Below are 67,592 nucleotides of genomic sequence, written 5' to 3'. Positions count from 1 at the left end.
TGTGAAAACCGAAACAGAACAGCGCGATGACAGCCAACATTTCTATCCCCGACTGACAAACAGTAACACTGCATGTGAACTGACTTGGGTCAACGATCAAACCAGCACTTCCCGAACTGAATTTGTTGCGCTGCCAAATCATTATCGTGCGCAATTCTGGTAAAAATATAAAAAACGCTGGCGCTGGACCCGAGTACTCTTCAGACTGGCTCGCTCCCCCAGTATGAAAGTTTTTGTCTTGTGCACGTGGATTTAAAAAAAAAAAATATTTATTTATTTTACACAATTAAAAAAATTATTAGAGTAAAATAAAACATTAAAACGTTCATAATAAACAATAGTAAACAAGAATTAAAAAAAAAATAGACCGCCCATGCCGGGAATCGAACCCGGATCCCTTGGATTAAAAAAAAAAAAAAAAAAAATTATTTATTTATTTTACACAATTAAACAAATTATTACAGTAAAATAAAACATTAAAACGTTTATAATAAACAATAGTAAACAAGAATTTATTATAAAAAAAAACTATATAAAAAAATTAAAAAAAACAGACAGCCCATGCCGGGAATCGAACCCGGATCACTTTAGCCATAGTCGGAAACGTTTTCCACCAAGCCACCAATTCTATCATTCGCCAGTGAACTCAAATGCCTATACTCCTCGCGCACAGTGGTACACGCACGCAAAGCACGCACGCACGCAATAAGCCTGGTGTCGCTGTCGCTGGCTGGCTGGCGGATTAGCCGAACGGCTGTTCTATCCCACCGCGAATTGCGCCCGCCGTTAAGAGTGGATTTTGTGATTTATTTGGCATTTAGGTCCCAGGTAACATTATGAAGTTTTAATACGATCAATCGGACCTATTATCAAGTTAGTGTATCAACTTTTGAACGAACTGCGCCCAGTAGTTTCCCAGCAATAAGCTGTTAAGTCGAGACGAACAGACAGACAGACACACAATTAAAGTCTGCAGGACCCTAGTACTGCGTACTCGGGGATAAACTCGGTATGCCGAATTGAGTATAACGAAAGCCGATGTCAAATATACACAGGGATATTTTAAAATGACTTTCAAAATGTAAAAGCAGATAGCAGACCTTTTTATAAGCAATATGAATGACTGAATGTCCACATACAAGTCGAATGACGCCGTCCATTATGCTGACTCAAATGGGAACTAGCTTTGCGCATGAATTCATTGATATGAATTTCGACTGCGGAGGCTTTTGGCAAGCTGAAAACAGGCACAGGCAGGTTTTAGTGGAAAAAGTAAGTGTTTTTAATGAAAACGTCGGAGTAATGGGATAAATAGCTTACACACCTCGTCCTGAATATCTTGCATATTTTCCCTCGATCGATTTTCAGGTGATTACCTCGCCTTCGACCCTCGGGAAAATATGCAAGATAATCAGAACTCGGAGTGTGTAACCTATATTTATCATTATCATTGAGTGCTCCGTAACAATTCGAATGAATCTATCGTTTTTAACTCGGTAACCTTATTTTGGGGAAATCGATTTTCGGGGGTAAATGTGTTGTGTGTTGAACTGTGGAGACAATACCTCATGTAAAATCAATCTGGGTGTTGAATATGGTAGGGAAATGAATGGCCTTTCCAGTCATATAACTATTTTTTACAATAACGGCCTCATCACAAAGATCTGAACTAAAGCGCATCTGCGTAGTTTTTTGTTTTGTTTATTTTTTTGACGGGCAGTATAGAAATTCATGGAGGGAGTTCAGCATTAAACCTGAAAAAAAGCGGATTGATTAAGGGACGCACTATACATAATTATCCGTTATCTTGAGTGCCGTCGGTACCGTTTTTGAGTCACTTGAGAAAAAGTGACTCTATGTAATCGGTTAGTGTTAGTCTGTCCGGCCGGCCGTCCGGCCGGCCGGCCGTCCGGCCGTCCGGCCGGCCGTCCGTAGACACCACCTTAACGTTGGACTTTTCTCGGAAACTATCAAAGCGATCGGGCTCATATTTTGTTTAGTCGTGACCTCCAATGACCTCTACACTTTAACGATGGTTTCGTTGACCTTTGACCTTTTTCAAGGTCACAGGTCAGCGTCAAAGGAAAAATTAGACATTTTATATCTTTTCTCGGAAACTATCAAAGCGATCGGGCTCATATTTTGTTTAGTCGTGACCTCCAATGACCTCTACACTTTAACGATGGTTTCGTTGACCTTTGACCTTTTTCAAGGTCACAGGTCAGCGTCAAAGGAAAAATTAGACATTTTATATCTTTGACAAAGTTCATCGGATGTGATTGAAACTTTGTAGGATTATTCTTTACATCAAAGTATTTACATCTGTAGCCTTTTACGAACGTTATCAGAAAAACAAGGGAGATAACTAGCCTTTTCTGTTCGGCAACACACAACTTAACGTTGGGCTTTTCTCGGAAACTATAAAAGTGACCGGGCTCAAATTTTATGTGAACGTGACTCATTGTGTTGTGAATAGCAATTTCTTCCTGTCCATCTGATGCCTCATATAATATTCAGAACTGCGAAAGTGACTCGATCGAGCGTTTGCTCTTCTTGTTAGAAAATAAATCTGCCAGATCTGTAACGACGTAAATTTACCGATTTAATCTAACCAATATGAATGGGTGTTTTTTGTGTGTGTGAAGGGCTCAGATAACTTCAACAAATCGACATCAAGTTGAAATGAGCGCTCCAACGATTATGCGTCGGTGAGGAGTTGAATTTGCCTTCCGAAAGAATTAATATGAACCTCCTGGTCATTGGATCATCTAAAGTTCAACTGACAGGGTCCTTCTTCTTCTTCTTCTTCTTCTTCTTCTTGTTCTTTAGCGTTCGACTGACGGGGTCCACCCCCCCCCCCTAAAAAAAACCACCCCAAAAATCAATAAAATAAAAACAAATTTGGGGGTGGATGGAGCCCGGTGAAAGTTTAGACAGTGATTTCAATGTATTCATGGTGTGTGTGAGAACATCATACCAAACCCTAAACGGAACTGTTTTACATGTTTTACTTCTTTTAGGTACATAATATAACATTACAACATCATCAGGCACAAAAGACTATGCGAAATGCATCTTACATTTTATTTTATTTTTTTAAAGCAACCTTTTAACAGACTCATTTCTGTGTCTCCAGCAGAACGGTACCGTGGCACCTCCGAGACCCAACGAGGACTATCACCACGGAGACGTTTCTTCATCTTCCTCTTTCTCACAGTTAAAAAGGTATACATGGAACCCGCCCTTTAAAAGCCTCCCAAAATAAGATAAATTCTAGGTCTACTAAACAAGTCGCGTAAGGCGAAATTACTACATTTAGTCCAGCTGTCGAACTCACAGAATAAAACTGAACGCACTGCATTGTTTTTACCAAGACAAAACAGCTTCGTCATTCCCTGCGGCAAGGAAGTCGCTCACTTAATTCCGTGCAACACGAAGTGAAACTGACATGCAAGAATAGCAAAATAGCGTATTGCGGTAAGCAGGAAAGCGCGCTTTTCAGTATTCTTTTTAACTTTCTGAACTTTTTTTTAATACAACATATTATATCAATATGTTTTTTGAATCAGGGAATGATAAAAAAAATTAGATGAAATCATTTGTGGATCAATTTCTTGAATTATAATCGTAGTACTAATTTTTTCGTTAATTGTGATCACATTTTAAGAGTAAACGTGACATATGTATATATTTTTAGATGCAAAATTTGATGAAGAATACGATGCAATCAATTTCAAATCTGTTTTCGAAAAATCGATTTTAATGACAACTTTAATGAGCAAACTCACAAATTAATTTTTAAGCCTCCAATCTGAAAATGCAATACCAAAGTCCGGGCTTCGTCGAAGATAACTTGACCAAAATGTCAACCAATTTGTTTGAAAAATGAGAGCGTGACAGTGCCGCCTCAACTTTCACAAAAAGCCGGATATGACGTCATCAAAGACATTTATCAAAAAAAACCGAAAAAAACTGTGCTGTTGTGACGGCTAGTTCATGCTTTAGATGTATCAACATCAAGAGTCGAGACATAACACGTTTCGTGCAATTATCAATTGACCTCAAGTGCTCAGAGTATCCGACAGAGACTGAAATTTAAAACAAAGTTGCACCACCAAGATTTTGATGACAATAACAATTGCGGACATTGTGCCCTACTCATAAAAAAATACAGTGCAGATGTTGCCGTTTTAAAGGAGATACCTCACAATTCGCCCTACTAACTAACGAATTAAGAGTAATACCTAATATAACTAACGAATGCTTTCGAAATATAGATCTAGACTGTAATGGACACATTGTATTGTTCGATTTGCGGCATCACCTACTTGAATCATTCGATTTTTAGGGCGGGGATGTAGCTCAGTCGGTAGCGCGCTGGATTTGTATCCAGTTGGCCGCTGTCAGCGTGAGTTCGTCCCCACGTTCGGCGAGAGATTTATTTCTCAGAGTCAACTTTGTGTGCAGACTCTCCTCGGTGTCCGAACACCCCCGTGTGTACACGCAAGCACAAGACCAAGTGCGCACGAAAAAGATCCTGTAATCCATGTCAGAGTTCGGTGGGTTAAAGAAACACGAAAATACCCAGCATGCTTCCTCCGAAAACGGCGTATGGCTGCCTAAATGGCGAGGTAAAAAACTGTCATACACTTAAAATTCCACTCGTGCTAAAAACACGAGTGTACGAGGGAGTTTCAGCCCACGAACGCAGAAGAAGAAGAAGAAAAAGAATACTATTTTGTATTTCAGTAAACCGTATTAACATGATAATCTCACTTTTATGGACTGTCCCTGTTGGTATTCATCACGGGAACTTCTCTTCCTCAAACCTGCATGCATGGATTTAAGACTGAATTACAGGGCCTAGCATTGTAAGCCGTTCGGCGTACTTTACGCCGAAATAACATCACCAGTACGCGGAACTCGATTTGGTGTACGCCGAAATGCAAAAACCTGTTATTCCCAAACGGTAAACCCAAACAGTCCCATCTTTCGTTTTGTGCGCCGTTCGGTTCAATTCTCAATCGATTTGACAGTTTGCTTGAGCACGCACTTCCTCTGGCTTCGCGCGAGCATGCTTTGTGCCGGTGTTTTGTGGCTCTAGACTTGAAATAATGTCTCGAAGCGACATTGTTGAACGTGGTCAGCCATTCATTGACAAATAATCCAGGTACTCCTGGAAGTGGGAATGGCTGGATTTCGTTCCGAAGGCGGAAGGCAAGTCAGAAGAAGTAATGTGCCAATACGGACTATGAACTATGGCATAATTTAGTTGCTCAATCTTCTTTGGGGGGGGGGGGGGGGGTCATTTTAGGTCAAAAATCTCCAAAAAATCTTCAAATTCCGAACCCCCACCAGGGGCTTTGCCGCTGGACCCCACTGGGGGCCTCCTGCGGCCCCCAGACCCCCGCCTTTGTAAGTCAAGTCAAGTCAATATTTATTTCAAAAACCCCTAGGGTTACATGAATAAGCTGAACTCACTTTTTCCAATGCTAGGCCCTGGAATTAGGGGGGGGGTCACAATTGTGGTATGGGTACATAAGTTGAGGGTGCGAACCCTAAACTGCTAGGGGGGTACGGTGGCATGCATCTTTAGATAAGATAGCAACTTGACATTGTGTTTGTGTTTGTGTGTGTGTGTGTGTGTGTGTGTGTGTGTGTGTGTGTGTGTGTGTGTGTGTTCATAGCCTATTCAAGCTTACCTCTGTTTAAACACCCCCCCTTTTTTCAGACCTGATTTGCTCAGACCTTTAGAGGTCATAGAAGGGGGGTTCCACTATTGTATAAACATATACAGTGGACCCTCCTTTTTAAGGACAAAAAATCGTGACATTGCATGCTAAGAAAACAATGGTTGAGGCAATCGTCGACAAAGTTTCAGGCAGATCTGAGTGCTGGTTTACATTTGCTGGAGATGGGAACGCACAAGAAAAATTATCGATCATCGTCTTTGGTACTGTATACAGTCTCCGAAGAGTTTTACAGCCGTTGGCCTGTACTGACTTGGCTGAGGTTATTTTTAGCCTGAGCGCTGTGCTGATTTGATTATGGGGGCCAGGAGGCCCCCATTCTATACGCATAGTTTCGAGGTTGACCATAGGCAGCGCCATTTTGTTGTGAAATACGTCATCAGTTTGTGTACACAGGAAGTTGTGACATCCGTCACCCTATGGGAGGGGTGAAGGCAACATTGTTCATCAGTAGAAAGTTGTGAAATCCGTCACCCTATGGGAGGGGTGAAGGCAAAATTGGTCATCACTGAGTTTGTGTAACACAGGAAGTTGTGAAATACGTCACTCTATGGGAGGGGTGACGGCAAAATTGTTCAACAAAAACATCATAGGCCGAACTGTGCAGGGTTAACCGCAACAAACTCAAACCATACATACTACTCTGCATTTGAGTGACTTATATACCAACATTTTTATATCTTATTTTCAGCACAGGTGTAGGAAAAATCATGAACCAAAATGTTATTTATTTTTGTTTGATTTGTAATATGTTGGGAAGACATATTTATCAATTGATCAACAAAATAAAACATAATACAAAACGACACAACATTGTTAAAATCATTATTGGCCAACGTTGAACGTTTACGAAGGCCTCAATCTTCCCGCGCCGTAGACCAGATTAATAGGTGCTTGATTTTGGTATTTTGATTTACATAACATTAAACCTTTCTTGGGGTTCATGGTCATGGCAACAGCCATATTAGGTTGACCCTGCACAGTTCGACCTATGATGGTTTTGTTGAACAATTTTGCCGTCACCCCTCCCATAGAGTGACGTATTTCACAACTTCCTGTGTTACACAATCTCAGTGATGACCAATTTTGCCTTCACCCTTCCCATAGGGTGACGGATTTCACAACTTTCTACTGATGAACAATGTTGCCTTCACCCCTCCCATAGGGTGACGGATGTCATAACTTCCTGTGTACACAAACTGATGACGTATTTCACAACAAAATGGCGCTGCCCATGGTCAACCTCGAAACTATCCGTATGAATGGGGGCCTCCTGGCCCCCATAATAATAACCATCAAATCACCAAAGCGTAACACACCGAGCACAGGGCTCCGGACAGAAATAACCACAGCCATACGTGACTGGGTGGCTGAGTGGTAATGCACTTAATTGCGCTCGGAAGCGAGAGGTTGCGAGTTCGACCCTGGGTCAGGGCGTTAGCAATTTTCTCCCCCCTTTCCTAACCTAGGTGGTGGGTTCAAGTGCTAGTCTTTCGGATGAGACGAAAAACCGAGGTCCCTTCGTGTACACTACTGTGACTACATTGGGGTGTGCACGTTAAAGATCCCACGATTGACAAAAGGGTCTTTCCTGGCAAAATTGTATAGGCATAGATAAAAAAAAATGTCCACCAAAATACCCGTGTGACTTGGAATAATAGGCCGTGAAAAGTAGGATATGCGCCGAAATGGCTGCGATCTGCTGGTCGATGTGAATGCGTGATGTATTGTGTAAAAAAAATTCCATCTCACACGGGATAAATAGATCCGAGTCTGGAGATACGCGCGCGATATAAGACTTCATATAACATAACATAACCATTGACGGTGATCGATATTTTTTTGTGCGCGTTCCCATCTCCAGCAAATGTAAACCAGCCCTCAGATCTGCCTGAAACTTTGGCACCAATTGCCCCTACCATGTTTTTCTTAGCATGCAATGTCACGATTTTTTGTCCTTAAACCCTGAATTAATACGAATATTTGTTTAGGTCTTTCGGAAACGTTGCATTATAAGACACGCTTAGTATACACGTTCACCAAAATCAACACAGATTTTGGTCAGCCTATCAGTCATAACTTCTGAAATGTCTAAAGCAATTTATTGAGAACTTGAGCAGATATGGCTCTTTGAGTGGAGGACCCCCTCAAAATGGCCGCAAAACGTGCCTTTTTTGGCCTCTGAAACGGTTGACCCCTACCGCCTTTGTCAAAAGGATACACAAAGACTAGAGAAGTAAGGTGCATCAAACAAAATGCGTTTCTAACGGTAGTCAGAAGTATTTGGTAAGTGCACATTCTGATTTTTTGCAGATTTTAAAACACGGGGCTATGGTTTTTGTCAGGTCGATCTTAGGGGTGACCTTGTTTGACAGGCTGTAACGGGATGCCTATACAAATTACCACCGATCGGACAAATGATATGAACGGTGGATATAATTACCTTTTCCAGCATATAAAGTTGAACTAAAGTGGATTGCGTTTGACCGCTTTTGTTAGCGTGCGAAAGTTGTTGCAATAATTCTTTGGCCAAGTTTATGTTGTCTTGTTTTTCACAATCTTTTTAGGACACAACACATGACTTATCTTCAACGGTAATATTCTACATGTATTCCAAACAATGCGTTGGTGAATGCGTGCGTGCGTGCGCGCGCGCGTGTGTGTGCGTGTGAGTGTGTATATATATATATATATATATATATATGTGTATGTGTGTGTGTGTTTGTGTATGTGTGTGTGTGTGTGCGTCTTTGTGTGTGTGTGTGTGTGTGTGTGTGTGTTAGTGTCACAGTGTGTGTGTGTGTGTGTTTCAATCATCATGAATTGAACTTTGCACAATGATTTACGCAAAACCCACGGTCATGTGTCTCTGGCCAAAACGTACTTAAGGCTAAGAGCATTTTATCTCGTGATCAGACATTTTACAATCAGTTCTAGCCTAGTTGTTGCAATGGCGCTCTTTAACAGTTTTATTTTAGCTGTTGTCCTCTGTTCTGCTCACGCTGAGTACGACAAAAACGGAGAATTTCCCGAGACTGGTCAAGATGTGATGCATAATGTACTTCGAGACATGAAAAGTCGCTTGAATCGTATGGAGGAAACAATACGACAGCAAGACCAGAAAATCCAAACTCTGTCAACCAGATTATTGCACCAAGAAGAAGTCATCACAACCCAATCGCAGCAACTAAAACATCAGCAGGAAGATTTCGAGAAACGACTGAGACAGCAAAAGGCGCTCTTCAGAAAAGAACTGATTAGCCAACGAAAATACTTCCAGAAACAGAATGGCCGTCTGTTGAAAGATCTAGGACTGAGTTTGAAAAGAGACCGAGAGACGGAAGTTGACAAGCAGTTGTTCCATGTGCACGAACAGATTGCAGCACAGACTGACAAGAAAATGGCGGAGGTAAGTGTCTTCAAACGTAGAATAAGGGCTCAGATAACTTTAAAAAAATCGACATCATTTTGAAATGAGCGCTTCAAAGACTATGCGTCGGTGAGAAATGTGCCTTCCGAAAGAAAGGATATGAACCTCCTGGTCATTGTATCATGTAAAGTCCCACTGACGGAGTCCAACGACCCCCTCCCCTCCCCCAACCACCCCCACCCCCTAAAAATAAAATAGTTGGGGGTAGATTGAGCGTCTGTGGTGAGCCATGCAAAAGTTTAGGCACTGATTTCAATGTATTCCTGGTGTGTGTGGGAACATTATACCAACCCCCAAACGGAACTGTCCACTACAGCTCTTGGAGGCAACTGATTTCAGATCTCTTTCAGCCTCAAGTGTCCCATATTTCTTGTAACATGTTTTTACTTATTTTACGTACATATTTATATCATTACAACAACAGCAGACACAAACGACTATGCTAAATGCATCTTCAAAAAACACACCAAAAAACACCCACCTTTTAACAGACTGATCTCTGTGTCTCCAGCAGAACGGTACACCTCCAAGACCCGAAGAGGACTATCACCACGGAGATGTTTCTTCCTCTTCCTCTTTCGCACAGTTAAAAAGGTATACAGTGGAACCCCCCCCCCCCCCCCCCGGCCCCCCTTTTAAGACCTCCGGAAATCTGAGAAATTCAGGTTTTAAAAAGGAGTCTTAAATGGGTGTTATAATTTATAGAGCATAAACATAAAGCATAAACATAAAATTAAAATAATAAAGTCTTTTAAGGAAGGTCTTAAATTGTGTGTGTGTGTGTGTGTGTGTGTGTGTGGGGGTCTTAAAAGGGGGGTTCCACTGTCCATACATGTCTTTTCTGCCAGGAAGGACGACATCGCAACTTGGCTTGATGGTGGGGTTGTCCATTTAGTGTGATAGTGTGATAGGCGAACTCGAACAAGCCAAGTTGGTTTAACTTTTCTAGGTAGAGATATAATACACACCGGTGACACTGTGACGGTTCCCCTACGCTTTGTGTCCGGTGCCCTGACCCTTTGTGTTCGGTTCCCACTCGGTTCCCACACGCCAAAATTCGCGGACAAAACATCCATTTATGGTAGTATTACGCAATGTTGCTCTCTGAGAATGGTCTTGTTAGATCTGTGAGTGTTTACACTACATGCCTAGGTGCTGTTGGATTGAAGGTTTTTGATATTTTAGCCGTTATTAGGTAGAATGCCTTCCACTTTACTGCAAAACTGCATAATTCGTAGCATCGGCAAGAAATATCCTACCAAAAAATGCCTGCTTGGAACTGTCGTTGGTCCAGCAAAAAGTTCAACATGTCTGTAGCAGACAGCCCAAGTTTCAAGATTGTAGGGCCATCCAAACAGCCGTAATAATAAAAACAACAAAAGTAGTCAGTGAAATTGGCTGTGTTCGGTCCCCACACACTTTTGTGACGTAGGCGTGACGGTTCCCATAATTCATTGTGTCGGTCCCCACTTTCTGTGTCGGACCCCACTTTCGACCTAATTTCTCTGTGACGGACCCCACAACCAGCCTATTTTGTGTCGGTCCCCACACCTTCTTGGATTTATGACTTGCCGGTTACTTGTATCATTGTATTCATTGAATCTAATTGTCTCGGAGTTATTTTTCAGCAAAAACCGGCAAGGCAGCACCTTTTGTGATACCAAGTAAGTCAGATGACATCAGTATGTGTGTGTATGTGTGTGTGAGAGAGAGAGAGAGAGAGAGAGAGAGAGAGAGAGAGAGAGAGAGAGAGAGAGAGAGAGAGAAAGAGAGAGAGAGAGAGAGAGAGAGAGAGAGAGAGAGAGACTAACTTTATTAGTTTATGCCACAAATAATATATAACATTATTTATCTCTGGGACGGTTCCCAGTATACCAGCAAATTATGTGTTGATCCACCCACACCTTCTTGAACTGGCCTTCCCAATATCTACTCTTAGTCTTAAGGCCTTGGAGATATGCAATTTGGCACATTTTTAAAATAAAAGATCCACCTGTCGTATGTGAGATTCAGTTTTCAGAGCAAAATGCTGCCCAGGGACTTCTAGTGGTGATTGAAAAAAAAAAAAGAGTACTTGCCTGTGTCAAGTATGTGTCTTTATTCACGCTTGTTGTAAGAGGCAACTTTTCCCAGCTCCTTGTGTTCATGACTGCTTTCTCTTAAAATTAATTACTTTATGACAGTCAGAATACAATGGAACAAGGCTACATAAACCCTGACAGCCTACGACAACGGCCCGACTAAGGCTCAACACCGCGCCAATAAATTCAGCATTGGGCCAATGTTGGGCCATGATTGCTCCGTTTTCGTAGGCTATCAGGGTCAAAGATACATATTGGTAAACTAGTAAAATACATGTTCAGCATCATCAGCAATACCACAAAAGGATTAAAACAAGAAATTCCTCCGATAGGAACTACACCCCCGTCAAAGGGAAATAACCTTCTCAGTTGGTGGCAGTGAGAATGGTTATTTCCCTTTGACCAACGGGGGTGTCCGTCTATACCAGGCCTTGTATAATTTTAATCCACCAATAACTCCCTAACCGTGTGTTTGACTGGTCCCAATTTTTGTAAGGACCGTCTCAGGAATGTATAGAACCTGTTCACCAAGTTTGGTGACGATCGGTCCGTTCATTCTTGAGATCTACTTGCGAACACAAACACATCGAGTGAAACCTATACACACCCCTATACCGGGGGTGTAAAAATCCTATTAGCTGTATGTCAGCGGCACAATGCAACCAGAACCAGCGTTTATGTGGAGTGATCGGGTGCTGGTCACTACCGCGAGCGTCACTACCGCGAGTACCACTACCGCGTCTCACACTAAAGTTGTGTTTCCGTACCCGCGATAGCGTTTTTCCAGCGGTGCGACGAAAATCAAGCACATAGAAAACAAGGAACTTAGTCGATAAATATCGACAGGGGGCGGACAAATGGTTTACATGTGAAATGTGTGTATATGGGTGTGGTTCTGAAACAAACAAACCATGTGAACCCCCCCATCCCACCGCTCGCGGGCTGAACGACTGACGTCACATGTCGCTTCGGTCTTTTCCTGAGAAGAACACGGCGTGTACATAATACACAATTCGATCGCGTAGCACTGCCAATGCACATTTTCGCAACGAAAACCGTGCTACTGTTTCTTGTGTGTTAAATCTGAAAGCAATATAAGTGAACGAACAATTGAAAACTGATATCACGTTACTAAACTCCAAAAAGTAATAAATTACTTCTGACTGCGGTACACAATACGGCAGTCACCTCTGCGAATGCTGTCGAAGAATCTAACCGAAAGTAAACATTCTGGGAATCTACGCGCATCGGCCTTGACGCAAGTTCAATACTTAGCCAATGAGCGCGCCGCGGCGAAGTTGGCCGCTGTAAGTCTCGCAGCGCTGGCTGGCTGAGCGAGTTGCGTGTCCATCCTTTTTTGGTCCAAGCCGCACCGTAGACCAGATTAGTAGGCGCTTGATTTTGGTATTTTGATTTTACATAACATTAAACCTTTCTTGGGGTTCATGGTCATGGCAACAGCCATAATAATATTATATCATGTATAATATTACATTTCAGCATATTTGAATTACATGTCATCATACCAAACTGTCATACATTTTTATTCCTACATCATTCTGATTGATCACAACCAAACCTACTATCAGTGGACACATCCAAATGTAAGCGCCTGTTCTTGACAACTTTTAATCGATCTAAAAATAGCAACTTGCTGGGCCCTCTGCCGCCAACAGACACTGTTTGGCCTGTAGGTAAAATGTACAATGTATTTTCTGATTTGTGCACAAAAGCTTTATTTCTTTTTTCTTTTTTTTAACATAACAATGTTTAATGTCACTGTATGTTTAAAAGACCATGGTCATATTTGTAAAAAAAATGTTAAATTAGAAAATAAATAACATTTTGGTTCATGATTTTTCCTACACCTGTGCTAAAAATAAGAAATAAAAATGTCGGGTATATAAGTCACTCAAATACAGCTAAGTATGAATGGCTCGGTTTGAGTTTGTTGCAGTTGACCCTGCACAATGCGACATATCATGTTTTTGTTGAACAATTTTGACGTCACCCCTCCCATAGGGTGACGTATTTCACAACTTCCTGTGTTACACAAACTCTGTGATGACCAATTTTGACGTCACCCCTCCCATAGGGTGACGGATTTCACAACTTTCTACAGATGAACAATGTTGCCTTCACCCCTCCCATAGGGTGACGGATGTCACAACTTCCTGTGTACACAAACTGATGACGTATTTCACAACAAAATGGCGCTGCCCATGGTCAACCTCTAAACTATCCGTATAGAATGGGGGCGTCCTCGCCCCCATAATGACCAGGAGTGTTTCCACACGCGCGACGCGTTAGCGGCGCGACAAGCGGCAAGCGACGCGATTTTTTTGAAAGGGTCCTGGAGCGATTTTTTCGCGTTGTCGCGCGGCAACGCGGGAGTTTACAGATTTTACCGCATGTTTAAAACGCAAGTACGGAAACACGTCACGCGTTTGCGCGCGTTTTCTTTTGTCGGTGCCGCTGTCGCGGGTACGGAAACAGAACTTACCGCGAGTACGACACTACCGGGAGTACGACACTACCGCGAGTATAACACTACCGCGTGTCACACTACCGCGAGTATAACATTACCGCGTGTCATTTTATGACTTCCATGGCTGAAGGCAAAGGTTGAAATGTTTCCTTGAAATATAAAACAAAAAGGCCTGGTCTGTTCTCTGAACACTAATTCAATGTTTGTCATGCTAACCAAGAACTCAAAACGATCAGAACACACTATCAGAATACATATAGAATGGGTTGCTTCCAATCAAAGCCGTTAGAACACAAACTCACAAGAAGTAAGTTTGCATGCGTTCTCTCTACGGTTATGGTACTCGCGGTTGTGGTACGCGCGGTAGTGTGACACGCGGCAGTGTTATACTCGCGGTAGTGTCGTACTCGCGGTAGTGTGACACGCGGTAGTGTTACACGCGGTAGTGTCGTACTCGCCGTAGTGTGACACGCGGTAGTGACGCTCGCGGTAGTGTCGCATAACCGGAGTGATCTGGAAAGGTGTCAATCTCTCTCTCTCTCTCTCTCTCTCTCTCTCTCTCTCTCTCTCTCTCTCTCTCTCTCTCACACACACATACACACACATACTGATGTCATCTGACTTACTTGGTATCACAAAAGGTGCTGCCTTGCCGGTTTTTGCTGAAAAATAACTCCGAGACAATTAGATTCAATGAATACAATGATACAAGTAACCGGCAAGTCATAAATCCAAGAAGGTGTGGGGACCGACACAAAATAGGCTGGTTGTGGGGTCCGTCACAGAGAAATTAGGTCGAAAGTGGGGTCCGACACAGAAAGTGGGGACCGACACAATGAATTATGGGAACCGTCACGCCTACGTCACAAAAGTGTGTGGGGACCGAACACAGCCAATTTCACTGACTACTTTTGTTGTTTTTATTATTACGGCTGTTTGGATGGCCCTACAATCTTGAAACTTGGGCTGTCTGCTACAGACATGTTGAACTTTTTGCTGGACCAACGACAGTTCCAAGCAGGCATTTTTTGGTAGGATATTTCTTGCCGATGCTACGAATTATGCAGTTTTGCAGTAAAGTGGAAGGCATTCTACCTAATAACGGCTAAAATATCAAAAACCTTCAATCCAACAGCACCTAGGCATGTAGTGTAAACACTCACAGATCTAACAAGACCATTCTCAGAGAGCAACATTGCGTAATACTACCATAAATGGATGTTTTGTCCGCGAATTTTGGCGTGTGGGAACCGAGTGGGAACCGAACACAAAGGGTCAGGGCACCGGACACAAAGCGTAGGGGAACCGTCACAGTGTCACCGGTGTGTAATAGTTTGTCTGCGAATGGTCATTCCCCTAAACCATTTTTTTTGGCGCTAGTCTTAACTCGTGTTATATGTTCGGAAAAAGACACTCTTTTTTTTCCCTTGAAAACGATCTTATAAACAACCTCCGATCTGCAAAGATCGGCATGCGCTCAGAGGCTATCCGTGGAAATGGGAGGATGCTCATATATATCTCAAGAAAACGCCTGAGTAGATCAGTTCTGGTTTACATGGTGGTTTACATGGGGGTTTACATGCTGGTTTACATGATGGTTTACATGATGGTTTACATGGTGGTTTACATAATGGTTTACATAATGGTTTACATGATGGTTTTTAAATCGATGTCGGAAATTTAAATTTAATCATAATTTTCATATTTTTAATTTTCAGAGCTTGTTTAACATATTTATATGTTTTTGGAATCAGAAAATTATGAAAAATAAGATGAAATGGTTTTTGGATCGTTTTATAAATTTTAATTACAATTTTCAGATTTTTAATGACCAAAGTCATTAATTAATTTTTAAGCCTCCAAGCTGAAATGCAATACCAAAGTCCGGCTTTTGTCGATGATTGCTTAGCCAAAATTTCAATCAATTTCATTGAAAAATGAGGGTGTGACAGTGCCGCCTCAACTTTTACAAAAAGCCGGCTATGACGTCATGAAAGACATTTATCGAAAAAATGAAAAACACGTCTGTGGATATTATTTCCAGGAACTCTCATGTAAAATGTCATAAAGATCGGTCCAGTAGTTTACTCTGAATCGCTCTACACACACACACACACACACACACACACACACACACACACAGACATACACACATACACACACACACACACACACACACACACACATACACCACGACCCTCGTCTCGATTCCCCCTCTATGTTAAAACATTTAGTCAAAACTTGACTAAATGTAAAAACAACAGCCTGGGCAACTGAAGAGGGGTTAAAAAAAAAGCAAAAAAAACAACACCTTCCTTTTGTAAAACACACTGGTGGTTTTTCAAGAAAATAATTAATTAAAAGAATCCAAATTACAATATGTTGAAAACATGCAGAGATTGTACTCTCCAAGGAAAGATCGATGGGACGATCATTTGAAGGTGAGTGGGAAAACCTGTCTTGAGGCCATTTAGGGTTGAAAACTCTACAGCGAATTACTGATATAACGAACTAAAATGTATCTCCGTTGAGATTCGTTGTACCTGGACTCCACTGTACCGCAGCAAGCAGTCAGCGTGTTGATGTTTGGTATGTGTGCAAATGGAAGAATTGTCTTATCCCACGTTAAAGTCGGGTCAGATCTGAGATGGTGAATCGACCTGTTTCCACGGAAAGAAGCGTGCCTTTAAGGCTAATGATGATTGACGAACTGACCACAGGTCTGATGACAACGCCCTGGAAACAGCCGTGGCTCACGTTGCTCAGCAGATGGCAGAGATCACGTCAGAGATTCAGGCACTGAAGAACGTCAACAAACAACAGGATGACGTCATTGCTGATAGAGGTGAGTACTGTTCACTCACTCTGCAGTCGGACATTTTGTTGTTGGTGTGATTTCTTGATTTGAGACGATCAGTACATACTTTTTGTTAACGTCGGGCTAAATCTCTTAGCAAATCGTGAACACAACGACAAATCTCTGTATCCCCCTCTCTCTCTTTCTGTATCTCCCCCCCCTCTCTCTTTCTTTCTTTCTCTGTCTCTCAGAGAAAGGGGGAATGTACGTTCTGGCTCACCGATTCCGACAGACCCTAAATATTAACGCAAAATAGGCTTCTGGACTAAACTTTTACTAAAATGAAACATGCGACAAAATCAGAAAAATACTGCATAAATCCATACAAAAAAAATACAGTAAAGTAAGGTTGTTTTGAACCAATGCCGGGTCTGTCGGAATCAGTAACCCAGAACGTACATTCCCCCTTTCTCTTATACAACATTCTTAAGCTCAATACGCTCTCTCATTTACAAACTTTACTTCATATGTTCTTTCACTGTTAGAATTATATCTGATACATGCAATGTGACTGTCTAAACGAATAGTTAACTCTTTACAAGTGATTCTATTTTTACTTTTTCTTCCCGTCCTATTTGAATCCCCTTTTTTAAAAACTGCTTTTTCAGATCTTCTATATCGAGTGGCTTGTTATATTCAGCTCGTGTTTTTGTTTGAATACTTGCTTTCTTACTTTTGTAGTCATCAAAGTCTGTTTGTATCTGTTTGAATTCTTCGTCAGAAACTTTTGAATCTTCAAGTGCTTTACTGATAGACAGTTTTAGGCTAGACAATTTTGATGATGCAAGAGTGGAAATGGATTCGTGTTTTTCAAGCTTTTTCACAATTTTTTTCATTATAGCTGATGCTATAAATGATAAACCACCAACTGCTGCTGCGACACCACCTAGGATTAGAGAAACTGGAGTCCCTACTCCGGTAGCTAACAGAATTGTTCCCGTTACACCTGCAGCTGATGCAAGGATAGTAGAACCAGTGCTGGCATTAGAAAGGCTGTTGTAAGTTGTTGAGTACTTACGTCTAGCGCGAGAATATTTTTCTAATTCATCTTCTAGTTGTTTTTGTATATTACTAATGTGTGCCAGTCTGAATTGTTGACTTTCTGCTGCACTTTCATCAATATTAGGATAAAGCTTCACACTGCTAGTCATCTTTTTAATGCAAAATATAAAATATTTATCTTAATTCTCACTGGCCAGTGTTTCTGCTAAGCTTTGAAGCTGTTCATTGCTTAACACCTTATCTGTATAGTAGAAAGCAATCAAATCAAGATAAGTAAGATTAATACTTCTTATTTCTGTTAAATTATTTATATCTGCGTTAACAACAACATTTTGGTTTGACGTCTGTTTTTTTATTGTGTTAGAATCCTTTTGAACAGCAATAAATACTCTGACTTCTTCAACATTTAATGGTCTCCAGTTGAGATTTATTCCTCTCATTAAAACAGTGTTTGTGGTTTCTTCCCTTTTCCTGACAACTATATCAAATATCATAGTTGCATTCTGCCCTATTGGAAGCTTGGGTATAAAATCGACAATGGTGTCAGCGTCCTTTTCAACACTTTGTTTTCTGTGAATGAGATAGTTGTTCTTATGGAAAGGTTTAACTGCAACTTCTCCCCTGCTGTTAAACGCAGGAACAAGGCTAACAATTAGTGGTTTAGCATTGATTGACTTACGGAATGTGTCGTCTTTTCCAACAAGAGTGTATGGACTCACAAATTCAAACTTCATTTCCCAGTCAATCTTTTTCATAACAGGACTAAGTACCCATTTTTTATTCTGATGTTTCCACATGTAGTATATGTCATCGACAATTGGATCAGGTACATTAACATCACGGATTTGACCTAGTTTGAGAAATCTTGGTTTCTTTTCATCGTCGATTTCCTTTCTCTTGTAATGACCAGTGTCTGTAAACTCGAATGCATACACTGCACCAACTTCAGCATTGCTCTCAAAGTCGATAGCGTCTGCTAAATCTTTCAACTCTATAGTTGAACATGCAACAGGATAAGCTATTGTAGGTCCACTCGACATTTTAATACTCAATATTTTATGGAACTATTTCCAATGTAATGTTAAACAAACAATCAACTGGTTGTCCACTTTGATTTTTCAGATCAATGTGTAGGAATTCATGACACCCTTCCTCCAAGTCCTTGAACTGAAGTGTCTTAAATGTTGGCACGTGCATTTTACAAAAAGAGGCATCACTCGGTGGAAGAATCCTAAGCAGATCAGAACGCTGATCATTAAACAGATTATAGGATGTGTTAAGCTCTCTCATGTGAACAAACAGTACACTGTTAACATCCATGTCAATGGGACGTGTTCCCTTGTATAAATTTGTAATTCCAAGCATATCAAGGAGTTTGGTTGGAAACTCAACGTTTACTTCTCTAGTTTTGGGCATAGTAAGAGTAGCAATGAGACTTGCATGATTTAAACTCGCTGTAATACCTACTGGAGCAAACAATTCTTTCTCTAAAGTGCAGAAGTCATAGTAACCATCTTCTACAGAATGTGTTTTACCATTAATTCTAACCCAGTTGTTAGCCTTTTTTTTACTGATATTATACCAAGTAACCTTGTACATAATTTCATGCAGTGCAACTTTCATTCCTCCATTTTGATTGTTGATAGGGTTTGCAAGTTTAACTGGCACACTAGTCTTCACATTTGTTAGTGTGATAAACATTTTTTATTCAACAACAAAAATGATTCAGTATAAATTCAACAAAGACGTTAAATACAAAACTGGACCATATTACAATCCAAAGACTATTTCTTTCCATGAGTTGGACTTTGCTGTAACAGAAACAGAATCCATTCGCGTTAAAGTGCCTGACCCATTCCATTCTTACCTAAATCCCCCAATCAAAAATGATAGTGTTCCAAAGATGTGGAACTCTCACCCAATTCAGTTCTATCAGAATCAGTTAAACTTTGCAATATTCTGTGCAACCACAGGATGTGGAGTGTCCTATGCAGACCACATGAATAATTCAAACTTACTGACAAAGTGTGTGTACACATTTCACGTTTACTATCAGTGCAGGAGAATCTTGTCTGAACTTCAGGCACCAATGCCGCATGAAAAGAGCTGGAACCCATTCAACAATAGGATAAACATGAAAGTGTATGAGCGTCTCTGCAATGAATTCAATATAGATTTTAAGACCGACTTTAGGCAAAAGCAAGACAAAAACCATGGCATGGGAACACTATATTTATGGGGTGTCCACAGGAGGTATAATTTTGATTACTGGCCAGGTCATACATCTTTTTCTTCAAATGTGCAGGTACAGTTAGGATCAATAGAACAACAGCACCACAATGCATGGACTACTTTTATATTAGACACCGGCAAAGGTTTCACTGGATCAGGTGTTGAAAGGATCAATGAATCTATCCGAACATATGCGTGGTGCTTGCTAGGCTCGCAGGCACAGACACGATCAAACATAATGAGAACAAGCACAGGGTTTGATGCACAGAAACAGTTGTTATCAAATTTAGAAGATGTCATAAACTCTGCAGTTGATCTGCCTTCCAGCATCAAAAGGTATCAAGACTCTCTCCGTTATGCAAGATCAAAAGTTGACTTTGCTGTTGGTAACGGCCTTTACATGTTACCTTCTGATCTCCAGCTGCAGATTGGAACAATAACAAATTATAACAATGAAATCATTATTGCTAGTGACACCCAGCCGCTTGGAAAGGGTGAAGAACTGAATTCAGAAATCAGAACGATGCTACAGCCATATCACAATGAACAGAAACAAAGCGTGACAAGTGAAGATCACGCTGCAGGTGAAGATCATTCTGTCACTAGGGATGATCAAGCTGTTAGTATTAGTGATGATCATGAATCGCAGAAGACTGCTCTAGTAATTGGTGGAGTGGGTGTAGGCTTACTTTTGCTTTATTCTCGTTAGCAGAACACCTGCAATTAAAACTATTAGAGTCCAGAGATGTTCAGCCATGAAACCAACAACTTTACCTGCAAAAGATAACAGCCAGCTAACAATTGAACCAATGATTCCTGGAAGTGCATCCAAAGCTTTTGCTGCTAGTTTCTTTAATAGTTCTGCAATGTGTTTGAGTTGTTTCTTTACCCATCCCGGATCAGATGGAGATGAAGGTGAAGGTGGAGGTGGAGGTGTGACAGTGCCACCTGTGAGTGTTAACACTAATGTGCTTATTGCAAATCCTAACGCAGTTAGTATACTAGCTATTGTGATTCCCTGCTCTCTGAAAAGCGTTCTAATTCTTTCAGCAAGAGTTGTGTCTTCGTAAAGGATTCTTTGAATTGTATTTTTTATTCTGCTGACCTGTGTTCTCAGTTGTTCTCTATTGTTACTTAGAACTTCTAACCTTATGGCTTTCTCCTCCTGCAAATCTTTTAAACGCTTAGAAATTCTGTTTTTTACTTCTTGTTCTAGGTTCAAATCATCAGCATCAGCAAGTTTTTGTTTCTCTTTGTTTATATCTTCATCCAGCTGACCTAGTTTTGACAGATTATTTGCTATTTCACCTCTGATGGTTTGTAGTGATTGATTAAGGGCTTCTATTTCTCTCATAGGTAATAGTTCATGTGGAGTCTTCAGTGAAGTTTCCTCAGAAAAAGAAGTCTCTATCTCTTGTATAAGTTGATCAGCCTCATCTGCAAGTTTATTAAGATCTTGCAATGGAACAGATTCTATTTGAGTAGCAGTTGGTAGTCCTAGTTCTGCTTGTTGAAGTAAGGAAACAACATGGGAAGATGATGACCGTGTGCTAGGCACAATATCTAATTGCCTAAGTCGATTAGCAGTAAGTTTTTGTTTTAGTGAAACTTTTGATAGAAACTTAGCAGGATTAGATTTATATGTAAGTTGGACTTTTTCTCCTTTATCGCTAGTTGTATATAAATGATTTGCTTCCATTTTGAACTGGTTTGGATCTAAAACATCAGGTTCTTCTCCTAAACTTTTGTAGAAATCTCTAACTTTACCTTCCAGAAGTTCATGTCGTGCCACCTCATAATGCAGTGAATGATGGTAGGGAACCAAAGGGATTGCTTCGCTCATGTCGTCCGCTGGCTCAAATAAATCTTCAAATCCACCTTCTGCCATTTGTAACTTATTTTTTATTTTGAAAATAAAAAAAGATGGCACAATCGTTCGGTTCTGTTCTTGATCCTTACAGAAGGCTGAAAGAACCTCTCGGGGTAAAAGGAATAAGGCAAACAGTTATAGTTACAAATAATCCTTCTACTATTGATCAGAATGAAATACTTACTGTTAGGTTTCCTAATCTAGGTAAGAACGATGTTATTGTACCAGGCACTGTAAGACTATCATTCAAATTAGAATTAGAATCTGGCTCAGATGCAAATAGGACTTTGGCTTATAATGTAGGAAGAGCAATTGTGAGGAAGATTACTGTCAAACTGGAAGGGCGGGAAGTGATGTCATTGAATAATGCAGATGTATTTTTAGTTTATGCAGATAATTGGTTGACTGACAATGAAAAGAAAAACAGAGTGTTTCAAGGGATTCAGTCAGACAATGGGATAAAAGTTAGAATAGGAGCCGGAGATAAAGCTGACAACAAAAAAGATAACGCTGTCAATGTTGCTTTTGGAAACAAATTTTGTATTCCACTTGACTTTGAACTCATAAATTCACATCCTCCCTTCTATCAAGGAGCATTGCGTGACAGGCTGTCATACGACCTGACTTTCAATAGTTATGATCGTGTTATGCTTTCACAAGACCCGGAAGCAAAGTATAAGGTGTCTGGAATTTCTTTAGAGTTTGATGTTGTAAACCATCCTGAACTGGCTAGACTTATAGAAAATCAGTACAGTTCTAAGCTGCCTATCTATTATGAAAGAGTGTTGAATCACAGTACACTTTCAAAAAGCCAGGCTGATCCAATCTGGAACATTAACTTGAATACACCAGCTAGGTCAATGAAGGGAATACTTATGTTGTTTGAGGAACCAAAAGATTCATATGAAAGGCAAATAGAAAAGTTTTACAATCCACTAATCAATAGAGTATATTGCACAATTGAAGGGCAGCCAAACCAAATATTTGCATCTGGCATGCTGCCATACCAACACTATGATGAAGCAAGAAAGTACTTTACTGGAGGAAGATTGAAAGACCCAACATCTGATCTTGTGGCTAAAGATCTACATTTACACGGTGTTGGCGTAGAAGATTTCTTGACAAATAAATATGCGTTATGGCTGGATCTCAGAACAACTGACGACAACAAACTGCATGGAAGTGGAAGGCGAATTGAAAACGGATCAGAAGGAATCACAATACAAATTGAAAAGGAAGTAGGGAGTAGTAGTAAATCAGTTAAGATCTACGTGTTTGTTGTGTCAGATGCGCAGTTAAACATATCTGAAAGCAGATTACAGGATATTGTTTATTGAACGTGTTAAAATGAAGTATCTAGATTTTCTTCCAAAAGATCCACACTGTTCTTTGATTTGTGGGGCAACAGGTTGCGGCAAAACAAGATATGTTTTGGATTTATTACAGACTGTTTACATAAATCACTTTGAACACATAGTCATATTCTGTCCAACCATAAAGCATAACAGAACATACAAGGAGAGAAAATTCATATGGTCTGATCAAAATATATTTATTGTAAATCCTTCTGATCGTCTAAATGTTTGCTTGGAGCATTATTTCGATCTTTTTCAGAACACGCCAACACTGTTTATTATTGATGACTGTGCAGCAGAACGTGACATTGTTAGAAAGAAAAGTGCACTAGCAAAGCTTGCATTCAGTGGACGACATGCATTAATATCAGTTTGGATATTAACACAAAAATACAATGCAGTTCTGAAAGACTTTAGAGAGCAACTCAAAACAATAACATTGTTCTATTCAAAGGACCGTGACAGTTTTGAAGAGTGTCTTCGAGAAAATGATGTCATTGAAAACAAACAGGAGAGAGAAAGAATAAAGAATAATCTGAAATCTTCTAAGCACTCGAAACTGGTTTTAAAAACTGATCAACCAGTTCAGTATGTATGTTTGTAGAAATCCTTGCTAAGTTCTTGTCAAGTTCTTACTCAAGTTCTTGACAAGTTCTTACTCAAGTTCTTGTCAAGTTCTTACTCAAGTTCTTACCCAAGTTCTTACTCAAGTTCTTACTCAAGTTCTTACTCAAGTTCTTGTTAAGTTCCTACCTAAGTTCTTGTTAAGTTCCTACCTAAGTTCTTACTCAAGTTTAATTACTAGATTTTTATTTTATTCTGCATCAAAATAAAATGAACTGTGATGAATTGCTGATGCAGACTGCTACAGATATTGAAATCTGTGACAGTAGGACTATACCTGATAAAAAAGAAAGATTGTATTCACTTGCTGTTTGTGGAAAAACAAAACACTACCTTGGGCAGCAGTTAACTGTGGAAGAAGTACAACATCTTTCCTCAGAAGATATAGAAAAGTATCATGGACGGTATGAATCAGTGCTTGGTTCTAAGATGGTTAGAAGTATTGGACAGACTGTTATAGGTTTGTACACAAAGATTTTTGGACATTTTACACCTCTCGACTCGGAGGAAGACTTAACACATGATCTAACTCATGACCCTGTTGTTTCCAAGTCCCTCGAATCTCTTGCCTGTGGCCTGTATTATCGATTTGGTGCTTTATTAGTACCATTTGTTGCTGGATTAATTACTTTCAAACACATTAATTTTCAGAATAAAAAAGATGACAGATCAGTTGAAGCAGACAGTGGAGCAGACGAAAATACCAGAAGTGAACACAGTGACAAAGAAACCTGGTAGAGTAGAAGCAGGAAAAAAACTAGCCGAATGGAACAGACAAAAAAAGTTAAATCAAAAGGCAAAGCAGAACATTATGTCTGAAGTTGAGCAGACACCAAACATTCCTGAAGTGACTAAGGTCACACAAACTGATCAAGAATTAAAATCTTCATTTCTATCATACAGAAAAGTAGCTGTAGCAGCTGTTGTTGGAGGAGGTGGATACTTGCTTTACAAACTTTGGCAAGGCAAATATAAAGTGTCAGAAAGACCAAAACCAGAAACACCAAAATCAGAAACACCAAAACCAACAAACAAAGCAGTACAAACAATAACAAAGCCCACAGTAGTACCTGCAGTGGATTCATTTCATATGGAATAATTTTAATATTTTAATTTTGATAACATAAAAATGAGTTCTGAAAAGACAATAGTTAATCTAGTTTATCACGCTGCAGTGATTGGAGGCTTGAGTGTAGGTTACACAATGCTGGGTAAAAGTCTCCTCAGAATGAAACCAGCCGACTTGGGAAAGTTAGACTTCGAAGACGGTGCTAAACTAATTGGTGTTGTGACAGCTTCCTTTGCAACAAAAGACTTCCTGGTGAAGCAAGGAATTATTCCAGAAAATATAAACATGTAAGACAATAAAATGGCTAGCTTGGTTATGATGGTGGGAGGTGCGATTGTAAATGCGCTTGCATTTTCTGGCAGCAACTATTTGTTTTCTAAACTGCAAAATGGTGAAGAGAGGGAAAGGCACAACAAAGCCATGGAACAACTGGCGAAAGCACAGGATGAATACGAGAAGAAACGAATTGCGCAGTTAGACTTTATGAATGATAAACTCAGGCAGCAAGGACATGCAAACAAAACCTTTGACAATGTTGATGCAGCCATTCAAGAATACTATCTTGTAACTGGAAAGAAAATGAAGACAAGTGCTCCTCCAAAACTGGGTGACTTTTATCAGCCTTCAGAAGAGCAGAAGGTGGGCGAGATTGTTTTCATTGTTATTGGTATGGCTGTTGTTTACTTTATTGCGCGTGCTGTCAAATCTTAATATTCTGTCATTTAAAAAACCATGAGTGATGCTTTGTTATCTAAAATATATTATTCCCCAAAAGGATACTGGAAAGGAAGAACTGCTATTGACAAGCTCAGTGACGCAGCAGGTGTTTCTCAAGATATAGCAAAGAAATGGTTGTCAAAGCAGGCAGTTTGGCAGATCTATTTACCTGCACCAAGAAAAATTACACGACCACACTTTGTTAACATTAAACCGAATGACACTCATCAAATAGACCTGCTGTATTTACCGCATGACACAGTCAGAAGAAAGAAATATAAGTATGCACTGACTGTAGTTGATGTTGCAACAAGATACAAAGATGCTGAACCGTTGACAGAGAAAAGTGCTATAGCTACAGCTGTTGCCCTGCAAGAAATTTACAGACGTGGACCACTAAAGTATCCCAGAATGATTCAGTGCGATGATGGTAAGGAGTTTAAAGGAGCTGTCAACCAGCTTCTGTTAAAACATCATGTTACAGTGAAGAGAGGTATTCCAGGAAACCACAGGTCACAGGCTATTGTTGAGAGCTTTAACAAACAGTTGGCAGAAAAACTGTTTTCATATCAGTACCATCAGGAATTTTTGGACACAGAAAGTAAATTGCGTAACACTGAATGGGTCAAAAGATTACCATCAGTACTTAGAGCAATGAATCTGGAGGTATTTAAAGCTACAGGGTTAAGACCAGTTGATGCAATCAAACAGAAAACAATACCTGTTGCTCCAAAGTCAACAACACCAGTGGCATTACTACCTTTCAATCAGAAAGTCAGATATTTATATGCACCCGGTGAAGCTGAGGGTGACAGCAGGAAGCGTGCAACGGATCCAATCTGGAGTATTGACATTCATGAAATCAAGAGAGTAGTAGAGACAAATCCACCTATATATTACTTGAGAGAACCAGCACCGCAAAGAGCCTTTGTAAAAGAGGAATTACAATTAGTTCCACGTGGTACAAATGTTAAATGATTTTTTATTTCAGATTTTATAGTGTTAACAAAAATGGAAGCTCTGAGAAAGAATTCTAAGCAACTTCATTTTTTTGATTTATATTTTTATTTTGAGTTATAAAATCAAACTCACAGCGATGGAAGACTCTGTATTAGAATCTTTATCGACAGTATTTGACACCGTTGAATTACAAGTAACGGATCCTCAAAATGTGCAGTCCAGTGTGCAAGACGCCATTGAACAAATTCCAAACAATTTGTTGATTGAACCTCCAGTAAAAGTGCAGATAGTCAGTTTGATAAAATACAAAACAGTCAGTGATGAGGTGCTAGAAGTTCATGTTTCAACCAGACAACTAGCACTTAATTCTATGGCAGAATTGAATGGAAACTGGGCAGATGAAATGATGAAACGGTTTGAGCAAGCTGCAGAGGATGCAAAGATGAAAGGATCCGGATGGTCAGAAGGTGAAATTATAAAAATAGAATTGAAGCTAAGTAAATTTGCCCCCATCAGAGGTAGAAGTTACATACCTTTACCTCCTGCTCTTGTCAAAAAACGTGCTGTGCTGAACATAAAGAATGATGATGACAAATGTTTTATGTGGTGTGTTCTGGCAAGACTGTACAGTGTAAAGAAAAATGCAGAAAGAGTGTCTAACTATCATGCATACAGAAATAAACTAAACTTTACTGGTATTGAATTTCCTGTCAGCATTACAAGCATTGACAAATTTGAACAGCAAAACAAACCCATCACCGTAAATGTTTACACGTGGGATGAGGAAGATGAACTGAAACCAGTCAGAATATCAAAGAACTCACCAACGATTGGTGATTGTGATACTAACCATGTTGACATGTTACTAATGACTGATGGTGTAAAATATCATTACACTTTGATTCGTACAATGAGTAGACTGATGGCGAGCACAAGCAATCACAATAGTAAACAAGACTTTTGTAGGCGATGTCTCTTGCGTATTCCATCAATTCATGCAGCACTTATACACAAGCAACATTGTAAGAGCGTTGATGATGCGGTCGTGAAGTTAACAACACCACCGCCAGACAGCAAAGTGTATTTTAAGAATGTATGCAAACTACAGAAAAGTCCTTATGTTGTTTATGCTGACTTTGAATCTATCATTGTGCCATATGAAGGACCTTTACCAAAAGACCTACCTAAAACAGTAACTCTAAGTAATCATCAAGTCTGTTCATATGCATTTATTGTTGTTAGTTCAGATGGTAAACATTCTAAACCGCAATTGTACAGAGGACCTAATGCAGCAAAGATCTTCTTACAGCAAATGAACCAAGTGCGAAATGACTGCTCCAAACAACTGAATCTTTCAGACATTGTTATGAAACCTGAAGACCAAGAACAGTTTAACTCTACCACACAGTGTTGGATATGCGAACAAAGTCTAACACCAAACACAGACAATCCAATAGTAAGAGATCATGATCATGTAAGTGGGCAGTTCCGAGGAGCAGCACACAGCAAATGTAATCTACAATTAAAGTTTGATCCTAAGACTTGGAAGCTTCCAATCTTCTTCCATAACTTGCGCGGTTATGATTCACATCTGATCATGCAGGCAGTAACTGATGAATACAAAGCAAGATGCATTGCGCAGTCTTCAGAAAAGTACATGGCCTTTACTCTGAATAGTTTATACTTCTACGATTCTGCTCAACATCTGATGGGAACACTTGAGTCTTTATCTTCATCACTAACTGCTTTCCCAATCACATGTAAGTACTTTGACAGTGACTTAGTCAGAAAGGGAGTCTATCCATATGAATACATGGATTCGTGGGAGAGGTTTGATGAAGATGAGTTACCACCAAAGGATGCTTACTTCTCACGGCTGAAGGGTAAAGGTATAAGTGACGAAGACTATGAACACGCTAAGACTGCATGGAATAAATTAGGATGTAATACAATGGGTGATTATCATGATCAATATTTGTTGGCTGATGTTTGTTTACTTGCAGATATATTTGAGAATTACAGAAGAACATGTATGAAGCACTACAATCTAGATCCTTCACATTACATATCTGCACCAGGCATGAGCTGGGATGCATTTCTTAGATTTACAGGAGTAAAGATTGACTTGCTATCAGATCTACCTACACTTCAGATGATTGAAAATGGACTACGTGGAGGAATCAGTATGGCTTCACACAATTACTGCAAAGCCAACAACAAATACTTGGACGACTTTGATCCTATGAAACCTTCTAATTACATCATGTATCTAGATGCAAACAATTTGTATGGTTGGGCAATGTGTCAGACGCTTCCACTTCGGAACTTTAAGATCTATTCAGGACCATTTTCACAATGTGTTGTGCTGACAATATTAAAAGCAGGCCCAGACAGTCGAAAGGGATGGATACTAGAAGTTGACTTAGACTATCCACTATCACTTCATGATCTACATAATGATTATCCTTTGGCGGCTGAGAGGTTAAAAGTAAACCCAAGAGAACCTCCAAAGCTGGTGCCCAATCTGTTTCACAAAAAGAAGTATGTGTGTCACTACAGACTGTTACAGTTTTACATTAGACATGGATTAATTTTGAAGGCTGTTCATCGTATAATTTTATTTGATCAAGAACAGTTTATGAAACCTTACATCATGAAAAACACAGAACTGAGAACCAAAGCCGCTGATGCATCAGAGAAAGACTTTTTTAAACTGATGAACAACAGTTGCTTTGGTAAGACAATGGAAAACCCACACAAGAGAAAGGATGTTAGACTTGTTACAAGAGAAAATGAGGCCATCAAGCTGACATCCAAACCACAGTATCAAGACTTTAAATACTTTCATGAACAGCTGTATGGTATCTTAATGAAAAAACTTGTAGTCAAGCTTGACAAACCAGTATTCATAGGCTTTACTGTGCTAGAGTTGTCAAAACTGTTGATGCTTGAGTTTTTGTATGATTATTTGAAACCAAGATATCCCAAATCGAGAGTACTTTACACAGACACAGATTCATTCTTACTTGACATTCCAGCGGATGACATTTACAAAGATCTAGAAGCTGAAAGTCCTGCAGTAAAAGGAAAAGATTCTTTTTATGACACTTGCGACTACCCTAAAGAATCACCATTGCACTCAAATGTTAACAAGAAGGTTATTGGAAAGATGAAAGATGAAATGAATGGGAAGATAATTAAGGAGTATGTTGGATTGCGTGCAAAGATGTACAGTGTTGCAAGTGAGAAAGGGGTGGTTAAAAAAGCAAAGGGTGTAAGCAAACAGGTTGTAAAGTCGAGCATATCGCATGATAACTACAAGGAAGCACTGTTTCAGAAGCGAGTGTTTCACCATGACAACCCTAAGATCAGTTCCGCGCTTCATCAGATCAACACAACTATTGTAAACAAGAAATCTTTAGATGCTAATGACACAAAGCGCGTTTATTCATCACCAGAATATTCTTATGCAATTGGACACTGGAGAACAAACGCGGCTTCAAATAGTCTGAGTGTGTAATAAGAATTTTTGTCAATCGGGAAAACCCGCTATGACAGCTTTGTTTTGACTGCAGCGGGGAAGAGAACGTTGCTTGTGAAAGGGGAGTGTTTGTGAAAGGGGAGAAGGCTTTGTTGAGTTTCAAAGCAGCCACCAAGTACACTTATCAAAAGCTTGAATCAAATAAACAAGTCAATTGAATAAGTTAACACTCGGCGGCCGCCCGAAGGCAGCCTTTGAAGCGAAGCGAAGCGAAGCGAAGCGAAGCGAAGCAGGGTGTTGACCTATTTTGGCGCAACTGGCAGTTGCGTGACCTGATTGCAGTGTTAGCTCTAACTCTTTTTTCCTACTCTTGTGATTGCTGTTGATGTATATTTGGAACCATTGACGTCACTTTCTCAGCCCAATCGCGAAGCAGGGTGTTGACCTATTTTGGCGCAACTGCCAGTTGCGTGACCTGATTGCAGTGTTAGCTCTAACTCTTTTTTCCTACTCTTGTGATTGCTGTTGATGTATATTTGGAACCATTGACGTCACTTTCTCAGCCCAATAAAGCCTGATATCCTCATTCTTTTCAAACATGGTTTTGAGTTCTTTTCTCATGTTGAAGACTTCATAAAAAGACATCCCAACTGTGCTGAATTTGGCTCTGTATGGAAATAGTAAACGGGCAATCTCCCTCAATCTCCGTGCATACGTAGAAGAAATTTTAACGTTTCTTTCCAACCAGCCATCCCAGGTCTCATTATGAATGCCTTGTTCTGCTTCATAAAACTTAAATGCGATTTCTAGAACCATTCCATATTGCAAATTGAAGCCCATTGAAGTTGCCTCCTGTCTTTGTATGTGTCTATATCCCTCAACTAACTTTTCAATGGCACTTGCTGATGATGTGATATCTTCCGGATTAAAAAAGAACACTTCCTTCCTAACTTTCATGCTTACATCAACAATTTTTGACTTTAAATATTCGTGGAGTTCATTGAACGTCATTGTTGTTTTGGTTTTCTTTGGTTTTCCTCCATACAAATCTGAAAGTTTCCGTTTTGGGCGTGAAGGAAATTTAGGTAGTTTTCCACTCGGAGATGGCCCTTCATTTTTCATTTGCGATAATACTTCAACAAAATTGTTGAGGTAACTGAGGTGCTCTTCAATAGTTAAAAACTGCTCAGAATTCCATTCACTCAATGATTCCGGTATATCCATAGTTGGTGAATGTAAAATTAAAGTTGATGACTGTGTTGAAAAATCTAATAGATTTTGATGAGCAACTTGTGATTCAAGAATTTCTCTCTCTAATTCTTCAGAAATGCTATCTTGAGACATAAATATTTAGCAAATATAGTGACAGTAAAAACACTTCTCTCACAGAAAACACAACTGCACGGCAGGCGAGTCCGGAATGAAATGGCAAAATCACCAGGCTATGTTACAATCAATACCAAGTGGTGGGCGGACGTGACGTAACTGTTGCTATCACATGATTTAATCTTGTCTTGCCATTGGAGGAATATAGAAGACAGGCTTTCTGTTTGTTTTTACCAGATCAATACGGTAGTTATGGCTTGCCGACCGACGGGCAGATTGGATCAATACGCACGCTGGCTGCAACTAGTTAATATTTCAATGGAAACTAAATTTAGCGTTGCACAGAGAGAAAGGGAGAATGTACGTTCTGGGTTACTGATTCCGACAGACCCGGCATTGGTTCAAAACAACCTTACTTTACTGTATTTTTTTTTGTATGGATTTATGCAGTATTTTTCTGATTTTGTCGCATGTTTCATTTTAGTAAAAGTTTAGTCCAGAAGCCTATTTTGGGTTAATATTTAGGGTCTGTCGGAATCGGTGAGCCAGAACGTACATTCTCCCTTTCTCTCTCTCTCTGTGCAGAGTCTGTGCAGCTTTCCTCAGGTCTAGACAGTCTGCCCAGTGTGTGTGTCAGCATGACGCAACTGACTTGTGGTGTGCTCTGTGGTAGTTCTTACTTCCTCTGAGGAGGGGATTTTTCGTGCTCAGTGTCGTCATGCTCCAGTGATCATCTCCCCAGCTGTGGCGTGGTTACCCATCGGTGTGTTATGATCTAGTGAGTGTATACACTGTGTGTTGGCTCATAACCAACCCTTAAACAGGACCATGTAAAGTTAGTCTGCCCCCCCCCCCCCCTCTAACACAATGGCCAAAAGTGATGTGCAAAACCATTCCAAAAGTACTCTCTGAAAAACGCAGAAGTGCCATTACTGTCAAATGTCAGTAAGTATGGCACTTAAACTCAACAGCACCACGGGGGACTGGGTCCCCGTTGTAGATACCAAGAAAGATCCCAAACAGCTGACTTTTGAAATTCCCCAAAAATTGATGCCACTTGCGAGACAGGTACTCTACCTCCGCTATATGCGGGATGTAAACAGTGACGACAATTTCTGTGTGCATTGGGTTGACGAAGCAGATAGTCCATTGCGTAAAATAGATGTGCAGGACAATGACAATCTCAACAAAATACCAAACAATTTGCCTTCCCCAGACCTGTACCGCACCAAAATACAAGTAAAGTGCAATAAAAAGAAACTTGTCACAATCACCATTCACTACACGACCGGCACAATTCTGGTACAGGGTACAAAGTGTATCAATTGGCAGGACACCGAGTTCAGGAGCCTGGTGGATTGTATCAACTCCATCTTCCAGCATCCTGAACTTGCCACGTCTCTACGGGCTCACATCTCCCTCCTGTCATTGCCACCCGTTGAGCGAACAAGCAGCGGGGGGCTAGTGTTGCGTGACACCGAGGCCACACCCAACACTCAAAGTCATCAGGCCGAGAACGAGGAACAGCCAACCAGGACGTCCCGGCGACTGAGGGTCAGAGCACATAGCCTCGATTCATCATCTCGTTCTACGGCTGTGCTTGACTCCGCCCCCTCCGAATCGTCTTCTCCTTCATGTCCTGCAACCCCTACCTCGTCCCTCCCCACCCCTATCAACTCACAATCGGCACAATCAAAAGAAATTCCTGAGATGTCCGGTGAACTCGCCTCTGATTCTGCATATCGACCCCCACCCCCTTCTCCCCACCACACTGCCACTGCCGATGACAACCAGTCTTCTTACTGTGGCGAGTGCCCTGCGTCTGTGGTCACAAACTCTGCAAATTGTCCCTCTGCCGCTGACAACCAGTCTGACGTGTGCCCAGGGAACACTGATAGTGATGTCACAGCCGCTGACAACCAGTCTGACGTGTGCCCAGGGAACACTGATAGTGATGTCACAGCCGCTGACAACCAGTCTGACGTGTGCCCAGGGAACACTGATAGTGATGTCACAGCCGCTGACAACCAGTCTGACGTGTGCCCCGGGAACACTGATAGTGATGTCACAGCCGCTGACAACCAGTCTGACGTGTGCCCAGGGAACACTGATAGTGATGTCACAGCCGCTGACAACCAGTCTGACGTGTGCCCTGTGAACACTGTTAGTGATACCACAGCCGCTGAGGCGTCTGCCTTCTCTCGGTCTCCAGTCTCTGCGGGCGTCACTAATTCCCCCATAGCACGCACTGCATCACATACCCCATCAGCACACCCAGAACTCGGCTACGAAGAATTCATATCCCTTCTGGAGACAGCAAAAATACAAGTTAAGTCTGAACTAAAACACCACATGAAAATAAAGCATGAAGAAATGCAGGACACGATAAATGCCATGAAAAAAGAAATGGCGGAACTACAAAAGCAGAATCATACACTAAAATCACAAATCGGCGACCAAAAAAAACTGTTCCAAAAGAACCACAAAAGCAAGCTTGACACCGGATCCCAGACTGATGCAGACACAGATGACTCTACCTCACCAATGTCAACGGATATTGAGCTCTCAAACAGGTTCTCTGTGTTAGATCCGTCTGTCTCTGGATCGGTCAGTCAGGCACCTGTCGGTAAAAAGCATGAGCCAATTAAAACGTCTGCTTGTATCAGTGACATTGTCAGTGTTTCCGCACCCACAAACACTTCCTATGCTTCGGCAGTCAGTAAACCAGCAAGTACGAGTGAAGCCTCGAAGGACGTCGGCCGAAAAGAGGCTCAACCAGCATCCTCTATGACAAACAGACCCCAAAACAAAGAACGTTTTGCCCTGACCCCGAGAGGACAACTAGCGGAGTACCGAGTGTCGCCTTCAACAACACACGTCCTGCTGGGCGATTCGGTACTCTGCCCAGTGAAGCCTGACTTAATGTTTCGGGGAAAGGAAACACAGAACCTGAGTGTCTCAGGCCTTGACACAGATGACTTGTCTCACTGGCTGAGGAATATCCCAGAGTGCAAACAAGTGCAACTAGTTGTCGTGCACATAGGTGTAAATACGTGCCGCAGGACCACCATTACAGAGCAAATGTGGACCGTACTTTTGAAACAAATCAGAAAGGTGTTCCCTGAGGCACGCATCTTCGCCTCTTCCATCATTCCAACCAGCGGAGAACACCTGTTGAAAAAGACAATTCTGTCCTCTAACACCTCTCTGAAAACAGTTTGTGTGAAAGAAAACGTCCTTTTTGTAGACCACGCAGACACCTTCCTCTCAAGCAACGGTGCCCCCCGCAAAGCGCTCTACAGGGACGCCCTCCACCCTAGTCACCAAGGCACCATCCGGCTTGCTTGCAACATAAAATACGCCGGTCAGCCCACTGTAACCACTCGACGGGGGCCGCTATTACCAACCCCACAGCACCCAACGAGTGTTGACTGCGCCCCTAATCAGCCCTCAAGCCGCAGCGCCAGTGATGCAGAACAGTCCCATGAGCAGAAGCAGCGGGAACACTTGCGTAACGGCCCTCCACTCAGCCCGCCGCACTTGTCTCCTTGTCAAGTACCGAGACAACAGCATGGAAACAGTGCGGCAGGCTACATGCAGACGACGGACAGCGGATACCAACAACGCCGTGTCAGCGTCCCACCACCATACAGGCCGACACCACAAACGGTCGGCCAAGGTCATATGCCCTTTGCGACACCCTACGACTGGTACCCGCCAACATACCTTCCTCCCTCCATGTCTCCTCCTCCTCATGTGTTACACCGCCATGAGTACCAAGGAGAGCCCTATCGTGCTTGCAGGCCACTGGCAGCCCCGCTTCAGCAGTTTTTCTCCGGTCCCAGCAATTTTAATAGCTACGGAACTCATTCTACACTTGTGTGATTACGTAGATGGTGCTTGAACAAACGGCTGTTCTGGCGAGTGTGTGTGTGTGTGTGTGCGCGCGCGTGTGCCAGAACAACATGCTGACTGTTCAAACAAGTATTGACATCTACCCACAGCGGAATGTGTGTTTGCACAGACACGGCCTCCTATCCTTCATCAGTTTTATCAACTACGATTATACTCATAGTTGATGTTCGCGTGAACTTTAAAAGTGTCTCCACGGCGTAATGTTACGTTTTGAAGAACACTGACTCAGTGTATACATACTTTTCTTCCTGGCTAGCTACGTAAGCAGAAATCACTATTGTCTGAGTGACAGCAGGAAGCAGGAAACAGTATTTTTAATTTGATACAGGTGTCATATTCATCTGCTGGAAGGACAGTCGAAGTTGTGCACCGTTTTGAAGAACAGTGACGTTTTTAAGGACTGTGACTACATGTTTTTTCTTGCTAGCCTAAGGAAGCAGAAAACAGTATTGTTCATATGACACAGAAGTAAATTTTGTCTGCTTGGGACCAAAAAGGACTTTCAAAGTTTCTCTTTCACCTCATCATAGACTGAGTGCCTGAACGATACTTCGTTTTTAGCTGCGGTTTCTTTTAAATACCATTAAATAAACGGCGTCATTACCATTTTTATTTTTATCTTATTTTTCTTCAGATTTTCTTGTGCATTTCTTCTTTTGTATGTTTATGTAATTGTCTTACTGACAGATTAACCCTATTGTATGATGAACGGGCGCAGTGCATGGCCCACAAAAGAGGGCATGCGAATTGGACACCTAAACATAAATCATGCCATTAATAAGTTAGCAGACATCTCGTCAATCCTGTATAACTCTGGTAAACCTTTTCATATTTTTGGATTGTCACACGCTGGTCATAAAACAATAACATATCGTTCGTTTTCAAAATTTAATAAGGAAGATTTTCTTGAGGATTTGTTGCACTCCCCACTTGAAAATGTTTATAATTTGACTGATCCGGATGAAGCTTTTGGATATTGGCATGATGCTTTTTTAAAGGTTTATAATAAACACGCTCCATTGAAAACCCAGAGGGTTAAGCATCAATTGAAACCAAAATGGTTTGATCAAGAGTTGCAAGAGGCAGCGGATTATCGCGATATTTTGAAAAAAAGAGGGCTGGAAAATGAGTATAGAGATCAGAGAAACAAAGTTACATCTATGAAGCGATGGAAAAAGAAAAAGTATTTTCAGGAACTTACATCATCAAAACAAAATTCTAAGTCCATGTGGAAGGCAATAAATGAGTTAACAAATAAACAATCAACATCCAAATGCTCTGTCGTTAAAGACATATCCTCCGAGGAACTGAATAAACATTTTTCTAACATAGCTGAGAAAGTCGTTCCCGAAGACAAAACTCATTTAAATGATTTGAAGATTCTAACAGATTTTTGTGAATCTAAAAATATAATGTCGCAATCAAACATTCCATTTATTACTGTAACAGAAGTATGTAATGCACTCATGCACCTCAAGCAAACAGGAACCCGTGGAATTGATGGTCTGGACGGGAAGATTCTTAAATTAGCAGCCCCTGTACTTGCTGATTCTTTAACGTACCTGTATAATCTCTGTATAGATAAGTGTTATTTTCCAGTTGTGTTAAAGCAGGCTAAAGTTATTCCACTATTTAAGTCAGGAGATAAAACAGAACCCTCCAATTACAGGCCAATATCTATTTTATCGGTTTTATCAAAGCCGTTCGAACAACATATTAACAAGTTTATTATGTCACATTTTAACGAAAATGCTTTATTTCACCCAAATCAGTCGGGGTTCAGAACTCATCATTCATGCCACACAGCACTTGTTTCTCTAGTTGATCAGTGGTTGAGCAAGATTAACGAAGATAAATTATGTGCTGCTCTCTTCGTTGACTTTGCTAAAGCATTTGATGTGATTCATCATGACCTACTTCTTAGGAAACTCGCACTGTACGGCCTTAGAAATAATACAATATCGTTAATCAAGTCTTTTCTTTCTGATCGAGTACAAGCTGTGTGCGCCAACGGCTCTATGTCTAGCATGCAGTCGATAGGTTACGGCATTCCTCAGGGATCTGTACTCGGCCCTCTTCTCTTCACCATTTACATTAATGACCTTCCCCTACACATAAGCAGTAACTGTGAACTCTTCGCTGATGATACCACTATTCACACTTCCCACTCAAATGTGAAGGTATTGTCAAAACAACTTCAAGAAAGTGTAAACGAGCTTTTAGCGTGGACCGAATTAAACCACATGGCTCTTAATCCAGACAAAACAAAAAGCATGCTTATTACCACCAGACAAAAACGCCAAAACTTAAAATCTAAACTTCCACCTTTAACGATTGATAATCACATTGTTAAAAAAGTTAATAAACACAAAGTTTTAGGTATTATTCTTGATAACAATTTATCGTGGACTGATCACGTTACAGGAGTATGTAAAGTACTTTCCAATAGGCTTTACTTGTTGTCCAGAATAAAACACTTCTTGAACAGGCATGGCAGGCAACTTTTCTTTAACGCTCACATTCAATCAATCATTGATTATGCGTCAACACTTTGGGATTGTGCGAGTGCAAAAACTCTGAAACCTTTATTTAGTATACATAAAAGAGCAATCAAAGTTATTTTATTACAAGTCTCGGTTTCCAACGAAGACTATAAACTTCTAAACATCCTTCCTCCTAAATCAAGACTCATGTACAATAAAGGCGTTTTGATGCATAAACTCATAATTGGAAGAGCGCCTGCACCTCTTTCTTCTCAATTCACTTCCCACAATTTAAGAGACCCTTCAAAAATGTATGCTCCTCGGCCTCGTATAGATCTTTTTAAGTCCAGCCTACTCTTTTCGGGGACTAATCTTTGGAATTCACTTCCAAGCGGTATCAGACATTCCGTCAATGCCAAAACTTTTAAAGACAGATATTTCTCATTCCTTATACATGGCACATTTGTTCTCACTTAGCCTGAACATGTTTATATTGTTGATGCCTTATTTTTACCTTTTACACGTTTCAGTAGATACATGTACCTAATTAATTTCATAACATGACTTATGTAACGATGCTACATTGTTATTATTTGCAACGTAGTTGTTCCATTGATTCCTCAGTTCACAGAATTTTTCTTTCCTCGAAGTTGCACACGTTTTTGCTTGATTGATACAGTTTTCATTATGCCTTTGACAATAATATGTCATGTTCGCTTGTATGTATATTTTTGTTTGTTTTTTTAGTCTGTTAATCGTTTGCTTGTTCATTGTTTGTTTTTATTACTTCTTTAATTGATATTCCAACATTTTTTAAACGTATTATCATTAGATTAAACCCTCCCATGGGCGAGGGCTGGATGTAAAAAAGCACCTGTTTGCTTATGCCACTACCCTCGTAAATAAAAAGAATTTGTCATTGTCTCTCTCTCTCTCTCTCTCTGTATCCCCCCCCTCTCTCTCTCTCTCTCTAAAACACACCCACCCACACACACGCACACACCCACCCACACACACACACACACACACGCACACACACGCGCCCACACACACACACACAGGCACACAGGCACGCACGCACGCACGCAAACACGTTGACACGCACTCAACCTGTGTCTAAAAGTCTGTTGATAAAGTGATGTGTGTGTGTGTGTGTGTGTGTGTGTGTGTGTGTGTGTTGTATTGATTACAGGTACGTCGTACATACGCTGGGGACACACGGGCTGCCCTGCATCTGCCGACCTCGTGTATACAGGTAGGTACACATGCAATCCTTCTACCTTCATCAATCTTTTGTTGTTGTTTACATTTAGTGAGCTTCCAATAGCTACATGTGACAGTGTGACGCAGAAGTCCCCCCCTTTCACAGCAGCTGCTATTTAGAGTTGTCTGCCGGCCTTGAGTGTGATCTATTTATAGCTCTACGTTTCATTTGCGTCGGTTAGATGACACTTGCTGGTGTCTACTGGTATGCTCTTGCGAACCTTCGAGTTCACGTGGCAGATGTTTATAGGGCTATTTCTTGAGCTCGAACACATGCAATCCTGTTTGATTGGCTTTGCCTCCAAAGGCGATTGAGTGTCGCGTGTAAAGATTACCCCATGACGATATGATTTAAGTGCAATGCAATACGATGATGTACCCCATGAGCTGCTGTTTGTTTTGCTATGATATTCTGGCGGTAAATATTTCTTATGTTTGAATTAAAAAAAGTGCATGCATTGATCGGGGTCGACTGGCCCAGCGTATGAAATAATCTAACCTTACTGTTGATTCTTTGGCACACTTATTTTAATTTAAATTTTTTTTTTTTTTTTTTTGGGGGGGGGGTAGTTTACCGCAGAAAACGGTGTTTCCGTAATTTGATATATAAAGGATAACGGTTTGTGTGTGTGTGTGTTTGTGTGTGTGTTTGTATGTTTGTGTGTGTGTGTGTGTGTGTGTGTGTGTGTGTGTGTGTGTGTGTGTGCGTGCGGGCTTGCGTGTGTGCGTGTGTGCCGTGTGCGTGTTTGTGTGCGTGTTTGTGTGCGTGTGTGTTTGTGCGCTCGTGTGTCTGGTGTAAACATTCTTTCACCGACAAGCTAAAAAAGTTCACAACAAGAAAGATGTTAAAAAATCAAAATAATCCAGATCACGAGAGCAGTTGACAGTTTGTCTTTCAAAATCTCATTCCCACCAGGGATCATTGGAGGCTCACACCAATGGAGCACAGGCGGTGCTGGCAATCATCTCTGTTTGACGTCACATCCGGCCTTTGACGGACACCGCCAGCCCACAGGAAACGGAAATGCAGAAATCTACGGCTCAGAGTACGAGATTTGCCCCGAACCCGAATGTCAGCTGACACCTGCCTGTGCTGCGTGTCGCGTGCCCCGTACCACTTCTCTCATGATACCCGGAACCAACGTCTGCTCTTCCGGGTGGACGAAGGAGTACTCCGGCTACATCATGGCCGGGTATCACGGGTATCCTGGCTCCTCCGAGTTCATCTGTGTGGATTCCAGTCACGGCTACATCAACACGTCGCAGAACGACGATAACCAGAACCTGATTTATTATACCCATGCCAAGTGCGGAGCGTTGCCTTGCCCTCCCTATGTGGACGAGAAACTTGTCACCTGTGTTGTTTGCTCTAAATGAGTGGATGAAATTCTGTAGAATAAAAAAAACAAACAAACACAAACACCACCAATGAATGGTAGGTTATTGGAACGTTTTTATTTATGACAACAAAAAGTTACATTTACAGTACGTCGACCCAGTGGTCTTTCAAATAGGCAGACAGACAAACATTTACGATACAGATAATTAACTTATTATTTCTCAAAATTGTCGACGAAAGATGCTACTAAGGCAATCAATTTTGGAACGTTAGCAGTCTATCTGTTTTTGGATTTTTGAAATTCTGAAATTTCGTGATTCTTCTACCTGCATGGCTAGTAAAGCCATGGTACGTAGTTTTGAAGATATCACCATTCCCGTGTAAATCATCATGTCAGCCGCTGTTAACCCTTCCGGCTTTCATACGGAACAAACCTTTCGTTACACGAGGACACGATAATATTACTGAAGAGTGATTTATGGCCCTTTCTCGCAATAGCTCACGGTGATATTCAACGATAGAACACAAACACACACACACACACACGCACGCACGCACACACACACACACACACACACACACACACACACACGCATGCACATACGCACGCACACACACACACACACACGCACGCACGCACGCACATACACACACTCACGCACGCACCTCATGCACGCACACACACACACACACACACACACACACACACACACACACACACACACACACACACAAGATGGTTTACAGGGATGTTTACACGGGTGTTTACCGATAATTGTAATGAACATTTGACAACATAATTAAATTGTTACCGAAGTAAGTAATGCTAGCAAAGACTGCGTTTCTTTTGAAGAAGAGTTGGCGAAGATCCCGATGAAAACTTGACTGACCTCAATATCTATTTGAGAAATGTATATTGCGTTCACTTTCTCCAATCGACCAGTCCCTTTGGTAAAAATAAACTTGTACAATTTGTGGGTCAAGATTTAAATCCTGGTCCTTATCTTTATTTACTGATACTGTAAACTGGTAAACAGTTCTTATCTTGAACGCTAAACCGCCATGGCGACAGACAGACACAAAACCGGACAGAGACACGGACACACACACACACACACATACACACACACACACACACACACACACACACACACACACACACACGCGCGCGCACGCACTCACACGCACACGCACACACACACACACGCACACCAGGGCCGGATCAGTTGGGGGGGGGGGGGGGGGGGGCTAAGTAAAGTGAGCGAAGCGACCGACATTCCTAGGGTGACCGGGGGCATGTCCCCCAGAAATGTGTTGGGTCCAAAGAAGCCAAACGGGGCTTTCTGAGCTTAGAAATTGCTCAATCTGTCTTTTTTTTCCGCCCCCTTTTTTGGGGAAAGCAATTTCAACTTGTTTACGTTACCACTTGGGTCTTGCCGAAGCATCAATGATTGAACAACAATATGCGATGGCTTTAAAAAAAAAAGGGCTGGGGGGCGGGGGCTTTAGCTCCCAAAGCCCCCCCCCCCCATCGTACACGTACACACACACACACACACACACACACACATACACACATACACACACACACACACACACACACACACACACACACACACACACACACATACGTTTACACACATACATATAAATAATTATTGTGAAATTCTGCGTAATGCTTCCAAGTCCGTTCATATTCAATGCTGCCTTTTCTTGATAAAGTCTGGATAAAGAAGGTGACTCTGACTTATCTACTGGAATTGATGTGTATATTTTGGCAGCCAACTTCACCAATACCTGCATTACAGGTGAAGGGTCACTGACGCCTTTCCCTTTCGTTTTTTCTCTCTCCAGTTTTTGTCTGAGCTGGCCAGACCTTCTCTGATTATATTTCCACGCGCCTGAAGCCAATAGGTACACAGTCTTACCACAGCAGTCAGAACCGGAGCAAGAGAAGACACGATGAAAACATTATTTCTGCTATTTCTCTGTGATTGCTTCTGTGATCAAGTGATACACGTGACCGCGGACGAAGGAACGAGCACAGAAGATGTGGATGTTGCCCGCTGTCTCCAAGACATGAAAAGCCAGCTCTCAATACTGGACAAGCAGCTGGAACAGCAACACGCCAGAAACATTCGGCAAGACTTGACCATTGAACAGCTGACCGCAACACTCCTACAGCAGGACAAGTTCATTTCACAGCAAGTCTCGCGGCAGGACCACGCGATTCTAAAGCTGAATGATGAACTGAAAAAACATAAGCAAACCTCTGAAGACTTGCGGGTGACAGTGTTAAAACAAGCCCGAACCATTGAATTGCTTAGAACTGGCGTCGTCTTTAAGCCAGGAGGGTCGAGTGAAAGTTCCAGCCCAGAGCAAACAGCTCAGGGCGAGAATCCGGCACTCAAGGAATGGTTTGAGGTGACGTCATACCACGTGATCTATGAACAGGTAAAGAAACATATAATCCGGAAGAAGTCGCGGCTATTAACAGCTGACGGAATATTGGTGGAGAAATACCTAGATCCTGTTGCGTTTTCTCTATTGTTTTCATGTATAAAAGGTTATAGAAACAATACATACTCATGACAATGAAGAGGTCAATTTGTTTGCAGCTATTTATTATTAAAGCAACGTCCAGAGATAAGTGATCATCAATCATTGTTATTTGCCTGTTCGGAACCTTTCTTGTTCACTTCAAAGTCGGATACGCCTAGGTTCTGGCGAATGCTTCGTTTTGTATTTACCAAACGTTACATAAACTTACCTGTCTATTTTTTGACGAAAAACTTCAGAAAAACACACACACACACACACATAGACACACACACACACACACTAACACACAAAAACACACACACACACACACACACACACACACACACACTAACACTAACACTAACACTAACACACACACACACACACATACAAACACACACACACACACAAACGCACACACACACAAACTCAAACACACACACAAACACATTTGGAAAGAACATTTGCTTGGTGTTCAGCTGGGTCCTATTCTGTTTAATAGACTATCTTTTTATATATCCATTCCCTACTCCTTCTACGCCTGTCTGTCTATCCATCCATCCATCCATTCATCCATTTGTCCTTTCTTGCTTTAAAGGCACAGTAAGCCTCCCGTAAACCATCACAGATACTGTCAGGTTTTTACACACAGTACAAACACCCTTTCGTTAAAACGCTCACCGCTTCAGAACATCCTAGGTGCCCTACGTAAAGAGCGAGCAATTTTCAAAGAATTAATTTTGCGGATTGTTTGATCAGAATATCGGACGGTGCGTTTTGGCGATGGAACTAACTTTTAAAATCTAAATAATAAATTGACAGCTTGTCACACAAACATTCTTAAATCATAAAAGAATTCTTTTTTTTATCAAGACAAGATCAGTAATACTCGAAGTTTTGAAAGTTTGAAAAAAGAAAAGCCCGGAAGCAGGGTCACGCAAGGTCGTGGTTCTCGTAGCAGACGACGGTTATGCCTATCGCCAGTTGCAGTTCCTCTGAACAGTCAAAAGCCATAGCTAGAGTTCGTGTGAATCGCAGCCGTTTGTTGCGTTTAGATTCAGAGGTTTATAATAACGTGCTATTGCAGATAAGCTTACAGCGAGTCGCATTAAAATCACAAACTGACGTTTACATTGTAAAAAAAAGGAAACTGGATCACACGGGTTCACAATGGGTCAGGGGTAAGATAAACCACGCAAAAATAAATTATTTGAAAATTGCTCGCTCTTTACGGAGGGCAGCTAGGATGTTCTCAAGCGGTGAGTGTTTAAATGAAAGGGTGTTTGTACTGTGTTTAAAAGCCTGACAGTATCTGTGATGGTTTACGGGAGGCTTACTGGGCCTTTAAGTAACACTCGTTTATGTACTTGATTGTTTATTTAATCACTTTAACGTATACTGGCTTTTCAGCTAACTCACTCACCCAATCACTCCACTCACTCACTCAACTCACTCACTCCACTCACTCACTCCACTCACTCACTCCACTCACTCACTCACTCCACTCACTCACTCACTGCCTCACACACTACCTCACACACTCACACACACACTCACTCACCCACACACTCACACACTCACACACGCACTCACTCACTCACACACACACTCACACATTACCTCACACACTCACACACACACACACACTCGAACACTCATTCACTCACTGACTCACTCACTGACTCACTGACTCACTGGCCCACTCACTCACTCACTCACCCACCCAATCACTCACTCACTCAACAACCACTTGGAACAATGGCCAAATCATTACTTTGAGCTAATGACTGCCAATATTTGACCGATCCTGACTTCTTCTCTTCATTCAGTCAGACATCGCGTTGTCTGCAGAAGATCGCCTGCACACTACAAACGCCCCTGAAAACGCTTCACAACCACACGTACGAAGAAGGTAAGAGTTTATTTTCGTTTGCTTGTTTGTGTGTGTGTGTGTGTGTGTGTGTGTGTGTGCGTGCGTGTGTGTGGGTGTGTGTGGAAGTGCGCGCAGGCCCTTGAAAGCAAATACACGAGACACACATCTCAAATTCTGATCAAACATCTGTTATCATCGAGTGTGTCATGTGAGTTCTTACAGATGACTTTCTGGAAGAGTTGAGTTCTGATATGCTAATCTTGAGAGCAGTTCACATCTGAAGTGTACATGCATAAACCATTTTGTGACCCCTACAGGTCGGATGACGTGGGACCGGTCATCAGTCACATGACACAGCAAATAACAGAGATGACGGCGGAAATACAGGCCCTGAAAAATGCCAATGTTGAGAATGTGCAGGCAAGGGGTGGGTTAATTACAGTTTTTGACAAATATGATTTAACACATAGAGAAACGGGCAGACAAAGAAAAGCGCAACATAACTCACACCGAGGTGTTCAACTCGTGATCGACTAGCTAACTTACAAACTAACTAACTAACTAACTTACAAACTAACTGACTGACTGACTGACTGACTGACTGACAGACAGACAAACAAACAAACAAACAAACAAACAAACAAACAAACAGACTGACTGACTGACTGACTGGCTGGCTGGCGTACTGGCTGGCTGACTGACTGACTGACTGACTGACTGGCTGGCTGGCGTACTGGCTGACTGACTGACTGACTGACTGACTGGCTGGCTGGCGTACTGGCTGACTGACTGACTGACTGACTGACTGACTGGCTGGCTGGCGTACTGGCTGACTGACTGACTGACTGACTGACTGACTGACTGGCTGGCTGGCGTACTGGCTGACTGACTGACTGACTGGCTGGCGTACTGTGCGTACATACCAGAAACATACAAGTTGAGAAAAGCCTGATGTGCTGTGTTTGTACTAACTCTTCGGAATGTCTTAATCATAGGGTAATGTGTGGTTGTACTAAGTCGCTGATACGGATAGTCATTGTTATTGTTGTAAACGAGTACGCACGGAAAAGATCCTGTAATCCATGTCAGAGTTCGGTGGGTTATAGAAACACGAAAATACCCAGCATGCTTCCTCCAAAAGCGGCGTATGACTGACTGACTGACTGACTAACTGACTGACTGAATGACTGACTAACTGACTGACTGACTGACTAACTAACTAGCTAACTAACAAACTAACTAACAAACTAACTAACAAACTAACTAACTAACTAGCTAACTAACTGAATAGTAAAAAGCTTTGTGCATTACAACTTGCTTACCCTCATCTTTTTTTACGATGATGTTATTGTATGCAGGTACGACCTATGTTCGCTGGGGCCATTCCAGTTGTCCGGGAACTTCAGACATGATTTATTCTGGTAAGCACACCCAAACACGCACGTTCGCACACACACACACACACACACACACACACACACACACACACACACACATACACACACACACACACACACACACACACACACACACACATACTCAATTCCTCTCACAAGAGATATACCATGTGTTTATGAGTTTCTCTTTCTCTCTCTCTCTCTCTCTCTCTCTCTCTCTCTCTCTCTCTCTCTCTCTCTCTTTCTTTGTTTGTGCGCGCGCGTTTGTGTGTGTGTGTGTGTGTGTGTGTGTGTGTGTGTGTGTGTGTGTGTGTGTGTGTGTGTGTGCATGCGCGTGCGTATGTGCGCTTGTTGAAACTTTGACATGAAATAGTTTCGCAGATTTACAGTATCATCAATTAGGAATTTGATTCATAAAATTAAAAATTATGCACAGGAAGTTGATTTCTTATGTGTGTCAAATTGAGTGATGGGAGCTGGAAGTCCAGATCTGAAACGGTGAGCCAAATTGTTACACGGAAAGGACTGTAAATATAAACAAAAGTCGTGTATCCCCCACGGTTTTTAAAACCAAACAGCAACATTCTACCCTTGACTCCCACCCAGGTATCATCGGAGGATCACACCAAAAAAGCGTCGGCGGGGCAGGCAACCATTTGTGCATGACGTCACATCCGGTTTTTGACACGCACGCGCAACCGTCACTGAACGGACACGCATACGTCTACGGCTCCGAGTACGACATCTGCCCAGAGGCGGGATGCGACACTACCCCTGCTTGTGCCGTGTGTCGCGTCCCTCATTCCTCGTCCGTTGTGATACCCGGAACTAACGCCTGCACTGTCGGGTGGACCAAAGAGTATTCCGGGTACATCATGGCCGGGTATCCAGGGTATCCTGGATCTTCAGAGTTCATCTGCGTGGATTCTGAAATTGTTCACGTTCATGGATCTCAGACGAATGACGATGAGAATGACCTGTACTACACGCATGCTAAGTGCGGGGCGCTGCCTTGTCCTCCTTATGAGGACGAGAAGATTGTGACGTGTGTGGTTTGTTCTAAATGACTCTCTCTTCTGTTCTCCCCACCCTATGAAGATGAGAAGATTGTGATGTGTGGTTTGTTCTAAATAACTCTCTCTTCTGTTCTCCCCACCCTATGAAGATGAGAAGATTGTGATGTGTGGTTTGTTCTAAATAACTCTCTCTTCTGTTCTCCCCACCCTATGAAGATGAGAAGATTGTGATGTGTGGTTTGTTCTAAATAACTCTCTCTTCTGTTCTCCCCACCCTATGAAGATGAGAAGATTGTGATGTGTGGTTTGTTCTAAATAACTCTCTCTTCTGTTCTCCCCACCCTATGAAGATGAGAAGATTGTAACGTGTTGTCGTTTGTTCTAAATAACTCTCTCTTCTGTTCTTTTACCAAATAAAGATGAGGAGATTGTGATTTGGTCGTATGTACGAAGACATTCTCTGTCAAATTAGGTTCTGTTCTTGCCACGCTAAGAAAATGAGAAGATTGTGATTCGTGTCGTTGGTATTAAAACACTCTTTGTCAAATTGGATTCTATTCTTGCCACCGTATGAAGATGAGAAGATTGTGATTCGTGTCGTTTGTTTTGAAACACTCTTTGTCAAATTTGGTTCTATTCTTGCCACCGTATGAAGATGAGAGGATTGTGATTCGTGTCGTTTGTAGAAAGTATAACTCTCTGTCATGTAGGGTTCTGTACTTTCTGTCGTGTGCATGTGGGGTTCTGACATTTTCACCCAATGGATATGAGAATAAGATTGTAAAGTTTGGTTTAAAACATGATTTTATTTTGATAACATAGGGTGGCATATAATACATTTACTAGGTATATCTCTGTTATATAGGGGTCTGGTATTTCCACCATAGTATGGAGATGATAATGATTGTAATGTGTGTCGTGTGTACGCGCTGTCATGAATGTGTTCTGTTGTTTCGAAACAACTGTCTTTCATGTGTTTCTGATATTTGTGACCCTCCACCACGGAATCATATTTGTACATTTTACTAAAGAGTGTTTTATGCTCTATCCAGTGGTGAAAACCGTTTTAGAAAAGAGCGAAAACTGTTTGAGTTATAAGCCTGTGACTAAGGTGACCCTCACAATGTTACCAGACATTCCCCGGACTTATATTAAAGGACCAGACCACGCTGTTTTAAAGGTTATTAGAACCACTAACCGATGACTGAAGGTTAGAGAAATGCACCTAAAGATTCCAAAAATGTAAAGAAATTCACCGATTCGTAGCTTTATCATTGTGATTTAATTAAAAACGTTCCGCCAAATTCGTCTGCTAAACGAGACTTCGAAAAGGCCGCCAGTAGACGAGAACCGGATGTGACGTCATTTCGTGTACAGCTTAGGCTCAAGTGCCAAGTGGGCGTTTGCCTACATCGAGCATCAACAACACGCCGAAGGAATGCGCACGGCTGCTGATAGCTATGAAGTATAGAAAAAAGGTTCAGGCATCAGTTGTCACCTTTTTCCGATGGGCTTACAACTTCTGCAGCAAGACTGATTAACTGGAAACGGCCAACACGATGTGCTGTGTTTCGCGACACTTTCTTCCAATGTGAACGCAGTTAAGCCGGCAAGAAAACCTGGCACACACAAAACAGCTGTTGCCTGACGCAGTTCCAGTTCCGACAATTGTTGACCACTCACAGGAGGTCAGAAACCGGATACCAATGTCATCAGAACGATCTGCTTTCACTAAACGCAGACGAAAGGAAGTGAGTACATGTATACTGAATGTGTTCTGTAAGGGATAGGGGTTCAGTGTCACTGGGCGTTTTTGTCAGACTGACAGTATTTGTAGTGGAATGGTATCTGTTCCTAATTTTAAGCACATGTGTTAAGATTACAGATTAAAACATATATCTGTTACTACATGTCCGTCCCCATGCACCCACCTTAAAGTTCCCTCTCTCTCTCCCTCTTTTACACTCACCTGGGTAATCGATGAGTCTCAGGTTTAATCAGTGTCCGTCCATATACACATAGACATTCACACAAACACACACACGTTGTTATAGTTGTTATCTTTTAATTCAGTGTTGTATTAAATGGATAAAGAAATCGTTAATACAGCAAGCTTGCATGAATAATTTGCTGTTGTCCTTTTTTTCAGATCAGGTTCTGTAATACAGTAATTATAATTAATACAAGTACAAATTCATGTTTGCAGTCATACTCATAGTGTGTGAGTGTGTGTGTGTGTGTGTGTGTGTGTGTGTGTGAAAAGCACTTTGATACTTAAAACATCTGTGTTATTTGATTTTATTACAAAACTGCAGTCAGAATATTAAGCAGACCTATTCCAACAATACATTTTGATCAGCAGTAAATGTAATGTCAAATTATGAACAACAATCATGTGAGCAGATATATCTAACAGAAACAAATAGTCTAGCAAAATAATACAACCAAGTACATGTTCGAACATCATCATCCACATCAAAACATTGATTGTAGGAAGAGCACAACTCTGTGTTATTACCACTGCTTCAGTCAAACTGCCAGTTCAACTTTATCTCTGTGGGTTTTTTTTTCTCTCAGAGTAACATGGGAAAAAAACCTTTAAAAAACTTGCATGCTACAGAGCTGGATTGTTTCTAGTGATCATGCAGCATGATTTTTCCGCATAGAAAACTACTGAAACACCTAAACAGAAATAACAATGTCTACAGAAAAAATCCACTGTTTGATTGCTGTCTGTAGTAGCTCCTCTTGCTAACAGTGGCATTAAAATCATTAAAACTAAGCTATGCTCTCTTGGGGGGGGGGGGGGAAAGTGCTCTAAGTACTTTTTGTGTCTACATAGGCAAAACAAAACTATGCAATGTTTCAGATTTCCTGACCCACCCTATGTTTTTCCTCCTTATCCTGGACTATTTTGGACTCTTACAAAAACTTGTGTACTTCAAAAATGACAAATCTTAATTTTGCAGGCTTACAAGGAAATTGACTCTTCTCTTACAACCAGAATACACCATGATTTCAAGCAAATAAAAAACTACATGCACCTGAGAAAAAAACACTTTAATTCAAGAAGTTAGACCTCCTAACCCCAGCTTTTCAATTCAATTCAATACGTTGTTGATGTTGATTATGGAGCTTAACGTCCTCCCAGGTAACTAGGGACCTATATTGGGACATGATTTTTTATACAATGTTAAAAGTGTAGGGTGTAATGGGGGGGAGGGGGACTGGAGGGTGACGGGGTGTAGTCGCTAATAAATTTAAAGGTGCGTTTATTATCTAATATGCCAGACATTTTGTTTTGGCTGGTGTACAGAATAACATCACATAAAATCGCACTCGCAAAACATACAAAACACATAAAATGTACACATCAGTACACACATAACCCAAACCACACATATCCATACCAGCACCATCACACACATATCCACATACATACTCTAGTTTGTACATTATAAAAATAAATACATTATGATTAATATCATTACTAGTCAACTTAAATTAAGGCTCAAAATAGGTCTTAAGATGGATGTTATTTAGTGTAATGAAGAGATTATAAAAACCAAAAAAAGCTATGAGAAAGAAAAGTATGAAAGAATTATGCCCATTCTCCAGTGAAAGTTCTGCTGATTGTGGTAACTTTTTTTTCTGTCTAAAACAGGCATCAGGTTAACTGAACGAGCTGTTTGAGGGGGTGGTGATCCTAACACTGGCCTATGGCAACACTGGCCTATGGCAGCTACAACAAAGCTCTGCATACACAGCAAGACTACAATGCAACAGTGCCCAGACTTTGACTGCTACAGCTAGACCAGTTGACAAAGCTCAAGTTGTCACCAAGCAGGACGCCCCAACTGGCAACCAACTATATAGACTGAGGCTGCCTATCTCCAAATCTGACAAAGCAAGAATTGTTACGCAAGCTCCACATTTCTGTTTGCAGTTTAAGCCGACCTTAAGTATGCAATGGTTATGCACATCCCCCCCCCCACACACACACACCCCGCAGTTGAGAGTTGTAATGTACCTTTTATTTATCTTACATACATTTGAAGCCTGTGTAGCTCTGTGACAGAAAGAGGTCTCTGATGGCAGCGACCAGACAGCCAGGAAGAACTTTTCTGTTCTTTCGGAAAGTCAGTGAGTGTGCAACTTGTCAGTATGTTCTGAACACATCAAAACATTTTCTTTAATTTAAGCTACATAATATCATGTGGATGCACTGATTGGGTGTAAATAATAACAGCAATTGGTACAGTCAATTCACTAAATGTGCAACAAAACCCTAATCATCAGACATTTTACAACAGCAAACTTCAACAGTCCTTTTACTTTCCTGAATGTCATTATTATTTATTAAAACATGCATCTAGAGCAACATACATATAAATCTTCTTTTATTAAAGTTCACCTGAAATTCAGGCTGCTTTCCCATGCAAAGTACAAATGCAAGTGTCCATAAACCAGGGTTTAATACATGTAGTATGTGAGTGAGTTCTGATGAAAAAGTGATTGTGTTGTAATATTGGTTATTACTGAGTGTTGATGTTACAATGATTACATTATAAAAACAACAACAACAGAACAATGTGAAGAGCAAACTTCTTCTGTGGGCATGCAAGTGAGTTAATCTTGTGTGTGTGTGAAACTATATTTGACTGAGTGTCACATTTAAATGACAACAGTTTTCTTGATAGCCTTTAAAAACAACAACAAATACATACATTTAAAAATCAAACAAATATAGGCACCTCAAAAAAAGTTGTATGTACACCTTCGTGGCTGGTGATGCATTCTTGCTCCCCTGCAAGTTTTCATTCTACAATGTACCTCAGGCTAGCTTCCTCTCTCTCTCAAATCTGCCCCTCCCACACAATACAACAGGTACAGTGGCCACTCTGACACCAGTCTCTGAAATAATCAAGAACAGTTAAAACTGCGATGAGCTGTTGTTCTTTTACTCGTGAATGCAATGCATGAACACTTAAACAATATCCCACTTATTCGCGAGTGCGTTGACAAGGCGAGAGTGAAAAAATAGCACAGACTCGAAAGCAGACGATAAGTTCAGCACAGAGAGCGGGCGTGTTTACCTTTGATCGCTGAGACAAACAGAGTCGCAATTTTCATCGTCGCTGTCTTTTCACTACTGCTGGAACTGAGTGGCCTCCGCTCCTCATCTTTCATGCTTGATTCGAGGAGAGAAACTGGTAGTTCGAACATGTACGGTTCAATTTCGTCTGCAGTCACGCTTGTTGCCATGTTGGTAAACGGCATCTTTACACTGTGTGACGTCACGGATAATTTATTCATAAGCCAGTCTCGCGAAGATCACGCGGCACAATGGCGGGTCGTTTTGGAGAAGAAATCCGTCGCTTCGGTCACAAAATTCGTCGGATTACGGCCTTACAAGATTCCGAAGTAAACCAAACATTGTTGAAGACGGTAAGAAAGTGGTTTTCTAACTAACTGCAAACATCGGGAAGTGTTCGGTCGCGCAGGAACACGATTCGAAGCGTTTTTGACGCTAAAACAGCATGGTCTGGACCTTTAAGCCTAGAGAAGAACCGCGCGAGGTGACATGCGACTCATTCCGTGGTGGAGGGTCACATTACGTCCCTCTGAAGATAGGCACATTGTGATGCATGTCATTTGTTTTGAATACGTTTGTGTAATGTGGGGTTCTACTCTTTCCACTCTGTAGAAAAGAGGAGAAGATTATGATGTGCATTGCTTGCACTCCATAATTCTCTGTCATATGGTTTTTGTTCTTTCAACCCCATTAGGCCCCCCCCAAAAAGTTGTATGTTTCTGGTAACATGGCTACAAAAAATAGGGTAGGTAGGTAGGGATATATATATATTTTTTTCTTTTTTGGTCAGGGTAGAAAATAACTATACAGTGACGCAAAGAGACTGGACTTACTATACAAAGAGAAAGACAACACATTACAAAACAAATGAGACAAAAGGGATGCGGGGTTATCCCCCTTGTGTCGTCTGCCGTCTGTTACTTCCCTTTTGACGCTTTTTTTTTTTTTTTTTTTTTTTACAAATGCAATAAAAAAAAGTCTAGGATCGGCGGGAAAAAACTAGGTAGGGTCGGGTGACCAGAAACATACAAGTTGAGAAAAGCCTGATGTGCTGTGTTTGTACTAACTCTTCGGAATGTCTTAATCATAGGGTAATGTCCCAGCCAGCAAGACATTAGCGGCCGATAGTCGGCCGAACACCCTTCAAAAAGTCGGGCCGGTGACGTCAAAAGAGACGATGCGGGTGTTGGCCCGACTAACTTTTGCAAAGAGGCAACGAGGCGGCCGACAGGCGGCCGAACACCTGTACTATGGCGGCACGCATCCGGTCCGATGTTAATCGGCCCGATGACTTGTTGGACCTGCGGCCCGACACCTTATGCCGACATCGGGAAGATATCGATTTCAGCGGGAAGACATCGGGACGATGTCGGCATAAGGTGTCGGGCCGCAGGTCCAACAAGCCATCGGGCCGATTAACATCGGACCGGATGCGTGCCGCCATAGTACAGGTGTTCGGCCGCCTATCGGCCGCCTCGTTGCCTCTTTGCAAAAGTTAGTCGGGCCAACACCCGCGTCGTCTCTTTTGACGTCACCGCCCCGACTTTTTGAAGGGTGTTCGGCCGATTATCGGCCGCTAATGTCTTGCTGGCTGGGTGCAGCTACAGATACAGCAGTATGTACAACCCCCCCCCCCCCCCCAAGTGTAACAGTGCAAAATTCACTTACAGCTACAGCTACAGCAGTTCAACCCCCCTCCCCCCAGTGTTAAAGTGGAAAACAAACCTACACATACAGATACAGCAGTATGTACAACCCCCCCCCCCCCCCCAGTGTAACAGTGCAAAACACATCACTAGCTACAGATACAGCAGTATGTAGAACCCCCCCCCCCGCCCTCACTGTAACAGTACAAAACACACCTACAGCTACAGATACAGCCGTATGTACACCCCACCCCCCCCCCCCCCTCAGTATTACAGTATAAAACACACCTACAGCAACAGATTCAGCAGTATGTACAACCCCCCAAGTGTAACAGTGCAAAAATTACTTACAGCTACAGCTACAGCAGTATGTACACCCCCCCTCCCCCCTTAGTAACAGTACAAACAAGAAGGGCAAAGCCCATACGACTCACATGCTTGACCTTTACATGACCTTGACCTTCAGCTAAACCTAGCAATGACATCATACACTAAGAACTGCTTTACACATTTTTCCTACCAAAATACATGTGACCTTGACCCAAGGTCAAGGTCATCCAAGGTCATGCAACACAAAGCTGTTAATTCAAGACATAGGAAGTACAATGGTGCTTATTGGCTCTTTCTACCATGAGATATGGTCACTTTTAGTGGTTCACTACCTTATTTTGGTCACATTTCATAAGGGTCAAAGTGACCTTGACCTTGATCATATGTGACCAAATGTGTCTCATGATGAAAGCATAACATGTGCCCCACATAATTTGTAAGTTTGAAACAGTTATCTTCCATAGTTCAGGGTCAAGGTCACTTCAAAATATGTATACAATCCAACTTTGAAGAGCTCCTGTGACCTTGACCTTGAAGCAAGGTAAACCAAACTGGTATCAAAAGATGGGGCTTACTTTGCCCTATATATCATATATAGGTGAGGTATTAAATCTCAAAAACTTCAGAAAAAATGGGAAAAATGTGAAAAATAGCTGTTTTTTAGACATTTATGGCCCCTGCGACCTTGACCTTGAAGCAAGGTCAAGATGCTATGTATGTTTTTGGGGGCCTTGTCATCATACACCATCTTGCCAAATTTGGTACTGATAGACTGAATAGTGTCCAAGAAATATCCAACGTTAAAGTTTTCCGGACGGACGGACGGACGGACGGACGGACGCCAGGACGGACGGACGGACGGACGGACGGACGACTCGGGTGAGTACATAGACTCACTTTTGCTTCGCATGTGAGTCAAAAACCTACAGCTACAGCAGTATGTATACCCCCCCCCCCCCCCCCAATGTAACAGTGCAAAGCACACCTACAGCTACAGATACAGCAGTATGTACAACCCCCCCCTCCCCTGCCCCAACCCAAGTGTAAGGCACAAAAAAATAGGTCTGTTTACGGTAACATAGGGTGAAAAAATAGGGTCGGTAGGTCGGCTTTTTCTTTCTTCATTTTTTCATTTATTCTCTCTTTTTTTTCTCCCCTCTCTATGATGTTTCAGAGTTCATTTCTTCTCATCAATCCCTGTTTTTGCCCAACATAACTAAGATTATTGTTCAGGAATTTATAGCTGTAAGTGTAACTGTTTTAGTTTGTTTTAAAACTTTGAGCTTACCTCCCTTCTGTCGTCTGCTGTTTGAGCGCAAACAGCTCTATATTGGATGCGGGTTTTTTTTTCAGACGATCCAAAAAAAGATTAGGGTCGGGCCTAAAAACTAGGGTCGGTCGGGTTACCGTAAACAGACTTTTTTTGTGTGGCCTAACAGTGCAAAAAACACCTACAGCTACAGCAGTATGTACACCCCCCCCCCCCCAACTGTAACAGCACAAATCGCACCTACTGCTATAGATACAGCAGTGTGTACACCCCCCCCCCCCCAGTGTAATCAATCAATCAATCAATATGAAGCTTATATAGCGTGTATTCCGTGGGTACAGTTCTAAGCGCTTGTCGAAGAGTTTTCAACACAGGACTAACAAAGAACAGACGGACACGAACCCTATCACACACTAGCAGTGACAGTGTAACAGTGCAAAACACACCTACAGCTACAGATACAGCAGTATGCACAACCCCCAACCCCCCCAGCCCCCACTGTAACAGTACAAAACTCATTTACAGCTACAGATTCAGAATTATGTACACCCCCTCCCCCCTCCCCCCACTGCCACCACTGTAACTGTACAAAACATACCTACAGCTTCAGATACAGCAGTATGTACAACACTCCACCCCCTTCCCCCGTGTAGAGTGCAAAACACACTTAGAGCTACAGATACAGCAGTATGCACAACCCCCCCTCCCCCCCCCCCCCCTGTGTGCAAAACACACCTACAGCTACATATACAGCAGTATGTTCAACCCCACCCCCCTCCCCCCTACTGTAACAGTACATAACACACCTACAGCTACAGATACATCAGTATGTACAACCCCCCCCCCCCCCCCTGTGTGCAAAACACACCTACAGCTACATATACAGCAGTATGTTCAACCCCCCCCCCCCTTCCCCCCCTACTGTAACAGTACATAACACACCTACAGCTACAGATACATCAGTATGTACAACCCTCCCCCCCCGCAAGTGTAACAGTACAAAACACACCTACATCTACAGCAGTATGTACAACACCCCCCTCCCCCACTGTAACAAGACAAAACACACCTACATCTACAGCAGTATGTACAACACCCCCCCTCCCCCACTGTAAGTGTAAACAGGACAAAACACACCTACATCTACATATACAGATACAGCAGTATGTACTCCCCCCCCCCCCCCCACTGTAACAGCAAAACTAACATTGAGAGCCAAAAAAACCGAAATCACTTACTCGCTCCATCCGTCGGTTGTCCTCCACTGTCACAGCTGATTGTCACTGCCAAGATGCTACACAACTATCACTGCCACCACGTGGCACTGGGACCAGCACTCAGATTGAGATCCCGAGGCGACATTCGTCTCGGATAACATATCATCAATGTGCTGTCCAACATTCGCAAGAATGTCTCTTCTTTCGATATTAACTTGAACTAAGAAAACAAATAAAATTCGCTCACGCGGGAAAGTAGCAGCCATGTTCAAGACTCAATCTTGTTTACCGTAAGGAAAGCTATTTGAGTATTTTGATGGCGTATTTTTAAAATGTAAAACTCATGGTTTGAGCTCATGCTGTATTTGATTGCAAATATACAAACAAAACTTACAATTAATTATCCTACTCCTATGTGAAAAAGTCAACAAATATGAATAATTTAGTTTCGCATTTGCAGGGTCATGTCACGCCGTTGATGTCCCGACGTTTGAACAGGGGACGTAACAAATGTTAAAATAATGATAATAAATTTGTTATCTCCCGTAACTCTGCATATTTTTATCGACAGCAACATTGCGTCGGGCCGATGTCGGGGTTTATTACGTACATTTGCCGAGTTTTACACACAGTCAAAACGATATCGGCGCGACAACGGACGACGACACACGACATTTGACGACGTCACCCGACTGAAATCGTCAGTCGGCCGACGAAAGCTTGCTAGCTGGGGTGTGGTTGTACTAAGTCGCTGATACGGATAGTCATTGTTATTGTTGTAAACGAGTACGCACGGAAAAGATCCTGTAATCCATGTCAGAGTTCGGTGGGTTATAGAAATACCCAGCATGCTTCCTCCAAAAGCGGCGTATGGCTGCCTAAATGGCGTGGTAAAAACGGTCATACACGTAAAATTCCACTCGTGCAAAAACACGAGTGCACGTAGGAGTTTCAGCCCACGAACGCAGAAGAAGAAGAAGAAGAAGTTGTAAACGGTCCTGTAACATTATCACAGATGTTAAAGAGATAGAATGTCTTATATTTCACTCTTTCGCTGTAAAAAAAGCAACAAAAAAAAAGCACTTCATTCTGATTAACTACCCCCTGATACAACGAATAATGTGACAAAAACGAATAATGTAACAATTGTAACATTATTCGGGGGCCGCCCCCGAATAATGTAACAATGTGGGCCGCCCCCGAATAATGTAACAGTTGTTACATTATTCGTGGCGGATGTAGCTTTTCCTTGAAATTGCTATCGAGATTTTCTCTATAAATATAATTCACTAGGAAACACTAGACTGATAAGAATGTAATGGTGACTGAAGAATCAATGTGGAAAAATAAGAAAAGAAGTCGGTGATGAGTTTGTTTTCAGTAAAGAATCAACTCATCACCGACTTCTTTTCTTACTAGACTGATAATTATTGTGATGCACACAAATTCGTGCGTGATGATGCGAATGACCCTTCACCCAGTGAGGTCAAGAACAAAGGGTTTATAAGAGTGTCCAGGAGAAATTAGTTTTGCTTTCTTACATTCGAGGTTTTTCTTATCGGGAGACGCCGGATATAAGACATATTTTTCTCTTATCTGAGAAAAAACAAATTTCATCATATTTTTGAAAATGCATTGCATTATATGCCCGGCCCAGGCCCAGGCAGGTGCATGAATGTGTATGTGATAATGAATGTTTATGTTTGTAAATGTGCGTGCGAATCAATATGTATTTTATATGGGTTCAAGTGCTAGTCTTTCGGATGAGACGAAAAACCGAGGTCCCTTCGTGTACACTACATTGGGGTGTGCACGTTAAAGATCCCACGATTGACAAAAGGGTCTTTCCTGGCAAAATTGTATAGGCATAGATAAAAATGTCCACCAAAATACCCGTGTGACTTGGAATAATAGGCCGTGAAAAGTAGGATATGCGCCGAAATGGCTGCGATCTGCTGGCCGATGTGAATGCGTGATGTATTGTGTAAAAAATTCCATCTCACACGGCATAAATAAATCCCTGCGCCTTGAATATGTGCGCAATATAAATTGCATAAAATAAAAATAAAAATAAAAATAATAAATCTCTGCGCTTAGAACTGTACCCACGGAATACGCGCGATATAAGCCTCATATTGATTGATTGATTGATTAATGTGTTATTCTCGATTTGTAGTAGGGTTTGGGACAAAGCACATGATGGTCGCCATTATCAGTCTCAGCTTTCCCATGTGTTTTTGGGGCTTCAAACCTCCTGTTAAAATACACGTGGAAAAAACACTTTTGGACAGGAATTAAGATAAGTGTCGTCGCGGTTTTGTTTGCTTGTTTTGGGATGGTGTTTTTTTTTCCGACATCAGGTCCAATCTTTTTCGTTCTGTAACTTGTTCTTTTCTTTGATTCTATGTTCCTAAACCTTTATTCGTAACTAAAAATGTGTCTAGTTTCTAATGGAGTTCCATATCGATACACACCGACACATATTTTGCAAGCACAAGAAGAGTAATTGCTATCTGAGTGTAAATATTCAGAATTATGTACAATACCAATGAATAATTATACAAATTAGATTGTTGTTTGCTTTTTTAAGATAGAATTTCTGTTTATTGTTTTACCAATATTTTTGTTTGTTACAGGAATAGAACAAAAGGTCAATGAAATCTATTTCTCTAACACAATACGAGCTATGTTAAATCTGCACTATGGGATTTACCCATTCTAACAACAGAATATTTATGGAATGTAGTACGAAGGCTACCACAACGCAACAGTCTTAATCTTGTTTCTTTCATTAAACTGGTAACATTGTTTTTGTACAAGCTCGAAACCGAATTTATATTTCCAAAATAGTGCTGTAATAGGTTTGCCTACTGTGTTTTGTTAAGGATTATTCGGATCTGCAGGGAATTCATGAAAAACGTTTGACAGCAAATGTGTGTTGTTAACCCGTGATTTGTAAAAATGTAAAAACATTTTACAAATCACGTCGAACCTAAAACCGCGATTTGTAAAAATGTAAAAATGTAAAAATATCGCATTCCACAAAGTAATGCATGCCTTTTATTATTATTAATTTTTCTTGTTTAGAGCCTCTACGCTGAGTGGTGGGGGTGGTTTTAGATCCACATCCCATTTTGGTGCAATCCCATTTTGCCGCCGTCCCATTTTTTGCCCCATCCCATTTTCGCGACATTTCACAAGCCAAGCGTCATTTTACTAACATGTCATAACAATAGCGCGACATCCCATTTTGACACCATATCCCATTTGGCCGCCATGCCGTTTCACCGCCATTCCATTTCGCCCCCATCCTATTTGTCGCGACATTTCACAAGCCAAGCGTCATTTTACTACCGTTCCTCAAGGTTCAGTACTCGGTCCCATCCTTTTCATCATGTACACTAAGCCCCTCTCCACACTGATTCAAAACCATTCTGTTTTAAATCAGTCTTTTGCTGACAGCTGTATAAACCCAGTCCCCCTGCAGAGACACATTCCGCCATCCAGACCATTCAGACATGCATCACTGATGTTAAATCTTGGATGGTCGATAACAAACTTAAGCTGAATGATGATAAGACTGAAGTCTTACTGTGCAAAAAGAAGAACACTACATTTCCCTCTCCCCAACCTGTTTCTGTTCAAATAGGCAACACCGACATTCTTTTCTCACCATCAGCTAGAAACCTTGGATTCACCCTTTCATCTGACATGACCCTTAACAAACATATATCTTTAGTCTGTAGAGCAGCTTATTTTGAGCTTCGTAAGATCAGCACCATTCGCCACACACTCTCCTCTCAAACAACTAACACTCTTGTCTGTGCCTTTGTTCTTTCTAAACTTGACTACTGCAACTCTCTTCTCTCTGGCTGTCCTCTGTACCTCCTGCATAAACTACAAAAAGTCCAAAACTCGGCAGCACGCCTCATTCTCAAAGCACGAAAACGAGATCACGCAACACCACTTCTTCACACACTGCACTGGTTACCTATTCAAGCCCGCATTGACTACAAACTGTCCACCCTCTGCTTTAACTTCTTTTCTGGCTCGTCTCCTGCTTACTTCTCTGAACTCCTCACCGTCTATTCTCCAGCAAGACAACTCCGTGCCTCTTCTGACTGTCGCATCCTTACCATTCCACACACCAAAACCAAAACATACGGACAACGCACTTTTACTTTCTGCGCACCCACACAATGGAATTCTCTCCCCTTTCACATCCGCCACTCTCAGTCACCCCAAGCATTCAAACTTAAAACGCACCTCTTCAAGAAATACAACCCCTGATTTTGTTTTCTCAGTCCATCAGTAGGCTACATGTAGTGTATTTGTTGTTTTTAGTGATTTTTCACTACCTATTTTATTCATGTTTTTATTACTTAGTTAGTGGAAGAATCTTTTGTAATGTATGTTTGATGGTGTATGCTTTTAATTAAGCGTTGTTGACTATGAATGTAGATGTAAATGCTTGTATAACTGTGTTTTAATTTTAAATGTGTCAAGCGCAAAGAGCATAATTGTAAAGTTATGATGTTGCGCTATATAAATGCTCATTTATTATTATTATTATTATTATTATTATTATTATTATTATTATTATTATTATTATTATAACAATAGCGCGACATCCCATTTTGACACCATCCTATTTGGCCACCATCCCATTTTTGATTTATTCTTCTTGCCAAGCCTCACTATACTACCATACTGCGTTATTCAACGAGGAAGACATACGTTTACGGAAATCCCATTTTTGCCACAATCCAAAATGTCGCGAAATAGGGATGGCGGCGAAATGGGACCCCAGAGTACCAGAGATACAGTCCCCATTCTTCAACTGGACAATCAACTGGACAACCAAACAACCACAGAGAGCGAAACCTAAGTAGCCGGGCTATAAATAGCCGGCGGCTTCAAGAATGAGACAACAGGGCAAGGACATTGAACACCTCAGGGTGGATGGAGAGTCTTGAGAAGTTTGAAGGAACGTCGAAGAGAGCGGAATTCAAAAGTCTCCACTAAAGAGCAAATAAGTGAGAGAAAAGGTTCTCCATCCGACTCCAGGTTTAAAAGGTAATTTTTCTCTAGATTGCTATTATGTGACAGACTCAGACTTACACCAACACAAGTATTATTGAACCATGAAAACCACATGAAAACAGACGCTGGTTTTGGTTATATTTTATTAACAGCAAAGTTTTTTTTTTACAAATGCAGAATAAACAAAATTCGTCCCCACCTGCAAATGTTGTTAAGAGAATTATATAATTTGTACCAAACTGATAAATATGCTCACAATATTCTCATGAAACAGACTCAGTTTATTAAAAAATGGATTCCGTATCAACAGCTGGTAACGGTTGGATAAAGACGAGTGATGTACTTTATTACAATAGTCAATGTATTCCTCTAATTTTTGGGACGTGCTCTGAAAATGTAAGAAGTAACTGAATATCACATGTGTGTTCAGCTCTGTCATTGCCGTGACTCATCAGTGACAATGCTTTTGAATGTGTCATTATAAATCTGTGCTTGCCTGAATAAATAATTGTTGAAGAAAAAAAAAGTTGTCCAAATACCTCGGTGTTTGGGCTTTTTACATTCTTTACTGTCAAACTTATTTGGTCTAAGTACACGGCGATGACGCGACGTATGAAGGTCTCGAATTCTTCGTCGCGCATGAGAGAGAGAGAGAGAGAGAGAGAGAGAGAGAGAGAGAGAGAGAGAGAGAGAGAGAGAGAGAGAAAGAGAGAGAGAGAGAGAGAGAGAGGACAAGACAAGTCAAGACAAAGTCTTTATTATCGAGGGTAATAGATAAGAGAGAGAGAGAGAGAGAGAGAGAGAGAGAGAGAGAGAGAGAGAGAGAGAGAGAGAGAGAGAGAGAGAGAGAGAGAGAGAGAGAGAACGCAGAACTCAGAACTCAGAACTTTATTACATAAGGATAAAGGTTTTAGGCATAGCCTAATCTTCCAACCTGTCCTTGGAACATATACAGAGAATGCGCTCGCATACCTACACACATGCACATGCTATCGTTTCATGCCTAAAATGAACAGTATCTCATCAAAGTATTAAACTAGTAAAACATCAAAATAATGGTCGAGTATAAACATAAAAAATATTGGACTCGCAAAGTCCTAAAAAACAGGACCAGACACAAACAACGGAAATGTTTTTTTAAAATTTCTTTAAAAAGTTAGGCAATGTATTGCCGAACAGGGCCATATACAGGCAGCTTAAGTTTCAAGAAGAAGGGGGAGGGGGACGAGGGATTACGCATTCAGATTAACTACATATACAATATTTAAAAACAAACAAACACTTAAGAGCATTGCATACATGATCCGAGTATACAATAGAAACTGGACATCAGGGGCAGTTTATAGTGTGATCAAATGTGTGTGCAACTGCCTTTTAAAGGCCTTAAAGGATGCGGATTGTTTGATTTCTATTGGCAAGAATTCCACAGAGATGATCCTGTGGAAAGAGAGAGAGAGAGAGAGAGAGAGAGAGAGAGAGAGAGAGAGAGAGAGAGAGAGAGAGAGACGTAAGACGTAAGACATTTTATTGATTAAACACACGAGGTTCATTTCAACGGGGGGAGGGGGGGTGGTCAGTAATACATGCCGTGTGTTTGTATTTATGGACAATCACCCGGTTTTTATCTCTTTCTCTCTAACATATACTCACACGAACACACGCACGCTCTCACTCTCTCTCTCACTCTCTTTCTCTTAAACCTAAAGACATATCCAGCGCATGAATTAACAATATGGATAAGTGCAACGACAAACAAGTTTACAGTGCTAACATACATTATCGGCTTTCAATCATGCTCTATCGTTCGGCCACGGCACACTCTCTTTCTCTTTCTCTTTCTCTTTCTCTTTCTCTTTCTCTCTTTCTCTCTTTCTCTCTCTCTCTTTCTCTCTCTCTCTGTCTCTCTCTGTCTGTCTCTCTCTCTCTCTCTCTCTCTCTCTCTAACATACAAACATTTCCAGCGCAAAAATCCACAATTTGAATAGGTACAACAACAACACAAGTGAACTACACCAGCATACATTATTTGCAATCAAACCTGCTCTAACATTCAACGGCACAAAGTATACTGTTCAAAAAAAGAAACGCATAGTTGCTACTTGCCAAATTTGTTTTATTTTTTGAAAAAATTAACAGAAAATCCAATATTTAGATTATTTGTTTGAAATTTGGTATGGACACAGTTGAATGCACACACAGTTCATTTGCATCTTCAAATCAATCAGTCAATCAATACGATTGGGTGCCGAGGCTGTCAAGTCAGTAGGGGGTGTGACTGCCTTGAGCAGCAACAACTGCCCGGCACCTTCTGGGCATGGACTGGATCAGATGCCGGATATCTTGCTGTGGGATGGTGTCCCACTCCTCCTGAAGTGCCTGCAATAGATCGCGGTGATTTGCCGGCGCTTCTTCTCGCCTGCGCACACGTCTGTCCAATTCATCCCAGAGGTGTTCTATCGGGTTCATGTCTGGCGACATGGATGGCCAGGGAAGCACCTGGACATGGTGGTCGGTGAGGAACTGGGTGGTGAGTCGTGCTGTGTGCGGGCGAGCGTTGTCCTGCTGGAATATGGCATCCTGGTCAGCCAGAAGAGGAAGGGCGTGTGGGCGCAGAATTTCCTCCACGTATCGCTGGGCAGTTATGCGCCCTTGGACGTGCACCAGGGTGCTCCTTCCAGCGGTATTGATCGCCCCCCACACCATGACGCCTCCACCACCATGAACGGGTGCCTCATCCACACAGTTGGGCGCGTAACGTTCGTTTACTCTCCGGTAGACCCTCCTCCGACCATCATGTCGCTGGAGCAGGAAGTAGGACTCGTCGCTGAACCACACGTGTCTCCAGTGATTCCGGACGGTTCAGCGAAGGTGCTGGTTGCCCCACTGCACTCGGTTCTGGCGATGGCGGCGGGTGAGGACAGCTCCTCTGTGAGGTCTGCGAGCTCTCAAACCAGCTTCATGCAGGCGGTTCCGCACGGTCTGGTCCGATAATCGGTGTGGCCCGGGGAGAGCCTGGACAGAAGATGAGGCCGACAGGAAACGATTCCGGAGGTGGCGGAGCCGTATGAAGCGGTCGTGAGCAGCAGTTGTCGCCCTTGGTCTTCCCGCTCGTGGCAAGTCAGCAACGGAGCCAGTGGCTTGAAACCTGACCCACAGTCTACTGATGGTGCTCTGGGACACGTGGAAGTGCCTGGCGATTGCACTTTGACTTTGGCCTGCTTGTAAACGACCCAATGCAATTTGGCGGTCTTCTCTGCTCAATCGGGCCATCTTTCGTCGCTGAATTGTCGTCTGATTTCTTTGTGGCGAACAATCCGCTTTTATGGGTTTTGGAAGACATGGTGAGAGCTCAATATTCCCCGAGTTTCACGAGATTACACTGAAGCATGACGAGTGGTCATGCCAAATGAGCAATTTTGACATTGTAGCCACTGATAACGCATGCGTCACGTGCAGAGCTCACTTGTGGCAATGGACGAAAGGTCGACGACCAGATAAACATTTTCTGCAGTTTGGTGGATATCCTTGTAGCCATATAACTAAATTAACCAAATATTACAAGCTATGCGTTTCTTTTTTTGAACAGTATATGTATAACACATCGCCGTCTCGTTCACCTGTTCCACATTGGGTAACTAGTTAAAAAAAACTTTTTCTTTTTTGAAAAACACGATATAAGAATCTGGCCACATGCACCACTGAATCCCCTTTATCTACAGACATAACACGTATAATACTGTTCGCATCTTCACTCTGGTTTTTTTCTCTTAATATTTTGACATCAAGTCTATAATCACAATATCCTTTGCATACAAACAATACATGTTTCTCGTCTTCCACGTCCTCTCTGCATACAGGGCAAATCAAAAGGCCCGGTACAACGTCAGTTCGATAGCGGCATTTGTGAGTGTTTATGGGTGAAATACCAAATCGAAATTGTATGTATGCAGAGAGAGAGAGAGAGAGAGAGAGAGAGAGAGAGAGAGAGAGAGAGAGAGAGACAGAGAGAGAGAGAGAGAGAGAGAGAGAGAGAGAGAGAGAGAGAGAGAGAACAAGAACAAGAACAAGAACAATTCTTTATTTAACGAGGGTAATAGAGTAAGCAGTGATCTGCTTTTTTACATCTGGCCCTCGCCCTAAAGAGGGACTAGTCTAAAATTGCTAAAGAATAAGCAAGTAAAGAAAACTACTGCTACATGATTATAATAAAATGAAAGTAAGAACATATCATCAATTTACATACAATGCATTGCTTAAATGAAAAATGTAAGTTCATTTGACATGAGTTAAGAATTATAGAGTAGATTGCACTGACGCAACAAAGCTGTAAATGCCATGCCCATTGACATACACTGCATTCGAAAAAATCAGTGTATATAAAAATAATAATACATTGTTAAAAAGCACCGGTTGTTGGTTTTAACAACCATTCTAGCGACAACAGATGTTTATTTAGACTTCATGAGATAAGATGTATATCTGGTCTTAAAAACGTTTGTGCTGCTAGTTTGCCGTAGGATTGTCGGAAGAGTGTTCCAGAGACTGCTACCTGAATAGACTAAACTAGATTTGAATAGATCAATCCTAGGCAGAGGCATGTTCAGTCTCATCAATTGGCGTGAAGTTTTTAACGTGAATTTGGAAAATATGGTTTGAGGTACACATCCATGAATAATTTTATGCATAAGGGTACCTTTATTATAACTTAGCCTTGCCTTCAGAGGAAGAATGCCTAAGTTCATGTAGTCTAACTCAGATAGGGTTGTTTTCTTTAATAAGACTACTTTAAGCGCTCGTTTATGTAATCTAATTAGTGGTTTGAATGAATTTTCACTTGCCGAGTCCCACAAGGTAGACGCGTAGTCAATAACAGACTGAATATGAGCATTAAAGAATAATTTCCTGGCTTCCAAATTCAGAAAGTGCTTGATTCTAGGTAATAGATAAACCGTCTTGGACACTTGTTTAGACAGTTGTTCGATGTGGTGTGACCAAGACAGGTTGTTATCAATGGTCACTCCCAAAACTTTATGATGGTCGACTTTTTCAACAAGTTTATCATTAACCGTTAGATCGTGAAATATTGAGGTTATGTTCTGGCGTTTTTGCCTGGTTGTTATTATCATGCTTTTTGTTTTTTGGGGGTTAAGGGACATGTGATTTAGCTCAGTCCATTCACTCAACTGGTTTAAACTTTCTTGCAGTGTTTCTGATAAACGACTTAAATTGGTGTTACTAGAATGTATGGTTGTGTCATCTGCAAAAAGTTCACATAAATTCTCAATGTGAAGGGGAAGGTCATTTATGTATATAGAGAAGAGGAGAGGGCCTAAAACTGACCCTTGTGGTACGCCATATCGTACATCCTGCATACTTGATGCTGAGGCGTTTGCGTATACAGCCTGTTGCCTGTCACTAAGAAAAGAAGTTATAAGTTCAACAGAATCAATCCCGAGTCCATACAATGTGAGTTTCCTCAGTAACAACTTGTGGTCAATTACATCAAAAGCTTTGGCAAAATCTACAAAAACAGCTCCACAAAATTCATTATCGTTGATCTTTTCCAACCACTGATCAACAAGAGAGACTAAGGCAGTGTGACAGGAGTGATGAGCTCTAAATCCAGACTGGTTAGGGTGAAATAATTGATTGTGGTCAAAGTGCGATAATAGGTGTTTGTTTATATGTCGTTCCAGTGGTTTTGATAATACTGACAGTATAGAAATCGGCCTATAATTTGAGGGGTCTTTCTTTTCGCCAGATTTAAACAGAGGAATGATTTTAGCCTGCTTGAGGGCTATTGGAAAATATTTTTGTTCTAAACAGAGATTATAAATGTAAGTGAGGGTGTCAGAAATTACAGGGGCTGATAACTTTAGAATCCTTCCATCAAGCCCGTCTATTCCCCGGGTACCCGTTTGC

At 41.5% G+C, this 67,592-nt stretch overlaps 2 protein-coding genes and 1 long non-coding RNA gene across 4 annotated transcripts; all 3 read left to right on the top strand.

Annotated features, from left to right (window-relative positions):
- Positions 1–8,611: 8,611 nt before the first annotated feature.
- LOC138946698 (golgin subfamily A member 6-like protein 10) lies at positions 8,612–40,326 on the top strand. 2 transcript variants are annotated; one of them, XM_070318110.1, is made up of 5 exons: positions 8,612–9,159; positions 9,695–9,774; positions 16,470–16,594; positions 38,833–38,895; positions 39,820–40,326. In XM_070318110.1, the coding sequence occupies exons 1-5, from the start codon at positions 8,701–8,703 to the stop codon at positions 40,278–40,280; spliced, it is 1,188 nt and encodes a 395-aa protein (XP_070174211.1). In that variant the 5' UTR covers positions 8,612–8,700; the 3' UTR covers positions 40,281–40,326. The 2 variants fall into 2 exon arrangements, with proteins under 2 accessions (XP_070174211.1, XP_070174210.1); XM_070318109.1 differs by having other exon boundaries at positions 8,615–9,159; positions 9,692–9,774; positions 39,820–40,324.
- Positions 40,327–42,321: 1,995 nt separating this feature from the next.
- Positions 42,322–47,723, top strand: LOC138946777 (uncharacterized). The gene is made up of 5 exons (XM_070318180.1): positions 42,322–42,696; positions 44,613–44,695; positions 44,974–45,083; positions 46,015–46,077; positions 46,660–47,723. Exons 1-5 carry the CDS (start codon positions 42,322–42,324, stop codon positions 47,118–47,120), a joined length of 1,092 nt encoding a protein of 363 aa, XP_070174281.1. The 3' UTR covers positions 47,121–47,723.
- Positions 47,724–48,115: 392 nt separating this feature from the next.
- On the top strand, positions 48,116–51,243 carry LOC138947758 (uncharacterized). The gene is made up of 2 exons (XR_011449784.1): positions 48,116–48,820; positions 50,734–51,243. It is a non-coding gene; the product is annotated as an uncharacterized lncRNA (long non-coding RNA).
- The last annotated feature ends 16,349 nt before the right edge of the window (positions 51,244–67,592 follow it).

The sequence above is a fragment of the Littorina saxatilis genome, linkage group LG14, assembly GCF_037325665.1.
Source record: "Littorina saxatilis isolate snail1 linkage group LG14, US_GU_Lsax_2.0, whole genome shotgun sequence".
Classification (NCBI taxonomy): domain Eukaryota; kingdom Metazoa; phylum Mollusca; class Gastropoda; order Littorinimorpha; family Littorinidae; genus Littorina; species Littorina saxatilis.
This window is presented reverse-complemented; position numbering and strand designations above follow the sequence as displayed.

Bases quoted from the DNA above. Each gene is read 5' to 3' on its own strand.
- LOC138946777 (XM_070318180.1), top strand. From the start codon at position 42,322: ATGAAAAGCCAGCTCTCAATACTGGACAAGCAGCTGGAACAGCAACAC. The intron at 44,696-44,973 runs GTAAGAGTTTAT...TGACCCCTACAG, and splicing joins CAACCACACGTACGAAGAAG to GTCGGATGACGTGGGACCGG. The intron at 46,078-46,659 runs GTAAGCACACCC...ACTCCCACCCAG, and splicing joins TTCAGACATGATTTATTCTG to GTATCATCGGAGGATCACAC.
- LOC138946698 (XM_070318109.1), top strand. From the start codon at position 8,701: ATGGCGCTCTTTAACAGTTTTATTTTAGCTGTTGTCCTCTGTTCTGCT. The intron at 9,160-9,691 runs GTAAGTGTCTTC...CTGTGTCTCCAG, and splicing joins CTGACAAGAAAATGGCGGAG to CAGAACGGTACACCTCCAAG. The intron at 9,775-16,469 runs GTATACAGTGGA...AACTGACCACAG, and splicing joins TCTTTCGCACAGTTAAAAAG to GTCTGATGACAACGCCCTGG.